At 37.3% G+C, this 63424-nt stretch overlaps 1 protein-coding gene across 1 annotated transcript; it reads right to left on the bottom strand.

Annotated features, from left to right (window-relative positions):
• Nucleotides 1-38043: 38043 nt before the first annotated feature.
• Nucleotides 38044-47446, bottom strand: LOC103259412 (hyaluronidase-4). Its single transcript, XM_008057076.1, has 3 exons — nucleotides 46493-47446; nucleotides 40374-40463; nucleotides 38044-38445 (listed from the first exon to the last, which is right to left on the bottom strand). Exons 1-3 carry the CDS (start codon nucleotides 47444-47446, stop codon nucleotides 38044-38046), a joined length of 1446 nt encoding a protein of 481 aa, XP_008055267.1.
• Nucleotides 47447-63424: the final 15978 nt, after the last annotated feature.

Raw genomic sequence — 63424 nt, 5'->3', positions numbered from 1 at the left:
GCAGCGCGTGCTACCATGCCCGGCTGATTTTTTGATTTATTGTAGAGATAAGGTCTCGCTGCCCAGGCAGGTCTCGAACCCACAGGCTCAGGCAATCCCCTCACCCCAGCCTCCCAAAGGCGCGGGATTACAGGCTGAGCCACTGAGCCCGGCTACTAAAGTTAATTTTAACAAAACTCTATAAACAAATTTATACAATCTCAATCAGCTATGAACACACATAGTTTTTATAAACCTTTTATAATCTTTTACAATTTTTTCATTGTCTTTCCCTAATTTTTTATGTATGTTTAATCTTATCTATCATTTTTATTGCTATGATTTAAAACAACTCCTATATATAATTTAGACAAATTTTTTTTTAAAAAACTACATTTTATGTCTTTTTTATATGCTAACTTATAAAAAGGCACTTCTTACATTTTTGTATACTTTGTATTAGGACCATTTTCTCTATATGTAGTAGTTTTAATTACACACATTAACTCTAGTGTTAACTCTTAGTAATGATAGTTTCTAGCAAAAAACCCAGGAAAGGAGGTTGGGAAGATGGCAGCCAAGCCAGTTGAACTGTGCGAGTTCCCATGTGAGTGAGTGAGTATATGGAAAATTTTGTGTACATGCTGGTGAGTGAGTGGGCATGTGAGTGGCTGACTGAAGGTTAAGGAGCTGGTGACCAGGGCTCTCTTGGTGCAGAGACTGGTGCCACCATGGTTGGGCTTGGACACAGAAACTGAGCGCCATTTTCTTTTTCTTTTTTTAATCAAAAAACCCTCTCTGGGAAGAAAATGCTGGGAGAGATTGTCTAAGTGGGGGCTTGTGAGCAGGTGGCTAGGCCCCTGGTGCAACAGCTGGTGCTGCAGCTTCTCTACTTCATCCTGGCTCCTCCCAGGTCACAGAAGCTGAACGCCATTTTTTTTTTAATGGACAGAAATTTTCCTGTGAAAAAGTGGTGGGGAGAAAATATTGCCCTAGGCTCTCCCTCACCGTTGAAGCAGGAGAGAGACTGCTGGCTCCTGGCTTTGCCTCACCACTTCGGTGCCTGGTAGGGAACTGGCAGCAGGGGCTGCAGAGGGAGTCCAGAGGCAAGGTCCCATGGAAGAAGAAAAGAGAGGCACCCCACCACCATCTGAAGGCAGGGCAGGAAAGTGCTCCAATTTGCTCACCACAGAGCAACAGACCCAATCTCTGTGACTGGAGGATCAACTACTCAGGGATTGATCATGGCCCAGAGGGAATGTCCTGAGAGCACAAACTTCAGAGGAACCTGACAAATGCTGCGTTCCAGGTGCCCCACCCCCTACCCTGATCCAGCCAGGATGAAGGGTATAGCCAGAAAAGGATGAGGAAGAACTCCAAAGATATCAGTGGTGAGTCCAGGGCTGACCCAAACACCCTCCTCCCCAGCAATCCTCTGAATGTCAGACTCACACAGCTGGGCCACCACTTAGAAGGACAAACCCAGGTGAAGCCTGGACATCAGTTGCAATAGGAGAACTCCATTCCAGGATAGGCCTGACTTGGGCACCCCGGTGAGAGTACATACCTGGGGAAGAGATAACCCCATACTTTCCCACCAGAGGAGATCTCCCTGACCATATGAGAGTGGGAAGGGAAGGGAGGACTGCCACCCCACCCACCTCCACTGACTCCCCCCTCTTTCCTGCTTCTGACCCAGAGGAAAGAGTGAAAGAGGTGGCTCTGTAGGAGAGACCTGATTAGAGGAATAATTATGGAGCCTGCCACAAGATGGCAGGTTTCTTTTTTCCAATTATTTTTTAATTTAAAAATTTTTTTTGACTATTTGTTAGTTCATCTATTTTTAAAATATTTTTCCTTTGTGCATGAATGTGTATGTGAGGGTTTGATCTGCATCCCCCTCATTTTTTCCTTTTCTTTTTCTGTTTCTTTCTTCTTTAATTTGCCATTTTCTGTTTCTGTGTCTATGTGAATGATTCAGTGTTCATCTTTCAATTTTGTTGTTGTTGGTTTTTGTTCTTCTGGGGTTTTTCTGTTTTCACTTTTTATAGTTTAAGGTGTGTGTCAATATATGTGTGAGGTTTCAACCTGAATTCCATTTTTTTCCTCCTCCTGTCTTTCTGTTTTTCTTCTCTATTCACTTTGTGCTAGGCGTGTGTGTGTGCTTAGTTTACTGGGTTTTTTTGTTGCTGTTGTTTGTTTTGTTTCACTTTATTGTTATTCCAGTTTGTTGTGGGGTGTGTATTTACATCTGTGTATATGTGTTCAATTGCTTTTGCACTGATTTCTCCTTTGTATCATCATATAGAGTGGTGGTGGGGAGTAGGTTTCAAGGAACACATACCACAATAAATGAACATTGTCATTTGCAAGTACTTTCTGATTCCCAGAGCCTCATCCCCTACTTTATTTGAATTTCAAAAACTACAAGAGACAACAAAGCTACCCATCCACCATCCTATTTCAAAATAGAACAAATCCAGAGACCAGATCAGGGAAGATAGAGGACTGAGCAAACATCAGAATTGAAAGCCTCTCCCACTGACAGTGAATAACAGACCTAAAGAGTAAAACAAGAGATCTGTCGCAAATGAGGAAGAAAAAAAAACAAAGAAAGACCTCAGGCAATTTCAACTGTACCAAAGACATAGCTCTTGAAATATCAGATTGGTGCCCAAACAATGGACGTCACCAACGACTGGCCCCAGAATATGACAGAAATTAGAGAATGGAGGGAAAGAGTGAGTAAGACTCAAGAAAGACAAGATGCAACACTGAAAGAACTTGAAACAGAGATTGTGGCAATAAAAAATTTCATCCAAGAAATAAATAACAAGATGACAAGTATGGAAAGTCAAATTAATCTAGCTGAAGAAAGAATCTCAGAACTTGAAGACCAGAACATGGAATTAACCCGATCAGTAAAAAAACATAGAAAGAAGTCTCAGAAAGTAAGAATAAAGCCTATAAGAGATGTGCGATTTTATCAAGAGGTTGAACATACACCTGATTAGTAATCCAGAAGAAGAAAGAGAAATGGAGACCAACTTGGAGCAAGTATTCCAGGAGGTAATCCAAGAAAACTTTCCCTATCTCACCAGAGATGTGACTAGCCAAGCACAAGAGATACAGAGAACCCCCACAAGACATCAAATGAGAAGACAAACCCCTAATAACATAGTAATTCACCTATACAAAGTAGACACAAAAGAAAAAATCCTAAAAGTAGCAAGAGAGAAAGGTTAGACTACCTACAGGGGAAAACCAATCAGAAAAGCAGCAGTCCTATCAGCAGAAACACTACAAGCAAGAAGGGATTGGAGCCCTATATTCAAAGTCCTCAAAGATAAACAATTTCAACCAAGAATTTTCTATCCAGCCAAACTCAGCTTCATCAGTGATGGAGAATTAAAATCCTTCCCAGACATCCAATCCTTAAGAGATTATACAGCTTCCAGACCAGCTTTAGAGGAGACACTTAAAAAGCACAGAAGAAAGAGAAAAAAAGAAAGACCACACACTTCCCAATAGAACAGCAGAACACAAAATCAATAGAGAATAGAGTGCACCAAGAAACTTAAAAACACACATATACATCAACCCCAAAGCCAAAAAAAAAACACAAGCAAACAAAGAAAAAACTTTATAAGAACCTCATGACAGCGATAAACAATCACATTTCAATAATCAGCCTGAATGTGAATGGACTAAACGCACCACTGAAAAGACACAGAATGGCAAACTGGATTAAAAAACCATGACCCAATTATTTGCTGCATCCAGGAGACTCATCTCACTACAATGGATGCACACAGACTCAAAGTTAAAGGATGAGAAATGAGTTTCCAGGCAAATGGATCACAAAATAAGAAAGAAGTTGTAATCTTAATATCAGACAAAACAACCTTTAAGCTATCAAAAATTTTAAAAGATGCAAAAGGACACACATAATGATAAAAGATTCAATCCATCAAGAAGTATCCATCCTAAACATATATGCACCTACCACAGGAGCACCAGCATTTATAAAGCAACTACTAAGTCAATTTTAAAAAGATATTGACTCTAACAATATTATAGCAGGGGACTTGAATACCCCACTAGCAGCCCTAGATAGATCATTGAGGTCAAAAATCAACAAGGAGATCCAGAACCTCAACTTGACACTCAACCAAATGGACTTAATAGATACCTACAGATTATTCCACCCAACAACCACAGAATATACATTCTACTCATCACTGCACAGAATGTACTCCCAGATCAATCACATCCTTGACCATAAATCAAGCATAAAACAATTCCATAAGGTTGAAATCTTGTCATGCACACTCTCAGACCACAGTGGAATAAAAATAAATATCAATGCCAACAACATTTCCCCAAAGCCCACAAAGACATGGACATTGAACAGCATGATGCTGAACAACTACTGGGTCAACCCTGAAATCAAAGCAGAAATTAAAAGATTCCTGGAAACAAATGAAAATGCAGAAACATCTTACCAAAACCTCTGGGATGCCATGAAAACAGTTCTAAGAGGGGAATTTATATCTGTATGAGCACACATCAAGAAAACAGAATGATCACAAGTGGAGAGCCTAACAAATCATCTAAGGGAGTTGGAAAAAGAAGACCACCAAAACCCCAACTTTAGCAGAAGAATCCAAACCACAAAAATAAAAGCCCAAATACAGGATATAGAAGACAAAAATACCATAGAAAACATCAACAAAACAAAAAGTTGGTTCTTTGAAAGAGTTAAAAAGATTGATGGACCCCCCCCAAGCCAGAAAATGCAAGAAAAAGTGAGAAAAAGCCCAAATAAACATAATCAGAAATACAAAAGATCAAATCACAACTGACCCTGAAGAAATATGAAATTATCAGAGATTACTATGTACACCTATTTGGAAAGAAACTTGATAACCTAAATGAAATGGAGGACTTTCTGACATCACACAACCTCCCCAGGTTGAAACAAGGAGACATTGAGACACTAAATAGGCAAATAACAACCCGAAATTGACTCTGTCATATGAAAACTACCTACAAAAAAAAAAGCTCTGGGCTGGATGAATTCTACAAAATGTACAAAGAAGAGCTGATTCCACTCTTACTGAAAACATTCAAGGCAATTGAGAAAGATGGAATTCTCCCCAATCATTGTAGGAAGCTAACATCATGCTAATACCCAAACAGGGTAAAGATCTAACAAAAAAAGAGAACTACAGGTAAATATCTCTTATGAACATAGGCGCAAAAATCCTCTATAAGGTTCTAGCAAATCGGATCCCAAAACACATCTCAAAAATCATCCACCATGACCAAGTAGGCTTCATCTCCAGGATGCAGGGTTGGTTCAACATTCACAAGACCATAAATGTAATTTAATACATCAACAGATGTAAAAAAAAAAAGAACCACATGATTATCTCATTGCATGCAGAAAAAGATTTTGATTAATCCCTCATCCCTTCTGGATAAAAACCCTCAAACACCTAGGTATAGAAGGAACATTCCTCAAAATAGTAAGTGACATCTACAATAAACCCTCAGCTAACATATTGCTAAATGGACAGAAACTAGAAACATTTTCCCTGAAAACTGGAATAAGACAAGGCTGCCCACTCTTACCCCTCTTGTTCAACATGTGTTGGAAGTCCTAGCTAAGGCAATTAGACAAGAGAAGGAAATCAAGTGCATCCAAACAGGAAAAGAGGAAGTCAAGTTATCCCTCTTTGCTAAGGATATGATCCTATTCCTTGAAACTCCAAGACAATCTGTCAAAAACCTGTTTGCACTGATAAAGAACTCTGGCAAAGTGTCAGAGTATAAAATTAATGTGCAAAAGACAGTTGCATTCCTATGCACCAACAATAAGCGGGCAGAGACGCAAATAAAAAGCACAATCCCATTCACAATAGCCACAAAAAATAAAAAAATAAAAAAATAATGAAATACCTCGATATCTTCTTAACCAGAGAAGTAAAAGATCTTTACAATGAGAACTACAAAACATTGCTCAAAGAAATCCAAGAAGACACAAACAAATGGAAAAATATTCCATGCTCATGGATAGGAAGAATCAACATTGTTAAAATGTTCATCCTACTGAAGGCAATCTACAGATTCAACGCAATACCCATTAAGTTACCAGCATCATTCTTCTCAGACCTGGAAATGACAATACAGAAATTCATATGGAAACATAAACAACTACAAATAGCCAAAACAATCCTTAGCAAAAGAAACAAAACAGGATGTATCACGCTTCCAGACTTCCAACTTTACTATAAGGCTACAGTAATCAAAACAGCCTGATATTGGTACAAAATAGGCGCATAGAACAATGGAACAGAATAGAGATTCTGGAAGCAAAGCCTCAATTTCTCAAGCAACTCATCTTTGACAAAGCCTCCAACAACAACCACTGGGGAGAGGGGAGCTTATTCAATAAATGGTGCTGGGATGACTGGCTGACCACATGAAGAAGACTGAAACAGGACCCCTACCTATCACCATACACAAAAATTAACTCTAAATGGATCAAAGACTTAAATGTAAAACTTCAACTACAAGAATTTTAGAAAACACAGGAGACACCCTTATGGAAATTGGAACTGGCAACCAGTTCCTATTCAGAACCCTAAATGCCCATACCTCAAGAAATAAGATAGACAAGTGAGAGCTCATCAAACTAATGAGCTTCTGCAAAGCAAAAGAAACCATCAAGAAAGCAGGAATACAGCCCACAGAATGGGAAAAAATATTTGCCAACTGTATATCTGGGAAAGGTCTAACATCTAGGATCCACAAGGAGTTCAAAAGTGCCAAAAGGAAAAAAACAAGCAGCCCCATTAAAAAGTGGGCTAAAGACATGAATAGACACTTCTCAAAAGAAGATATATGGGCAGGCAACAGACACATGAAAAAGTGTTCAGCCTCATCATCAGAGAAATGCAAATCAAAACCACATTGAGATACCACCTAATCCCAGTGAGAATGCCATCATTAATAAAACAGCAACAACATATGCTGGTGAGTATGTGAAGCAAAAGGAACACTTCTACACTGCTGTAGGAATGCAAACTAGTGCAACCTCTTTGGAAAACAATGTGGCAATTTCTGAAAGAACTAGAAAGTGACCTTCCATATGACCCCACAATTCCCCTATTGGGAATAAACCCAGAGGAATTCAAATCATTCTACTAAAAGATACCTGCACATGTATGTTTGGTGCAGCTCTTTTCACAATAGCAAAAACATGGAATCAACCATGTTGCCCATAGAAACTAGACTGGATTAAAAAAAAAAATGTGGTACATATACATGATGGAATATTATGCAGCCATAAAGAAGGACAAGCATATAGACTTTGCAGCAACTTGGATGGATTTAGAGTTGATCATACTCAGTGATCTATCACAGAAACAAAGAACAGAGTACCATATGTTCTCACTCATAAGCGGACCTTGAACAATTATAATACTTAAGAAAGGGATTGGCAGTAGTGGGAAACTGTCAGGAAAGGGTGGGTTGGATTGGCAGTTGAGAGAAGCTGCTAGAGGAGGGAGGGGCATACCTCATCAACGAGGGTACCTGCATAATCAACATTTGTATACCTAATCCTGAATTGTACCCCACATTTTTATAATAAAAATAGAAAAGAAAAACCCAGGAAGTAAGTAATTTTATTTGGTAAATATCAGGTGTTGTGCCCAGGACAGAGGACATAGCTATAAAAACAATGTCTGAGAGATCCAACCCCATCTCGCGTTGCCAGAAGGCACTATGGGACCAGGGAGGACAGGACTATATTGGATTTAGCTGTGCCCTGCAACTGGTGGTCAAGGTACTGTGAACACACCTTTTCATGCCTCAACATGGTCACCTTTCTACAACCCAGAATTGAAAGGCTCAAAGCCAAAGACGTAAGCTCACAGAAAAATCAGGCTGGTATCAAAAATACCACAGAAGCAACAATGCTATGACCCAAAACACCCTTCATAAACAACATAAATTAGTCTGACCAGCAGACCCAGGCAAAGGGTCTAGAAATTGAAGACATTTTTATTTTACCAATAATATAAAAACTAGTTTTATTTACCGAAGTTTATTAAAGTCACATGAAGTTGCAAAGCATTTGGATGTATTTACTTAATTTATGAAGTACTAATTTCTTTATAAGTCAATTTGGAAGCATGCAGACAAATATAGAAACAGACATGTACACATGTATACATAAAAATACAAAGATAAAGATTTGAGAAGACTGATTTCAAAATTTTAGCCATGAGACAAGTAAAACTGTTAGTATAAATAACTGTGCCTCTGTAAATGGCACGGTTTCAACTTTATCTGTCCTACAGGGCTGAACCCCTTAACAAATTCTAGAGAAATAGACTAAATTTGCATCTCAAAGCACAGAGAATTTAAGTGTTTTTGTATTGTTTTGTTCTGTTTTTGTTTTTGTAAAAAGGAATTGGATGTGGTAGAGGAATATTAAAAATAAATGCTGAGATTACATAAAATTATAGAAATTTACGATAGAAGTTACAGGAAATGTACAGATTAGCAAGGAAAAATTTAGGAAACTTTTCAAAATAACCAGCTGAGTGGCAGGAAGTCATATTTTGGAGAGAAAACTAGTAAGATAGGTGGATTTTAATTGAATCAATGAGCTCAGGGCAGAGCTCATTAATAAATAGGACCAAAACAGCATTTTCAGTTTTTAGACCTAATACTTACATATATAAAAAAGCAGGCATATATGAAAGGCAGAACATCTAGATTCCCAGAAATAAGGATCTCATGTTTACAGTGAATCTTAGATCCCCAGTAAGAGGAAACACCATGAGACTGGGCTGTGTAACAATTCCACAGTTTACCTAGCTATAAGGCAACCCATTGTCAATCATTCCATCCCCAGTGGAAGTCTTATTCTTTGGTGACAAGTGTTTCTATAGCTTCCAAGTATGTAATTCTTGCTTGTTTTGTTTAAACACACAAAAAAATGAGTAGCCACCTACAGTAATAAGCATTGTCTGCATCCACTGTCAGCTACCATCAAAACTATAGATTTGTCAGGAACTTGTCAGTCATCATATTCCTAAAAGCAAGTGTTCTCACTGTACAAAGTAATCCCTGGTACCATCAAATGCCAAAATGATCAGAGAATTCAATATGAAAGACAGAATATAGTGTGAGGTAGGGATTCAACTTCCTTTTTTGCAGGTGCCTGTCCAGTTTTTCCAGTATCATTTGTTGAAAATACCAACCTTTTCTTCATTGAATAGTGTTGACATACTTGTAAAAACATCAGTTAACCATAGACACAAGGGTTTATTGCAACTCTCATAATTCTGTTTCATTGATTAACCCTTAGGCCAGTACCACACTCTCTTGTTTTGAAATTGAGAAGTCACCAACTTTATTCTTTTTTGTCAAGATTGTTTTGGTTATTCTGGGTTCCTTGAAAATTCCATATGAATCTTAGATTTATTTACCTTGTCAATCTTTACACATAATTCAGCTAGGATTCTGATAGGAATTATGTTGACACTTTAGATCAATTTGAAAAGTATTGTGATTCTAATAATATTCAGTCTTCTAATCCACAAACAGGGGATGTTTTCTCATTTATTTATCGTCTCTAATTTTTTAACAGTGTTTTGTAGTTTTTGGAGTATTGCCCTTATATTTGTTTTGTTAAATTGCTGTCTAATTATTTCATTATTTTTAATGGATTATAAATAAAATTGATTTCTTAATTTTATTTTCAGATTTCCACAATTAATTTTTTATACTACAGCCTTGCTACACTCATGTATTAGTTCTAATAGCATTTAAAATTCTTAGAATTTTCTATATACAAGATGATGCCAAGTGCAAATAGAGGTAGTTTTTCTTTTCAATCTGCCTGGCTTTTACTTATTTTTGTTGACTAATTGCCCTTGCTAGAACCCTCAGTATTGTGTTAAATGCAAGTGGCAAAAACAGACATCTTGGGTTTTTTTCCTACTCTTAGAGGGAAAGCATCCAGTCATTCACAACTAAGTTTAATGTAAACTATGGTTTTTGTTGATGTCTTTTATCAGATTGAAAAAGGTTTTTTTTGTTTTTTGTTGGTTTTTTTAGTTTTTTGAATGTTCTTATTACATAAAGTGTTGGATTTTTTAATTTATCCTATAGTTTTGTCCTTTATTATATTTATATGACGTACTACATTAGTTGACTTTTTGGATGATAAATTAACCTTGAATTCCAGGAATAAATACCACCTGATTGTGTTTTACAATTATTTTTATATGTTGCTAGATGTAGTTAGCTATTATTTTGTTGAAGAATGTTCCATTCATATTCATAAAATATATTGGTCTGTACTTTTCTTGTTGGTATCTGATTTTGTTGTTAATATAATAGTGGTTTTATAGCATAAGTTGAGAAATAGTCCTTCCTCTCGTGTATTTTGGAAGAATTTTTTTTAATGTTTTTAATTTTGGTTTAAACGTTTGGTAGAGTTTACCAGTAAAAATATCTGGACATGAACTTTTCTTTGTATTTTGTTGTTGTTGTTTGTTTTTCTACACGTTTTATCTTTTTACTTGTTCCAGGCCTATTAAAATTTTCTAGTTGTCTATTTTAATAGTTATGTCTTTCTAAGGATCTATTCATTTTATCTAACTTATCTAATTTATCAGCATACAAATATTCATAACATTTTGCTATAATTCTTTATATTTCTGGAAGATTAGTAATAATGTACTCTCTTTCATTTCTAATTCTAGCAATTTGAGTCTTCTTTTGCCTTTGTCAGTCTATCTAAAGGTTTGCTTATTTTTCAAAAGCTTTTCAAAAGACTAAGTTTTGGCTTTCTTGATTTTATGTATTGACTTTCTATTATTAATCTCGTTAACTTTCACTCTAACATTTATTATTTCTGCTTGCTTTAAGTTTAGCTTACTTTTTTTTCTGTTTCTGTGAGGTGGAAGGTTAGGTTACTTACTTTTAATCTTTTAATTTTTATTTTGAGTTAGGGTCTCAGTCTGTTTCCCAGGTTGGAGAACAGAGGCATAATCATGGCTCACCACAGCCTTGACCTTCTGGGCTCAAGTGATCTTCTGCTTGAGTCCCCCAAGTAGCTGGGACTAAAGGTGTGCACCAGAGGAATTTCCGGCAAGATGGTGAAGGGACAGGTCAGACTGTGGGAGTTTCTGCAAAAATGAGTGTCCATAAAGACTCTGCATGAGTGGGTGTGTGCCAGTGAGTGAGTGAAAGTTGTCTGAGGGGAGACTTGGGCTCAGGCACTGGGGGCTCTCCTCCAGAGGTGACTGCAACCCCTCACCACCCAGAGATTGGAGCTACCCTTGTGCAGGATCATCTGCTGTTCCTGCAGGATCATCTGCTGTTCCTGCGAATACAGCTGATCCTCATCACCTGGAGCCTAGCCCACACCATCACCTGTGACAGCAAAGCGCCTGGAGCCATGGATCAATGGAGACAGAAGATCAGGGAGCACTGGAGAGGAGCCCCACCACATGAGAAATGCCAGCCAGAGCCACTTTCTCTGTCCTGGGACCAGACAGAGACCTGCATTGCCCGGTTCACCTCCACACAGCCTCCAGCCTGGGACCTAGAGGTAATCTTATCAAACTCAGAGACACAGACACCCTTCCCCCATGCTGGAACAGGCACAGACACAGCATATCTGGGTGAGAGACTTGACAGCAGCAGTCCAAATGAGTCCAGATCTGATCCACACTCCTCCCATAATAGTCTGAAGGGCATCTGACCCACACTGAGAGCAATCCTATCAGGCTATGCTGAGAGCAGAGGGGAGGAGCTGGAGACCAGAGCTGAAAGGAATTTGAAGTTACAGGAACTGCCTCTGAGCAAGTTTTGGTTTTTGTTGCTTTTGTTTATTCTGCTTTGGTTTTTTGCTTTTTGTTTGTTTTGCTTGGGTTTATTTTGTTGTTGTTATTGTTAGTTTGTTTTTTGTTTCAGTTTTATGGGGTGTTTTTTTTTCTTTTCCTCTTCTCTCTTTCTTTCTGTTTTTGATTATGTTTTCATACTTGCTTTGTTTCTGTTATTTTACTGTTGTTTTTTTAGACTTCCTGTTTGTGTATGGGTATTTTTAAGGGAGAGTGTATCAATAGGGGTTTTTTGTCACTTTGTGTGTTTATATGATTGGCTTTTTCTTTTTAAATGTTTTCTGTCTTAGTTTGTGTCCATTCTCATTTGTTAGTTGGCACACCTGTCTGTTTTCCCTCTTATTCTTGTCTCTCTCCACCTTCCTCTTGTCCCTCTCCTTCCTTTTTAAATTCTTTTCCTTTTTCTTACCTCATTTTGTTTTCAGGAGGCAAATCTATACCCCCACTGCATGGACAGATTGTAAGCCAGTGGGAAGTGCATTCCAGGGGGCCCACATACCTGTCAGTGGATACTGGGATCTGCAGATAGTTTCTGAATCATAGCTCCCCCCTAAAATTTAACCTCAAAACTATAAAAAGTACAGCTCCTACCCACAGTCCAGTTTCAGAATTGAACAAAGCCAAAGGATCCACATAGGGAAGACTAGGAGAGTGAACAAACTGAAGTAAAAGCTACCCCCCATCCCTGAGCAACAGAATTAAAGAAGAGGTTAAAAAAGGGGGGGATCTACACAAATGAAGAAAAACCAGAAGAAAAATATGGGTCTCACATAGACTTCTGGGAGGTCAGACACTGAGAATACAGACTTTGGAACACAAACAATGAAGATCCCGCAGAATGACTGATCTCAAACCACAAACACATTAATAGAGATATCAACACATTAATAGAGACAATAAATATAATTGAGGAGAGACAAGAGGAAAGAATGAAGGAGTTGATAACTGAGATAACAGCAATAAAGAATACAATGAATGGAATCAATAACAAACTGATAAACATGGAAAGCAGACTTAGTCAAGCAGAAGAAAGAATCTCAGGACTTGAGGACCACAATATGGAACAAACCAAACTGTCAAAAACATAAAAAAGAAGCTTAAAAAGACAAACAAAACCTTCAAGAAATGAACAATTACTTCAAGAGGCCAAACCTAAGATTGATTGGAATTCCTGAGGCAGATAGACAGAGACTACCCTTGAACAAATATTCCATGAAATTATTCAAGAAAATTTGCCTCATCTCATCAGTGACACAAACATTCAAATACAAGAGATTTAGAGAACCCCTGCAAGACAATAAATGAGAAGACCAACTCCCAGACCCCTAGTAATTTGCCTACACAAAGTAGGTATAACAGAAAAATTGTAAAGGCAGCAAGAAAAAAGGTCAGACTACCCATTGGGGAAGACCAATTAGAATAGTAGCAGACTTGTCTACAGAAACACTTCAGACAGGAGAGCTTGGTGCCCAATCTTCAAAGTTCTCAAAGGTAAACAATTTCAACTAAGAATTACCTACTCAGCTAAGCCCAGCTTCATCAGTAATGGAGAATTAAGATCTTTCCCAGACATTCAATCCCTAAGAGCTTATGCTGCCTCCAGACCAATTCTACAAGAAACACTTAAGGAAGGATTAAACACAGAAAGGAAAAAAAGAACAACAATGCCCTTTACAAGAATGAAGGAAAAAGACTGAAAACACACATGAATCAACCCAAAAATCAAAAGAAAGACAAAAACAGCAGCAACAACAACAAATGCCATAAGAACATCATGACCAAGATAAACTCTCACAACTCATTAATTAGCCTGAATGTGAATGGACTAAATGTACCACTGAAAAGACACAGGATGGCAAAGTGGGCAAAATATCACGAGGCAACAACATATTGTCTCCAAGAGACTCATCTCACCAGAAAGGACACAGACTCAAAGTAAGAGGATAGGAAACAAAGTTTCAGGTGAATGGAACACAAAAGAAAGCAGGAGTTACAGTCTTAATATCAGACAAAATATGCTTTAAGCTATCAAAAATTTAAAAAGATATGAAGGGTCACTACATAATGATAAAAGTTTCAAACCATCAAAAAGAAATATCCATCCTAAATATATATGCACCCAACATAGGAGCACCAACTTTCATAAAGCAGCTTCTAGGTAAACAAAAAAAAAGATACTGACTCAAGCACTATCATAACTGGGGACTTAAATACCTCACTCACAACCCTAGACAGATCATCAAGACAAAAAATCAATAAGGAGATTCAGAGCCTCAAATTGACGCTTGACCAATTGGACTTAATTGATAACTACAGAATATTCCACCCAACAACCACGGAATATACACTCTACTCATCACCACATGGGACATACTCTAAGATTGACAACATCCTCGGTCATAAATCAAGCATAAACAAATTCCATAAGATTGAAATTCTGCCATGCACATTCTCAGACCACAGTGGAATAAAAATAAATATCAACACCAACAAAAGTCCCCTAAAACACGCAAAGACATGGACACTAAACAGCAGGATGCTAAACAACTCCTGGGTCAACATGAAAAATCAAAACAGAGATTAAAAGATACCTGAAAACAAAAGAAAATCAAGAAACATCTTACCAAAACCTCTGGGATGCCATGAAAATTGTACTAAGAGGGGACTTCTATGGGGAGCCGAGGCTGCGGCAAAGAGAAAAGTTTCTTCATCATCATCATCATTGTTAGCAGCCTTTTTGGAAGAAAATTTCTCATAATCATGCTGTGGATTTAAAGCATTTTTAGTTAACATTGTTACTGCACAAAATGTAGAAAACGAGCTAGATTAGAAGAAGAAGCTTTAGCTCCACGTTTAGACAAAGTATTCATTAAGATACTGATGAATATTTTACGTTCCTAGATTTGCTCTGGCCCATGATTAGATCATGGCTCTGGCTTCACAAAAACTTGCTTACCCATCCTCGCTCTTCCTGTCTCTACAGAGGGGCCTGCAGCACCCTGGGTAAGATCCTAGCTGCCCTGAAATGAGAAATAGACTTACCTTTCCAGGGGCCCCACGTTGGGCGCCATTTATGGGGGGGCCAGCCCCCCAAAAGAGATTTTGAGGGTCCCTGGAAGGTGGGGCAGCGTCAGCAAATATTCTGGGAGAATAGAAGGGAAGAAAGAGACTGGACTCTGTCTAGTGTAGAAGCCGATTCTGTAGTAGGGATAGACATTAAAAGAAAACAAGATGGAGGCATAGATATAAAGAGGAAGAAAGAGAAAGAAAGAAAGTGGACAACTGTTCGGTGAAATGAACAGAAGCCTTTTATTGGGAACAAACGTGAGTCTTTTATCCCAAATTTTCACATGTCAAATCACAAGACTTTCACGTGGGCACAAAGCCAGGTAGGTGAGGGGTGTCCCCCACCCACCAGGCATTTCCTTAGGAATGAGGAAGGACAACCCCAATCAAATCACAAGAGTTTTACATGAACACAAAGCCAGGTGGGGAGGGGCATCCCCACCCACCAGGCGTTTTCCCCCAAGCATGAGGAAGGACAATTCCAAAATTATCTCACTGTTCCTTATGCTTGATTTATGTTCCTCAAAAGCAATACAACAGTTTTAATATCATAAAATCCTAATAATCAATAACTTCTAAAACTTATGCATACCCCACACCTAATGACTGACTTAAATCCTAATACCTTTCTATTCTGTGCTAACTTTACCTGTACTATAAAAAACTCTTAATTGTAGGTCAGACCAGTTCCTAAAGAATGTGGCCCAGTCCAAAGATCACGCTGATCACGCTGGGCCATTTCCAGGAACAATTGATTATGATCTCTTAACAAAATGGCTATTCTAAAATCTTATGTATCTATCTTAATTTCTGTAAAAGTTTCTAATTCCTAATCCTGATATATAAGGCTGATCATCAGCAATAAAGCTTCTAAAATAAAACCCAGACACAAACTGTAATTGTACTAAAGCCAAAATCACAATTAGTAGAAGGTGGGAACAATGAAATTTCAAAAGCTAGCTGTATTCTTATAAAACCTTATAGTATCATGTTTGATGATGCTTGGACTAACATAATTCCCTGACGTAGCATGACCTATTCTAAAATACTTTCTATGAATTCAGTTTCTATTATAAGTAGAAAAAACTTACACTAATTGTAACTAAAGAACCATATTAAAAGAATGCAGCCCAGCCCCAAATCGACGCTGGACCCTTAGGGATGCGGCCCAGCCCAAAGTTCATACTGGGCCATTTCTGGTAACCCTAGATAACCATCTCATGCTGGAAACAGCTCTCTAAATGTATATACTAATTCTACAAATATATTTTTAAATCTTATAAAGAAGCTTGTATCACATATAAGGCTCCCAAATGTGATCTGAGTTTGAACTGTGTTAAGTTTAAAGCCGAAACCGCAGTCTGTGAGAAGCGGGAACAACAGATCCCTAGAGTCAGCCATGCCTGTCATATTCTCAGAACTTCATGCTTAGATCGTTAAAATCCCTACCAGTGGGTAATGCTAAACAACAAGGAAAGGAGGAGGGAATGGGCCTTCAGCTCCTGAACCAGCCTGCCTGGATCCCTAACACTCAGGCAGGCCTCCACGGCTGGCTCCCAACAGACTTCATATCTCTATGAACACACATGAAGAAAATGGAAACATCACAAGTTAACAGCCTAACAAAACACCTAAGGAAGCTGGTACAGCAAGACTACCAAAACTCTAATTTCAGCAGAAGAATCCAGATCACCAAAATGAAAGCCCATATTCAGACCACAGAAGACAAAAAGATAATACAAAAAAACAACGAAACAAAAAGCTTGTTCTTTGAAAGTATAAACAAGATTGATGGACCCCTAGCTAGACTGACCAGGAAAAAGTCCAAATAAACACAATCAGAAATGTGAAATATCAAGTCACAATGACCTCAAAGAAATACCAAAGATTATTAGAGACTACTATTACACTTGTAACTCAAAAATCTAAATGAAATGGAAGAATTTCTTATATCACACAACCTCCCCAGGTTGAAACAAGAAGAAATTGAGACCCTAAATAGACCAATAACAATTCAGGAAATTGACTACATCATAAGATAAATACCTACAAAAAAACCCCAAAATAAACAAAAACAAGCAAAACAAAAACAAAAAACCCTGGACCAAATGGCTTTCCAGCAGAATTCTACAAGCCATACAAGGAGGAACTGATACCAATTCTATTGAAAGTATTCGTAGCAATTGAGAAAGATGGAACTCTCCCCAAATCATTTTATGAAGCTAACATCGCATTGATATCCAAACCAGGTAACGATTCAGCAAAGAGAGAGAATTACAGGCTAATATCCTTGATGAACATAGATGCTAAAATTCTCAGCAAGATCCTAGCAAACTGAGTCCAACAACACATTTCAAAAATCATCCACCACGACCAAGTAGGCTTCATCCCCAGGATGCAAGTTTGATTCAACATTCATAAGACCACAAACATAATTAAATACATCAACAGATATAAAAACAAAAACTACATGATTATATTATTAGATGCAGAAAAAGCTTTTGATAAAATCCAGCACCCTTTTTTGATTAAAAAAATTCTCAACCATCTAGGCATAGATGGAAATACCTCAATATAGTAAGAGTCATCTATGAGGAATCCACAGTCAGTATACTGTTAAACAGACAGAAATTGGAATCATTTCACCTAAAAACTAGAACAAGATAAGGCAGCCCACTCTCACCCCTCCTTTTCAACATAGTTTTGGATGTCCTTGCTAGAGCAATCAGACTAGAGAAAGAAATCAGGAGTATCCAAATAGGAAAAGAAGAAGTCAAGTTATTCCTCTTTGCAGATGACATGATGCTATACCTCAAAAACCCAACAAAATCTGTCAAAAACTTGCTTGCACTAAGAAAGGACATTGGCAAAGTCACAGAGTATGAAATAATTTTTCAAACAATGGTTGCATTTCTATACACCAATAATAAACAAACAGAAACCCAAATAAAAAGCACAATCCCATTCATAATAGTCACAAAAAATGAAATACCTTAGTATCATCCTAATCAGTGATGTTAAAGAACTTTACAACAAAAACTATAAAACACTTCTCAAAGAAATCAAAGATGACACAAACAAATGGAAAAATATTTCATACTCATGAATTGGAAGAATCAACATTGTTAGGATGTCCATCCTACCCAAGGCAATCTACATATTTGACGTAATACCCATTAAATTACCCGCAGCATTCTTCTCAGACCGAAACAACAATACAGGAATTCATATGGAAACATAAACCACCAGAATTGCCAAAACAATCCTCAGAAAAATAAAAAAGCAGGAGGTATCACACTCCCAGGCTTTAAACTTTATTATAAAGCTACAATAATCAAAACATCCTGGTATTGGTATGAGAACAGCCATATAGACCAATGGAACAAGATAAAGATTCCAGAAGCAAAACCTCAATTTCTCAACCAACTCATCTTCAACAAAGCTTCTACCACCAACCACTGAGGAGAGGATAATCTATTCAGTAAATGTTGCTGGGAAAACTGGCTAACCACTTGCAGAAGATTAAAACAAGACCCCTACCTATCCCCATACACAAAAATCAACTCTAAATGGATCAAAGACCTAAATGTAAAACCTCAAACTACAAGAGCGTAAGAAAATGCAGAAGACACCCTTATGGAAATTGGAACTGACAACCAATTCCTGATCAAAACCACCATGTGCCCAGGTCATAAGAGAAAAGGTAGACAAGTGGGACCTCATCAAACTGACTAGCTTCTGGAAAGTAAAAGAAGCCATCAAGAGAGCAAAGAGACAGCCCACAGACTAGGAAAAAAATATTTGCCAACTGTATGTCTGACAAAGGCCTAACATCCAGGATCTACAAGGAACTCAAACACGCTGAAATGAAAAAAACAAAAGCCCCATTACAAAGTGGGCAAAAAATATGAATAGACACTTCTCAAAAGAAGACACATGAGCAACCAACAGGTACATGAAAAAATTCTCAGCCTCACTAATCATCAAAGAAATGCAAACTACACTATTATACCACCTAACTCCAGTCAGGATGACCATCATCAATAACTCAAAAAGCAACAGATGCTGAAGAGGATCCAGGGAAATAGGAACACTTCTACACTGTTGGTGGGAGTGTAAACTAGTACAGCCTCTGTGGAAAATAGTGTGGCAATTTCTAAAAGATCTAAAAATCAACCTTCCATATGACCCTGCAATTCTCCTACTGGGAATATACCCAGAAAAACTCAAATCACTCTATGAAAAAGATATCTCCACACAAATGTTTATCACAGCATTGTTCACGGTAGCAAAAACATGGAACCAATCTTGCTACCTATTGAAAGAGGACTGGATAAAAAAATTGTGGTACATATACATGATGGAATATTACACAGCTATAAAGAAGGAAAAAATCATAGACTTCACAGCAACCTGAGATGGACTTAGAGTCTAAAATACTGAGTGATCTATCACAGAAACAAAGAACTGAGAATCACATATTCTCAGTCATAAGATTGAGTAGCAGTGGGAAACTGCCGGGGAGGGGGGGATGCGGGATTGGCAATAGTGGGAATCTGCTGAGGGAGGAAGAGTTACACCTCATCAACAAGGGTACCTGCATAATTAACATTTGTATACCTAACCCTGAATTGTACCCCACATCCTTAAAATAAAAAAATTTTAAAAAAACCATGAATTTAGGAGGGAAAAAAAAGGTGTGCACCACCAGACCTGGCTAATTTTATTTATTTATTTATTTATTTATTTATTTATTTAGATGAGTCCTGCTATGTTGCCTAAGCTGGTCTCAAATTCTCGGGTTCAAGCTTGCCTTGGCTTCCCAAAGTACCAAGATTTCAGGCATGAGCCACCACACCTGGCCAGTCTATTTATTTTTACATATGAATATTTGTGGTATAGATTTCCCTCTCAGCACTTCTTTAACAGCATCTCATAAGTTTTAGTATGTTGTGTCTTTACTTTTATTCTTCTCAAAGTACTTTCTAATTTCTTTTGGGATATATCTTTGACCCATTGATTATTTAGGAGTGTGCAGTTTGAATTTTATATATTTGTGAGTTTCTCAAATTCATTTCTGCTATTTATCTCTAATTTCATTCTATTGTAACTAAAGAACATATTTTATATCACTTCTATACTTTTAAATTAATTGAGGCTTGTTTCATGGTACAGCATACAGTCTGTTCTGAACAAAGTTCTATATGCACTTGAAAAGAACGTATATTCTCCTTTACTTTGTTAGAGTTTTCCATAGATGTCTGCTAGATCAAGATGGTTTATAGTGTTGTTCAAGTCTTTTATCACCTGGGGTTGACCATCTTCCTTGTTGTTCTATCCATTGTTGAACATGGGGCATTGAAGTTTTCAACTGTGATTGTTGAATTGTATATTCTTCCTTTCATTTCTGTCATTTATTAGATACTGTCCCAAGTATCTACAATATGGAACCAGAGTGGCAAGTCACTCACATTGAGAAAGCATTCACAGGACAGGTTCAGTAAAAACCAGGGACCTAACCTGCAGTAGCACTCTACAAGTATTCCTAAAATTTTAGGAATGTGTCATTAGAAATATACAATTTTTTGAAAATTTGAACTATTCCTAAGTACTCTGTCATAAAAGGTATAATGAAAGCTATACTCCCTCCCCTACCTTGGGGAGGTGAATCTCCTCTTTCTCTCTCTCTTTTTCTAATTTACTTTATAAATAAAGTATATTTTCAAAATAAAAATAATTTTTAAAAAGGAAGAAAGAGTGTTTTTTAGTTTTCATTGTAAAGGTCTTTCACATCTCTGGTTAAGAAGATGCCAAGGTATTTCATTTTTTTTTTTTGTGGCTATTGTGAATGGAATTGTGTTTTTTATTTGGGTTTCTGTTTGTTTATTATTAGTGTAGAGAAATGCGATTGTCTTTTGTACATTTATTTTGTATCCTGAGACTTTGCCAAAGGCCTTTATCAGTGTAAGGAGGTTTTTGACAGATTCTTTTGGGTTTTCAAGGTACACAATCATATCATCTGCAAAGAGAGAGAACTTGACTTCCTCTTTTCCTATTTGGATACCCCTGATTGCCTCCTCTTCTCTGATTGCTCGAGCCAGGACTTCCAATACTATGTTGAACAGGAGGGATGAGAGTGGGCATCCTTGTCTTGTTCCAGTTTTCAGGGGAAATGGTTCCAATTTTTATCCATTTAGGAGTATACTGGCTGTAAGTTTCTCGTAGATGGCTTTTACTATTTTGAGGTATGTTCCCCATATGCCTAGATGTCAAGGGTTTTTATCAAGAAAGGGTGCTGGATTTTATCAAAAGCTTTTTTTGCATCTAATGATATAATCATGTGGTTTTTGTTTTGACATCTGTTGATGTATTTAATTACATTTATGGTTTTATGAATGTTGAACCAGCCTTGCATCCCAGGAATGAAGCCTACTTGGTCATGATGGATGATTTTTGAGATGTATTGCTGAATTCGGTTTGCTAGGATCTTGTTAAGAATTTTAGCATCTATGTTCATCAAAGATATTGGCCTATAGTTCTCTTTCTTTGTTGGATCTTTATGTGGCTTGGGTATCAATGTGATGTTGGCTTCGTAAAATGATTTGGGGAGAGTTCCATCTTTTTCAATCGCCTGGAATGCCTTCAGTAGGATTGGTATCAGCCCCTCCTTAAATGTCTTATAGATTCAAAGAAATCAAAGATGACACAAACAAGTGGAAAAATGTCCCAAACTCATGGATTGGAAGAATCAACATTGTGAAGATGTCCATCTTACCTAAGGCAATCTACAAATTCAATGCAATACCCATCAAAATACCAGCAACATTCTTCTCAGTCCTAGAAAAGACAACACAGGAATTCATATGGAAACACAAACGTCCAAGAATAGCCAGAACAATCCTCAGCAAAAAAAACAAAGCAGGTGGTATCACATTACCAGACTTCAAACTTTACTATAAAGCTGCAATCATCAAAACAGCTTGGTATTGGTATAGGGGCAGGTATATAGATCAATGGAATAGAATTGAGATTCCAGAAACAAAACCTCAATATCTCAACTAACTCATCTTCAACAAGGCCTCCACCACCTACCACCAGGGAGAGGAGAACCTATTCAGTAAATGGTGCTGGGAAAACTGGCTGACCACATGCAGAAGATTGAAACAGGACCCCTATCTATCCCCATGCACAAAGGTTAACTCCAAATGGATCAGAGACCTAAATTTAAAACCTCAAACCATAAGAACCTTAGAAAATGAAGGAAATAGCCTTATGGAAATCGGAACTGGCATCCAATTCCTGAACAAAACCCGAAACCCAAAGGTCATAAGAGAGAAGATAGACAAGTGGGACCTTATTAAACTGACAAGCTTCTGCAAAGCCAAAGAAACCATCAAGAGAGCAGGGAGACAGCCTACAGACTGGGAAAAAATATTTGCCAACACCAGGTCTGACAAAGGCTTAACATGCTGCATCTACAAAGAACTAAAACGTGCTGAAAAGAAAAAAACAAACAACACCATTATAAAATGGGCAAAAGATATGAACAGATACTTCACAAAAGAGGACATCCGAGCAGCCAACAAACACATGAAGAAATGTTCAACCTCACTAATCATCAGGGAGATGCAAATCAAAACCATACTGAGATACCACCTAACTCCAGTCAGAATGGCAATTATCAACAACTCAAAAAATAACAGCTGCTGGAGAGGGTGTGGTGAAAAGGGAACACTTCTACACTGTTGGTGGGAGTGTAAACTAGTGCAACCTCTGTGGAAAGCAGTGTGGTGATTCCTAAAACTCTAAATATCAACCTCCCATTTGACCCCACAATCCCCCTACTGGGAATATACCCTGAAGAACTCAAATCACTCTATAAAAAAGATAACTGCACATGTATGTTTATCGTAGCATTGTTCACAATAGCAAGAACCTGGAAACAACCATGCTGCCCATCAAAAGAGGACTGGATTAAAAAAATATGGTACATATACAGGATGGAATACTACGCAGCCATAAAAAAGAACAAAATCATGAATTTCACAGCAACCTGGATGGAACTAGAGTCTATAATACTGAGTGACCTCTCACAGAAACAAAGATCCGAGTATCACATGTTCTCACTCATGTAATGGACCTTGAACATCCAATGTAATACTATAAGAAAATGACTGACGGTACTGGGAAACTATGGGGGGGAGGGGGATGGCATTAATAGTAGCAAATATCTGTCTGGGGAAGGAGAAACACCTCTTATCAACAGGGTGCCTGAATGAAACGTAATTGTACACCTAACCCTTAACTGTACCCCACAAAACCATAATAAAAAATATTGATTATGTAGAAAAAAAGGAAGAAAGAAAACTATTGCATTTTCTTCTTCCATTTTTCCCCTCATTTATTTTATTATAGGAACAGTAAAAATCTATTTTCACTAAAGCATACAACCTCCTTTGCCCCTGAAAGCATTATGAGGAATATATCAGCCTTTTGATTCCACAAATAAAACTCAACTATAAGTTAACACTTTTATTTTGGCTATGGAAAGCAATAAAATCAGTTCTTTTGGTCTGCTTACTGCAATCTTTTTAATAATATAAATGAATCTGGCTTTTCTGTATGGATCAGTGATACATTAATATCTTATTGGAAGAAAAATATCAACTGAAAATTCTGATTAACATTCATAACTTTAGGGGAAAAAATAGAAGCAGAAAACCTCTGCTGATGAGATGCCACAAATGTGACACCTTCACACCTTGGTCAGAACTGTCTCTTCCATAAAAAGACAAAATAAATGCTTGATAATGTACCAAACTCAATTATCCAGTTTCTCAAACTTCTACACATATTTTAATAATAAATATCATCTTAACAATCATTTTGGATAGTCCATATTCTGAGTCATGAGTTCTCATTTCCTTTTTTCTTTTTTTTTTAATTATAAAGATGTGAGGTACAATTCAGGGATAGGTATATAAACATTGAGTATGGGGTTCTCATTTTCTTATTCAAATTTATTTTAAATAAAATCTGAGAACTGACAATGTGGTCAGTAGTAGAAGATTAAATTGATCTCACAAGAAAATAGAGAAAAAGCATTTGACAGAATCCTTTTTTGGCTGGGCTCGGTGGCTCAGCCTGTAATCCCAGCACTTTGGGAGGCCGAGGTAAGCGGACTGCCTGAGTCCAGGGGTTCGAGACCCACCTGGGCAACTTGGTGAGACCTCATCTCTACAATAAATCAAAAAAAAATTAGCTGGGTGTGGTAGCGCGCACCTGTAGTTCCAGCTACTTGGAAGGCTGAGGCGGAAGGATCGCCGGAGCCCAGAGGGCGAGGCTGTGGTGGCCGGGAGCGGCCACTGCACTCCAGTCTGAGCAACAGAGTGAGACTCCAACTCAAAAAAAAAAAAAGAATCTTTTTAAATGACAATTAAATGATAATCAAATCAATCTCTGTAGAGATAAAGACTATCCCTACAAAAAATTTCAAAAAATTAGTTGGGCATAGTGGCATATTCCTGTAGTCCTAGCAACTCAGAGTCTGAGTAGAATTGTTTGAGCCCAGGAGTTCAAGGTTATATTGTGCTACGGTCACACCATTGCACTTCAGTCTGGGCAGCAGAGCATGACCCTCTCTTTAAAAAAAAATCAGAAAAGAAACATAAGAGTGATCTCACTTTTGCTGTGCCCTCTTTTTCCCTCCACCAGGTCTGCGCTACACCAGACAGAGAGGATTCCCTGGACTAAGGAGAAAAAGAACCAGAGTTAATCATTCAGCTTTCCTAGCATTCCATGATGCTAGCCAGGAAACCCACTCAATGGAAACCAGTGGAGGTAGTGGCACAGCTAGTCTGCCTGGGATCAGGTAAAAACAAAAAAACAGGTGGTGTTCACAGTGACCAGCATTAAAATCTTTGCAGTACTTCTGTGTTTCTGTCAGCTGTGTTAACTAATAGAGATATCAGCCAACTGCATAGCTATCCACAGAACTAAGCTTGTCACTTTTAGAAGTATGGTGGGAAGTTCTACATGGACTGAGTTCCTAGCCAACTAGTCTCCATGCCCAGTCTCAGAGCCTTCCCCAGTGACCTTGCTCAGGCAGGCAGACACCCACCTCTGTGTGTTTTGGAGAAGTGTAGGACTCTACTAAAGAGGTCAAACAGCAGTTTGACTCAGTCTAAAGCCCATCCCTTGACCCCTTCCAGGCAGAGAGACAGTCCTCAATTATGCATTTCTAAGAAGCATAGTTCAAGCAGCAACTCTGCCTAATTTTGGAGGACATCCTGCAGTCCTGCCCAACTACAGATTCCAAATAGAATTTTCCAGCAAGGGAATACATATGACTGGCCCGAACAGAGACTATTGCAGTACCCAGTCTCCAGCTCAGCCTGAAGCAGAGAACAGTCAGTAATCTTGCTGGACAGCAAAGCACAGCCAATAGCCCCACCTGGCATCAGAACAGAAATGAAAGAGAAGGCATTACAACTAATAACACAGAGATACAAAGGACCATAAGAGACTATTAAGAAGAATAAAATAAAATAAAAACCTCTAATTTTAAAAAGCCTAGAATCCAATGACTTCCCCATTGAATTCTACCAAATATTTAAAGAAGAACTAATACCAAATATTCTCAAATTCTTCCAAAATATCAAAGGCAAGAGAATACTTCCAAACTCTTCTTATGAGGCCAGTATTACTCTGATACCAAAGCCAGACTAGGACATTACAAGAAAAGAAAATTACAGGCCAACATCCCTGATGAACATAGATGCAAAAGTCCTCAACAAAATACTAGCAAACTTAATTCAACAACACATGAAAAGAAGTATTTGCTGTGATCAAGCAGGATTTATCTGTGGGAGGCAAAGATGATTCAGCATACACAAATTTAAAAATGTGACATATCACATTAGCAGAATGAAGGACAAAAAAACGTATCATCTCATTAGATGCATAAAAAAGCATTTGAAAAATTTAACATCCTTTTATGATAAAAACTCTCAACAAACTGGATATACACTAAATGTACCTCAACACACTAAAAGTGTCATATATGATAAGGCTTCAGCTAATATTATGAGGGGGAACCCCCCCAAAATGGAACTTATTCATTAAAAATTGTGTATTTGTTCTTACATGTTTAAACTTCAGTCACCTTCAAAGGATTCTCCATTTGTTGCAATACACCAATTTAGACACTTTTTCCACTGCTCAATGCAGTTTTTGAACTCATCGATTTTGATGCCTTTTAGTGCTTCTGCTGTTTTTTTGTTTCACCTCTTCCACATGGGCAAAACATTTCCCTTTGAGGATTTTTTTAATCTGGCAAAAACAGTTGCTCATGGCAAGATTGGGTAAATAAGGAGGGTGGGGCACAGAAGTCATGCCATTTCTGGTCAAAAACTACTGAACACTCGTTATAAACAAAATAGACAATTTTGTACATTAAGGTATCTGCATATATATATTAGCATATAATCCAAACTATTTCTTAAAATTCTGAGCCTCAGAAAAAAACTTCAGAACTATCTTTTTCTTTTGAATTGCAAAAATAAATCTGTGCAATTAAGCTACCACAATGCCTAGATTGAAGAGTAACTTTTCATCTTCTTTTGTAAACCAATAAATACTTTCATCTTTGGCAAACATACAAAGATGCCATTTATAGGCATCTTTAAATGAAAGGTAGTTTTGAAATTATAGACATGTTAACTGAAAAATGGTTACATTTAAAGTTTAGGTGTTTTCTGCAGTCAATTTGTATTTCTGCAAAATTCCATGAACTCTCTCAGAATACTCCACCTAGCACAGTGCCTTGAACACACACACAACAGGGAACATTCAATAAACATTTGTTCAATTTAACTATGTAGGGAAGATGTTATATTTCCTGAATTTGACCTCTAATAGTATAATAACTAGATATTCTAAAAGATCCTTGTGCTACAAAACTCTTAGTTTTGGGGGGTTTTTTTGAGCCATAATCTCACTCTGTCACCCAGACTAGAGTGCTGTGGCACACTCACAGCCACCCCAGTGTAGACCTGCTGGGGCCCAGCGATCCTTCCACCTCTGCCTTCCAAGTAGCCAGAATTACAGGCACGCACTACCATGCCCGGCTAATTTATTTATTTTTTTATTGTAGAGACGAAGTCTTGCCAAGTTGCCTGGGCTGACTCGAACCAGCAGGCTCAGGCAATCCACTCAAGTGCTGGGATTACAGGCTGAGCCACCGAGCCCAACCAACTCTTAGGTTTTAATGAAACATACATCTAATGCAATGCTGGGTTCACAGAAAATATGAAAAATCTGCAATTATTTGCCTCAGAATAAGGTGACTCAATTTGGACCAGGGAGTGTGAATGTAAATAGAAAACAAATAGTAGGTCAGGCATGGTGGCTCATACCTGTAATCCCAGCACTTTGGGAGGCTGAGGTAGCAGGATTGCTTGAGCCAAGGAATCCGAGACCAACCTAGGCAAGACAGTGAGAGCTCATCTCTACAAAAAACAAACACACAAAAAAATGGCTTGGTGTGGTGGTATACGACTGCAGTCCCAGCTACTTGGGAGGCTGAGAAGGAAGAATTGCTTGAGCTCAGGGGGTTGAAGCTGTGGTGAGCTATGATCATGCCACTACACTCTATCCTAGGCAACAGAGTGAGATTACCACTCAAAAAATTAAAATAAGAAAGGAAAAAAGAAAATATTAATGACAAGGCTCCTTGAGGGCATGGTCCAAAATCACTGCTGCCTTCAAAAGGCCAAACCTCAGTGTACATTGTTAGAGTGGAACTGAGACTTTTACCGATTCCCTTTTCAACTCATAATCCTGATGAAGTCTGGGGCCCTCAAATAGAACTAATGCGGTTCCAGACCAGCAACGTCTTCTGAGTCTCAGATGAAATGGACATAAATTCTCTCTGGAAGACACTGAAAGCACTATTTTCAAAAAATGATAAATTAAGAAAATTGATCAATTTGTCACCAATATTCACAATGGTTGTTCTCTAAAGTACACCATCGAGAAATTAAAAAGACAACCCACAGAATGGGAGAAAAATTTTACAGATCGTATATACAGTAAAGGCCTTTTGTGTAGAACATATAAAAAATGCTTTGTGTAGAACATATAAAAAAGGCCTTTTGTGTAGAACATATAAAAAATGCAATAATAATAAAAATATTAAAATGAACAAAGAAAGCAAATAAACTTGTCTCTAAGAAGATACATAAAAGTGGCCAAAAAGCACATTGTATTGATTTGCTAGGGCTACTATAACAAACTACCATAGACTAGTTGGCTTTAACAACATAAATGTTTTACCTTTGATTTCTTTTTTTAAAAAGAAAATCAAAAATAAATTTTATCTCAGTTTACTTGCACTATTTGTCATTTCTTTTAACCGTTTATGTTTTGACAATCTTAATTATTTTTTTCTTATTTATTTTTATTTTAAAATTGTGGGGTACATTGAAATTATAAAGATAGCAAGCTTATTTATGCATATTTTACAGATTCTAAAGTGTCAGTAACCAACTAATGCTTCTGAATCAAGGGCTCAGATGTTTCAGGTCATGTTGCCTGTTATATAATTTATTTAGCTAAAAAAGTGTAAATCTAAGTTATTTATTTCATAAAATATTACCTTAATGCAATTACATTAAACTATTAAAAATGGGTAAATAAAACAAAAAACAAAAACAAAACAAAAAAACAACATAAATGTATTGTCTTACAACTCTGGAGGAGAAGTTCAAAATGTTAGCAGAGTTGGCTTCTTCTGAGGTCCTCACTCCTTGGCTTGTAGATGACCATCTTCTCCATGGGTCCTCACATGGCCTTCCTTCTGTGAGCATCTGTGTCCTCATCTCCTCATCTAATAAGGATACCTTTCATATTGAATTAGAGCCAACCCAATGACCTCATTTAATTAACTTTACCTCTTTAAAGAACTTATCTGCAAATGCAGTCATATTCTGAAATACTGGGGTGAGGATGTCAATATGCAGATTTTGGTGGGACACTTCAATTCAAAACACACAGGAAATGATGCTTAACTTTAAAAGCTAGTAGACAAATGCAAATCAAAAACAAATTAGGTACCACTTCACACTTCCTTGGGTAATTATAATAAAACACACAATAACAGGTGCTGGTGAGCAAGTGGAGAAATTCAAAACCTCATATATGAGGGGTGTAAGGTAGTGAAGCCCTTTGGAGAGCAGTCTGGCAGTGCCTTAAACAGTTTAATGTAGAGTTACCATATGGCCTAGCAATTTCACTCCTAAGTATGAGAGACATCCAATAAAAACTGGAATTATCTTCTGGAGGGCAGGCCCCTTATAGTACAGACTCTCTCTAGTAAGAAGAAGTTCTAGGAATCCACTGCCATTAGTGTTCCAGCTGGCATTGTTGTGAGAGGCTACATTTGGCTTCAGTGAATTCTTTTTGGAGATTATTTCAAGTCGCTTGCCCATTTCCTGAGTAATTTACAAGAGCACCTGCCCACACCACACTGAGTGTCTAGCACTTTTTGACCAAAAATGGCATGATCCCTGTGCCCCACCCTCATAGTCACCCAGTCTTGTCCCAAGGGACTTCTTTTTCCTCTAGGTGAAAAAAATCCTCAAAGGGAAATATTTTGCTGATGTGAAAGAAGCAAAACAACAACAAAAAAAATGGCAGAAGCACTAGAAGTCACCAAATTGATAAGTTCAAAAGCTATTTTGAGCAGTGGAAAAAGTGTCTCGTGTATTGCATCAAATGGAGAGTACTTTGAAGGTGACTGAAGTTTAAACATATAATAAAAAATACTATTTATTTTTAATTAATAAATTACAGGGTTTGTGGGTTCCTCCTTGTATATAATTAGTAGGAATGAAAAGATATGTGTACACAAAGGCTTGTATGCAAATGACTTTAGCAGCATAATTAATAATAGCCAAAAGGTGCAAACTATCTGATTAAAAAAAGGAATGAAACACTAATACATGGTACAAAATAAATGAAATTTTAAAACATGTTAAATGATAAGCCAACCACAGAGACCATATATTATATGATGGTATTTGTATAACATTTCAAGAGTAAGCAAATCCATAGACACAGTAAGTTAAAGTTTCCTTAGGATTGTTGAGGATAAAGGTTGGGAGAAAATGGGAAGCGATTGCCCATAGGTTTAGGTTTTATTTTTAAGTGGGGTGACGAAAATGTTTTAAAAATTATTTTGTTGATAAATGCACAACACTGTGAATATAAAAAAGCCATTGAGTTGTGCACTTTAAATTCATAATTGTATAATATGTGAATTATATCTCAATCAAGTTGTTCTATCTTAAAAACAAATCTCTGGAAGAATATAACCCAACTTTGGCACTTAAAATCCTACAGACAAAAATCAACAACATACAAACTTATAATAAAGGCACCAAACATACAAGTTAACAAGCTACTATGACTGAGTTCAGCAAAGAAAAAAAGAAAAAATAAATACACATATAGAATTTCCTAATGTTTAAGGAATTGTAAATTCCAAATACAGGATATTGTATATCTATGTATAAAGTATAAAAAAAGATAGAATCGTTAAAATGATTTAAATAAGAAACTATCAAATAATAAGACTTGAAAATATTTTTAAAATAAAACATTATTGCTGAAACTAAAAATTAAGTCAATGCCACAAGAGATTAGATATAGCTAAAGAGATCATTAGTAAAGTGGAAGATAAATCTGAAAAAAAAAATTGCCCTGAATGCAGCCTAGAAAGGTAAGGAGATATGAGAGAAAGATTAAAAGAGAAGAGACAATATTTGAAGAGCTTGTGGCCAAGACATTTTCAGAATTCATGAAAGTCATCAATTTGCCTATAAGGATGCTCTATGTGGCAAGGTAAGAAGGAAAAATGCCTACTTATGAAGCTGGACTAAAACTATAAGCTCTAAAACCAGTCATAGCACATGAAAATGGGATAGAAAGAAAAAGAAAAAATTAGGTAACAAGCAAGGCACGCGAACAGAAAATAGTATTCTCATCAAAAACAACAGAAAACTGTGATAAAGGAAAATAACTAACATTAGAAATACATTTACTCTCTCCTTTGTCTTAATAAGGGAATTATAATTTACTTTTTGGCTAGCAATAAATTTTGAGTGAGAGAGGAAATATCAGAATACACTGCTTAATTCAGCAGTGAACACTATTTTTGTAGTTTAAAAATATTTCTATCTAATTGTGATACAATCAGTTATTTGTTAGGCTCTACCCTCCTAACAAATTTTTAAATGTACAATACATTGTTGTTGACTATATGCACAATGTTCAACAGCAGATAGCAAAAATTTATTTATCTTGCTTAAATGAAACCTGGTTCCTGTTTATCTGAAACTCATTTCCTCCTTTCCCAGCTCCTGGGAACCATCATTCCACTCTCTGATTCTACAAATTTGGCTATTTTAAACAACTCACATAAGTGGAAATATGCAGTTTTTGTCCTTGGGTGACTGACTTATTGCACTTTGCATAATGTCCTCAACGTTCATTCATGTTGCTGCATATTGCAGAATTCCCTTCTCTTTTAAGGCTGAATACTATTCCATTATATATACATACCACATTTTCTTCCTCCTTTCATTTGTTGACTTACCTTCTGGTTATTTCCACATATTGTCTTTGTAATTAGTGCTTCAAGAAACATAGGAGGACTTATAACTCTTTGATCTTGATTTCAGTTCTTCTGTATAAATACTCAGAAGTAAGACTGCTGGGTCATATGATAGTTCAATTTTTAATTTTTTAGGAACTTCCATACTATTTCCATAATGACTGCACCATTTCTCATTCCCACCAGCAGTAAGCAAGGGTTCCAATTTCTCCACATCCTTGCCAATACTTCTTGTCTTTTGTGGGTAGCAATACACTTAGTAGCAGAAGATTACGTTTCTTGGTGTATTATTCTGCATTCTCCAGAGAAACAGAACCAACAGGGGGGCTGTGTGTGGGTGTGTGTGCATGCACACATGCGTATGTAAGAAAGAGAGAAAAAGATTTATTACAATACATTGGATCACAGTTGTGGAGACTGAGAACTTCCAAGATCTGCAGTCAGAAAGCTGGAGACCCAGGAGAGCTTATGGTTAGTACTGGTCTGAGTCCACAAGCCTGAGGACAAGGTGAGCTGATGTAATGTCAGTCTGAATCTGAGTATGAAGGCAGAGAAAGACCCATGTCTCAGCTCAGACACAGAGCTGAAGTCTCCTTACTCTGACTTTTTGTTCTATTCAGACCTTCACAAATTTGAAGAGGCCGACCACCTTTACTTAATCTACTGATACAAATGATACAGACACACTCAGAATAATGTTTAAGCAAATATATGGGCACTCTATGATCCAGTCCTGTTGACACATAAAATTAGCCATTATACTAGGTATCTTTGAAGACAGAATACAATAAGTAGTCCCAACGATAATCTAAGAGCTTTTATTTTCCCGAAACAGAGAGCAAAGTGTATATGATCTTTAGTTTGCACAATTAGAATGATACTAGAAATAAAAAATGGATTGCTCCTGTGCCCTCAGAAGGGAACAAAGTTTCAAATTTATATGTGAATTTTCAATAACATTCAAATATTCTCAACCTCTTAAGATTAGGACAAAAGACAAAAGGAGCAGTGTCTTTATGTGTTTAGTTCTCTGACATAAATTAAAAACACAATAGTAGCATTCACTTTGACACAAAATTTATTTTTCAAATTATTGAATGTTTATAAGTTTACAATTATATACTACAAAGGAGCTATTCAAGATTTAGAATAAGTAAAATCTCAAAAAATTGATAGCACTATATATATATTACTTTTTATATGGTGTGTATGACTTTAAAATGGTTTTTTCTTGTGCCTTTTCCTTTATGAAACTATCATTTTATGAATTATTTATGTACTTTTTTATTTGTACCTCCTGGAGGTACAGATAGCGTATATACTTTATAATATAACAAGATATTCGAGGCTCATCTTGTACACTTTCTGTCTTAGGTAGACCTGGAATCACACGTTTTTCTAAAGGGCCCAGGTTTTTTTTAATGGATAAATGATACTTAGGGTATGTCAGATAGGTGCATTGCTAATAAACTAGTGAATTTAACAGTTTTTCTTCCATAGGGGGGAAAAAAAGCAATAATATCCTGATGCCAGAATCAGTATATTTGTGGGCTCTATTACCCTATAAATTGGGAAGGAAGGAAGGAAGGAGGGAAGGAAGGAAGGAAGGAAGGAAGGAAGGAAAAAGCATATAAGTCTTCTGTATTTTCTGCTGAGTTATGGTTTAAAGATAACTAGCTTAAGGTTCAAAAGGAAAGATTCAAAGTCTGGGAACTTCTGTGTAATAAAAGGTAACTCCATTTACTACTCTGAGGCATGCATAAGTTTTTTCCACTTCAAAATAGAGATAATATTACCTATCACAGCTTTTATGAGGACCAATATTGAAAGTACTTGATGATAATAACTAACATTTGCTAAAAGCTTTTTTATGTGCCAGTCTTTGTGCTATGTTACTTAGTTTATATATAAAATCTGCATAAAAGAACAAGAGCTAGATTATCTCCCTTTTACAAGGGAGAACACCAAAGATTAGAGTGGCCGAGTATCTTGCTGTTTCCATAAGGGAAAGCTAAAATGATCCTGAGAAGCTGAGGTCATCAAGCAGCTTAGTAGGTGGATTTCCTACTCAGGAACAGTGAGCCAGGTTAAATCCACAGATAATCTGTAGCTAGAAGATCTGGTGATTGGTTGGACACACCCAGTATTGTAGCAGCAGTCCAAATTAAGAAAAATTTAATAGGCATTAAATTCATGGTCAAACAGAATCAATATATTTGAATTCAAATACAAGAAGAGGAAGACAAAGTTATGATGGGAAGAAAACTCAGCAAGTGGATTTCAGATTGCTGTTTTACAAACTGGCTGTTTGAGTTTGCCAAGAGATTTATTCTCTCCAGGCCTCAACTCTTCACGGGAAAGTGAGACTAGTGATTTCACAGGCTAAGGTGCTAGGATAAAAATAGAACAGGAGGACTTGAGAGTGGCTTTGCAATGCCTCACCACTAATGTGAAGAGAAAAACAAATAACATATTTGTAGGCCTCAGGTATTCAGTTTCTGAATCACTCATTGATTCCTTCATTTCACACTACTTGTTGAACACCTAGTAAGTGCCAGGCACTATAGCAGTGAACAAATATGAAGTCCTTGTTTTCTTAGCTTACATCCTACTGAGGGAAGACAGAAAACAAACAAATATGCAATATATACTATGTCAGATAGATGATACATGCTACTAAGCAAGGAATAAACAAGAGAAGTTGATGTTGAAGGAAATATTTCATTCCTGGTGTCTCCTTGCTGCCCCTTGAATGCTCCAGGTCCACTACCAAATTTGCACCACCTGAATTCACCTACCTTCACCCAAGTACCCTCATGGTTGACTCTCCTCTTTCAAGTTTTCATTCAATATCTCCTGCTTGATTAGGCCTAAGCGTGGAAAATACCACCCTTCTCCACTTGTTCTCTATTTTCTTTCCTATAAATCTTATCCCCTTCTAACGTATGATAGAAATTGCTTATTTTTGTGTTTAATATCTATCTCCCCCAGCTATAATGTAAGTTTAAAGAAGGCAGCACTCTCTCTGATTTTTTCAAAGATGTAGTCCAAAGATAGACAATGTCTGATGAGAAGTAATGCTCAATACATTGATTAATAAACAAACTGGTCAACAAGTGAGTGAATGGATTAGGAAGATGATCTGGAAAGTTTTCTCTGATGAGGTGACAAAATAGTGAAAGCATGACACTTAAAAATCAAAACATATGGAAAATTGTTCATTTAATTGTTCTGCATCCAGCTGATGGATTATTATGTGGTCTTAAAAGTTATTTTAAATAATAGCTATAAAGATTATGAAATAACATGAAAACTACCTTTAATATATGGCTAAGAGAAAAATGCAGTATGTAAAAATATGCATATATTATTATAATCATGTAAAAAAGTCTTCAGAAGAAATGTTAGAAAGAAAGACACTCAAAGTTACCAGGACATGTTATAGTGATTATTGGTGATTTCCTTTATTATTTTTCCATTTATAAAATTTTCTGTAATATGATATACCATCTTTGATATGAAAGTTATTTTTGTTTCAAAGTTAATCTATACAATGCTACCTCTCACTCATGGTATTATAAAAGTATTTGGTTTGGTTTGAGTCAGGGTCTCACTCTGTTGTCCAGGGTCTCACTCTGTTGTCCAGGGTGGAGTATAATGGCACAATCATGGTTCACAACCGTCTCAAACTCCCAGACTCAAGCAATCCTCCCACCTCAGCCTCCCAAACAGCTGGGACTATAGGCACATGCCACCATGCCCAGCTAACTTTTTGATGTTTTGTAGAGATAATGTTCACTATGTTGCCCAGGCTGGTCTCAAACTTCTGGGTTCAAACAGTCCTCCTGCTCAGCCTCTCGAAGTTCAAGGATTATAGGTATAAGTCACCATGCCTGGTCTATAAAAAGTTTTTTTGTTGTTGTTGTTTACATTTAGAATAATTTAGCAATTAGCATTAACAATGACAATAGATTCTGACAGGCAGAAACTCATTTTAAAAGATTTTAAATGTTACACACACACACACATACACACACACACACACACACACACACACACACACACACGGTGCAGAAGGTAAGTTGAATCAACTATCGATCCTTCTATAATGGCATCATACCTATCTTGAGTTTACCTTTCAAGTGGATTGTCTCCAGGGAAGGAATTCCTATCAATTGAACATGACTCTAAAGAGAGCACAACACATAAGTGATATCAAATAGAACATAACATCAAGAAGACAAAATTGCCCAAGACCAAGTTTTAACCTGAACTTTCCATTGCTTTTATGATCAAGAGTTGGTTGAGGGTCAGCAACATGAATTAAAAGTCAAAGTATGCAAAGGATAAATAACATTGACTCCTCACAGTAATTCACTAATGTAGAAATTACATTACCAAATTTTAGATGACAAAGTGGGGAACACAAATAACTAACTAGGTCACACAACCCGATAAATATTGAAATCATGATTCAAATTAGACTCAAGATCACTCTAAATACACTACTCAAAACTCATATGGGGAGGAGGAAGAATATCTAACATTTCTCATAGACTACCTTTTCAACAGCATTCTGGGTATCTTAGATGGCATTAAATCTTTTTTAAAAAAATAATTTTTGCTTGCAAAAGTCACCAGCTGCATTTTTATTAACATGGCTCTGGCTTCCTACAGCAGCATCAATCTACGCAAGCATGGATATTATCCCAAAGCCTTTCGCAGTATTCCGCCTGCAGGGTCTACGAGGAAAGGTCTCATGGTGGATGAGAGAGGCGCCATGTTGGAACAGATGTCTTTGCAATGAGTGGGGAGAAACTTCCCTTGCCTCGGTCTCTGATCCCTAGTGAGAAGTTCATCAGGAAATGTTCTCTATTCAATCAGTCCAGAGGGGAAACAGAAGCCTAGAGTGAACTGAGACTGGAAGAGAAACCCTGCGTTTGGTCCTCTTCAGTGGACCAGTTGACCAGGTCACGTCCTGAAATGACCTCTTCTGTTGAATCAGGTCATTACTTGGTATTCTGTCTTTAAACAAATTGCTAGCTGGAGAAAACAGTCTTTAAAATCAACAATTTACTATTTATATGTTTACTTAGAGGTAGGTACATTCCTAGAAAGACTAAATTATAGCTTTAATTTAAATACAACTTAAGCATTCCATTAAGGAAGAAGAGTGCATTGGTTCTACTCTAAATCTGGTTACTTAGCCAAATTGGAGGCAAATAAAATAATGTTTCTGTTTATGCTAAAGTGACATACGTGGGGTGACACTTAAGTTCGCGAACTTGCCATCATGTGCTTACTACTGGCAACACTGTACAAACAATTTGGGAAGATTTCATAACCTTGGTATACCAGTGTCTCACAGCTATATTCATCTCGACATATGGCAGTGTCTTGCTGAGTGGCGTTCATTATTGTTGCTGTATATTTTTGTGTGCCATCGTGAGAATGTCAGAGCTTGAATTAAGCAATTAGCAAACGTTAAATTTCTTGTTAAACTTGACAAGAGTGGAAGTGAAATCTGGAACATGTTAGTCCAAATTTATGAGGATAATACCATGAAGAAAATGGCAGTGTACAAATGGTTAAAACGTTTATTAGAGGGAAGAGAAAGTGTAACTGATGACGAGAGGTCAGGATGGTCAGTAATGAGCAGAACTGATGAAAATATTGCAAAAATTCATTCAGTTGTGGGTCAAAATCGTCAGCTGACTGGGAGAGGCATAGCAGACCAAATAAACATCGATAGGGAAACAGTTAGGAACATCTTAACTGAAAACATTGGCATGAGAAAGCTGTGTGCAAAAATGGTCCCTAGAGAGCTCTTGTATCACAATAATGCACCAGCTCACACAGCACTGTCTGTGAGGGAGTTTTTATCCAGTAAACAATTAACTGTATTGGAGCATCCTCCCTACTCACCTGATCTGGCCCCCAATGACTTTTTTCTTTACCCAAAGATAAAGGAAATATTGAAAGGAAGACATTTAGATGACATTCAGGACATCAAGGACAACAGGATGACAACACTGATGTCCATTCCAGAAGAAGAGCTCCAAAATTGCTTTCACAGGTGAGTCAGGCACTGGCATCAGTGCACAGCTTTCCAAGGGGAGTACTTTGAAGATGACGGTCGTGACAATCATCAACGAGGTATTTAGCACTTTTTCTAGGATGAGTTTGTGAACTTAATTGTCAGGCCTCCTGATGTCTCTTTATAATACCTCTCAGTGAGGTTATTTTCCTGTGTCATTAAATAATTGCATCAAAAATATAATAATAATACCTCTCAATGGAATTCATAACAGAAAAAAATAGTCATGAATTTCATCTCTTCCTTAAGAGACTACTCCAGAGGCCATGCAGTTCTCTTTAAACTCAATTATCTCATGACTGAGTATCCTGATAACCTGCTAAAACCAGCAGGCATAGTGTTATTAGTGAGCCAGAAAAAGGGGACAGTCCAGAGCAGCCATCAGCTGTCTTCCTTTCCTTGCAATCAGTTCCTTCATATCCCCTATAACAATGGCAGAAAAATTTCTCTGCCATCACTGCCAGGTCTGTATCAGATGCTTTTCCTTTCACAATAAATTCCCCATCCTCAGAGGGCTCTATGTGGTAACTTGCAGGGTTCAAGTGCAAGTAATTGGGAGCTTTCCACATCTTCCTCATGCACCTTCCATTATTTCTGCAGAGGTGAAGGCTGCATACCTCTGCAGCCCTGGTCACATTGACTATGTAGCTCCCTAAATCAGAGCTCACAAACTGCTTCACATTGGTACAGTTGCCCTAGAAATGGAGAAAAATAAATGGCGTTTAGTGGTTCTCCTGATTACAGTTTCTAAGCCCACAAGGTGGTTCTTTGAATTTGATTGAAACCTTACAGCTTGGTTCTGGTTGGTGAACTCTTAGTCTCCTAGTTATGATGGCACATGAGTCTCAGATCAGAAAGGGGAGAGGTCTCGGGGACAGGAGATAGAGAGTATGTAACAGTCAGGCTAAGCAAACAAACTTGGAAATGGGCCCCAGAATCAGCATATACAACCTTGCCTTCCTCCAATTTACATCCCACTCTCCCCTGCCCCCAGCTCCCAAGTTAATGGATGTGAAAAGGAGAGGAACACACCCAAATTAGAAGCCATGCCAGAGCTGCTGTCTCAGGATACTTTCCAGGTATGCGGTGCCTCCACAGTTGTATCAGAACCTGAATTGTTATATTCCACCATTTGTTGTCAAGCATCAACTTGTAGCCTTCTGGGTTTTCCTGTTAATTATCCTCAAATAGCAACTGTCTTACATCTCCATATACAATTAAAACACAGAAGAGCCTGTAAGACTGTGCAATGTGGTAACCCCAAATATGAGAAGCCTTGCATGTAATGTTTACCTATTCCAAAGAAGTCTCCCAAAGGTCCAGCAGGGAAAAACATTGGAAGCAATGGTGGTGGCAGGTCACCATACCTTGGGGCAGTATAGCAACCCATTTTATAATCTAGTTAATCATTCACATTGCTATTCAGTATGTACAGTTATAGTAAGAGTGATGACTACATTGTTTTCAGCTTTTCTTGGTCACCTGTATCCTGTGACTCATTACTGGGAATATGCACACCCCTCAGAGACCAGCCTTGGCTGGAGACTGCTCCCTGAGGGAGGAGGCAGGAAGAAGCCAGGTAAAGGGCGAAACAGTCTATGTCCAGAGAATACCTCACAGACTGACAAAGTAATTTTCGTGTGTGTGGTTCCTATTATTATTCTAAACAGAGGCCACCTGGGTTGTGCTACCACCTTCCTGAGGGAGCTCTTCTCCTGGGCCACGTGGGGGTTGGAGTGGAAATATCACACCTGGAAAGTCAGAAATTGATCCTCCCAGTGTCTACCTAGTTCTCCTAGGTGGACATAGTCATAAATCATTTCATGAAGGCTATCTCAGCAGCAACAGGTTGAGACTATGAAGTTCTAAGAATAATATCAAATTACCATGAACTTTCAAAAACTGCAACTTCACAAAAAGTGTTGAGGGTGCCAGTATTATATTCAAGGCAAATTGTGATACGCTCTAGAGATATAAACAAATGACATCTGGACATACAGAAGAGATTGTGATTAACATAGACTGGGGAGAACTAGGTAGATTTCTTAGAGTCAATGATATCTCAGCTGGGAGAAATTTAAAGATATAAACATCTTATTTTAAATGCTATTAATTTTCAGCTGATTTCTCTGTAGAGAAAAAAATAACTTCAATGTGGAGATTTAAAAGTTACTACCTATTTCTACTTCTTAAAATAGGATATCACATTTTATGTAGTGGTTACAGTCAAGGTCTCCATCCTCAGACTGTGTGTGGTTAATGCCAGTTCCACCACTAACTAGGCTAAACAGCCGTTGACCTGGTCAGGTTCCCTCTCTAGTTTCCCCATCTGTAAATGAGGATGAGTGTCAAGACCTCATATGACCAGTAAATGAGTAAATCCAAAACAACAAACTTTCAGCACAAAGTAAATATTCATCAAATGTCAGCGTTATGATTACTGCCTTTATAAAAATTAACTGTATTTATAGAGCTCTTTCTATGTATCAAGTTCTGATTTGGTACTTTTATTCTGAAGCTGGTTTATCATAGGGGTCATGAGAGCTTTTTTACAGTGAGTTCTGCAAAAAACAGAGGAAATACTTTTAAAATCATTAAATATACCTTCAAGGTACTGACTTACCTCAGATGAAGTTAAATTCATGTCTCCCCAAATAACAATGCCTGCAGCTCCCAAGGCAGCACTTTCTCCTATGGTACTGACTAGATCTTGCTAGATGGAAGAGAGTAGAGTTCATTATTAATTTGAATTTGAATAAAACTACCCACCAGGAATTGGGATTAGGAGCTGAGTTCAGTACAATAGGGCCGGGATGGAGCTCATATAATCCACTTTCTTAGAGTGAAACAAATGAATGAACCAATTCTCAAAATGACACTCTATAACCATATGCAAAAACATATAAATATTTTTAAAGGAAAACTTAGATTTTTCCATGCAGTGTATTATTTCGGAAACACAGTCTGTTAACAGTTAATCAAATGTTATTCACTCGAAATTAGTTCGGGGTGTATGTCCACAAGCCAGATTACAATACACCCCGAACTAAATGAGTAAATCCAAAACAACAAACTTTCAGCACAAAGTAAATATTCATCAAATGTCAGCGTTATGATTACTGCCTTTATAAAAATTAACTGTAAAAAACCCGGAAACTTATTTATAAAACCCGGAACTTATTTATAAAAAATTGGGGTATTTATTCTCACATGTTTAAACTTGTCACCTTCAAAGTAGTCTTCATTAGATGCAATACACCTATTGAGATGCTTTTTCCACTGCTCAGAAGTTTAGAGATTCATCGATTTGAATGCCTTTTAGTGCTTCTGCCATTTTTTGTTTCAGCTCTTACACATTGGCAAAACATTTCCCTTTGAGAACATTTTGATCCAGGAAGACAAAAAAATGTCATGTGGGGAAAGATCAAGTGAATAGGGAGGACAGAGCATGGGGATCATGCTGTTTTGGGTCAAAAATTGCTGAACATTCAGCGAAGTATGGGCTCATAAATCACCCATCATGAAATGGACAAATGAGTTGAAAGAATCTCCACAGAAAAATTCACTAAAGCTGAACGCAGTCTCTTACAACAATGCTAGCAGGTGCACTGATGATGAGTTCCTAAAACACCTAGCAGGGGAAGACTGAACTACAAGGGACCCACGTCGTATGTACATGACCCATAAATAGAATCCAAAAGGTTTCCTTCTCCAGGTGCAATCTTCTTAATTAGGTTCCTTTTCAATATTGCAACATGTTTCTGCAGAACTTTACTTACTCAGATGGGTTTGTATCATTTCAATTCCAAGGCCAGGTAAACAAGCCGTGTGAAGGGTTTGCAGGCTCTGGTTTGGTCCAACTTTTATATTTGGTCACTGAATTTATCTGTGTTTAATTTCAAAGTACCTGACTTCATGGGCTTTACTAATGACTCATAAAATCATGGAGAAGCTACCGGGATTTTCTGCAATATGGGTAAGAGAGAAGAAGTTAAGATTCCAACAGAAAGAATTTTAATTTTATAATCTTAAAGGATTATTGTTTTAGTGTTTAAAAGTAAACACGGATCTTGATTGTTTTGTGGGAAAAATTGATAGTTGAACATATGTCATTGGTTTCCCAGTTTATTAGATTATAACATCTTCCCCTAGTCATTAGGATACTATTTGCCTTTGACTCCATGGTTGAATTTTCACCAGTCATATGCTGGAAAAGTTAATGGGTGATTTAGTGGGAAATGAAGAACCTTAAACTGTATTTTTCCTTGTTCACTTCATATTAATATCAGTACTTGACAAATAAATCTCCTTATCTGATACTTTTATAGTTCACCATTGAAAGGTTTTACAATTCAGTTCTTAAAGTTTTTTTCCCCCCGTACCTTTCAAAAAGGGAAAATATTTTGGTTTAAACTAATTACCCTTTCAGGTTCACATTTATTTTCATTTTCATGACCATAGTGTGTGCTGAACAGATCAGAGCTGACATGACAGGAAGGGGAGGAGCTTTTATGAGGCCTAAATAAGACAGTGTAAATAAAAGGATTTAGAAAATGATCATTGTTACAATGAATAGAGACAGAGGAGGAGTCATCTATGTAGCAACCAGATTGTAGACTCTGTTGGGTCCATGTCCATTGCCTACTTTGGCAAAAACAAAAAAATAGAAGAGAAGAACTCCTCACTGCACTCCCTTTGAAACTTCCCTGAAAACAGTGACGTAATATTCACATGGTGTAGTCAGGGGCAGAAATCCTCAAGAGCTCTCCTTTGGGTTAAGGTGTCATCATCAAACAAGGAGAAGAACATAGGTTATTGATCTGTATTCTGTTAGGTATGGAAGCTACAGATGTTTGTGGTAGAAGCCATGCCTTCTGAGGCTGATATAAGTTTCTTCCAAATGAGTTATCAAACTAGTTTCTCATCAAATTAGTTCACTGTCGCCTAGCTGAGAGCAGGGTGCTGTAGGAATCACAAAGCAGCTATGTTTGGGGGATCAGAAATGCAAGAGCATGACCCAGTGAGTATTACAGATCACATACAAAAGGCCTCTGGGAGTAGATTGGCACCAGATGAGAATATGAGCCACATGGATGGTGTCACTCGAAAGGAGAAAGAAAAGAGCAAAGCAGAGGTGGTGGAAATGAGGTAGACAATAAGGAAGACCACGAAGAAGATGAACTGCAGCTGAGAGTCCTGAGTGATGCCCTTAAAGATAAACTCAGCACCACAGAGTGATTTTCTTTATCTAATTTTTTTCAATTTTATCTGTATCTGTATCACCCAGACTTTATTTACTGATGAGCGTAGTGAATTTTCTGTTCCTGAAAATATTTTTTTAAAAGCAATAATATGCCGAGGATGTTATTTTAAATATATATATATATATATATAAAATAAAAGCAGAGGTGGTGAAAATAAACCTCCCAGGTCCCAGTGTGGCAAAAGGCTACTTTGCCCCTCCCCACGTTCCTCGGACCCAAATCAAGGTTCAGCAGAAGAAGTAGGGACACCCAGAGGACTCAGCCTCCTCACTTGTGTGTCCATCTCCAGTGCATACCAGAGTGCATGGAAGAAAGGTGCCCACTGTGGGGAGCCGGAGCCTTACTAGTGAGCTCCCTGTGTGCACTACCAGAGAGAGCAGTAATTATTTACTGGGTCGTAAACATCTTTAAATCTATAGCCAAAGAAACCCTTTTTATTATTTATTTTAAAAGTCCAGCACACAGAAGGAACTGGAGGCCATCATCTTCAGTGAAATAACTCAGAAACAGAAAGTCAAATGCCTCGTGTTCTCACTTAGAAGTGGGAGCAAAACAATGAGTACATAGGGACATACACAGCGAAATCATAAACATTGGAGACTCTGAAAGCTGGGAGGGTGGGAGGGGATGAGGGATGAGAAGGATGAGAAGTAACTTACTGGTACAATGTTCCCTATCCAGGTGATGCATGCATTAGAAACCCAGACGTCATCACCATGCAATATATCCGTGTACCAAAACTGCACCTGTACTCCCTAAATCTGTCTGTCTAAATAAATAAAGCTTTAAGAGGCACAGCAGCAGGTTTTATCTAGGTTTATGTAGGTGAACTAGGCAATATTCTGCGTGAAATGAGGTTTTATTGCCTTCATATTATTCCCCCAAGCTATGGCTGGTGTCTGAGAGTCCACTCTGAAATATCCCATATTTAAGTTTAAGGCTTTGATACCTTTTTAAAAAGTGATGACCATGCCACACCTATTTCTGTTGTGCTTTACATTTTTATATGTATGTTTTCATTTGATTTTCATAATACTTCTGCTAGGTGAATAGGGCAGGTAACTCTGTCCTATTTTCAGTACATTAAGACACTGAGGTTCCAGGGAGGTTAAGAGATTTGTTACTTATTGGTTAATCTTTTTTCTAATCTTAAGTGTGTGTGTGTGTGTGTGTGTGTGTGTGTGTGTGTGTGTGTGTGTTGGTTAATCTTTTTTCTGATCTTTGTGTGCATATGTGTGTGTTTTAAGATGCAGTCACTGTTGGTAAGGTCAAAAGTGGAATCTATTAATGGTCATTTAGAGTTTGGTACAAATGAATATCAGCTTTTAAGAAAAATTTGTGGGCAGGTTTTTATGGTGCATTGGGTACAATGGTGGGTACACTGATGGTTTAAAACACTTGGAAATAGCTTGCCATTTAGCAGCAGAAAGGGCGCTCCATTTTTTTTCTGAGAGGGACCACAGCATTTCCAAGGCAGTAGCTACATAAGAAAGATTACCACAGGTTCACAGATTGTCCAGAATGTTCCAGTAAGCTAAACAAATCTTTTGTAATGAACATTTAGTTCCTTAAAGTTTATTGTCTCTTCCAAAGGTAAACTTATTATCAGTAAAGAAAGGAACTCCTTTGAGCCAAATATCGAAAAGGGAAAGCTTCATAAAAGAAGGTGGTATTTAACTCTCGATTCAACTCCAGAGTAGTCAAGATGATTTTGTAAAGATTTAGATAACTTTTTTAAACCTTCCAGAGAGTCATGATTTCCAGTCATTCTTCATTCAGTCATGTATCGCTAATTTTTCTGGGTAGTATGAATATCAGTTTACTATAAAGGTTTTTTTTCCCTTCTTCATCTCATGAAAGGTATTGGAGGCACAGCATTCATCATATTCATACCTACCCATCATTTCTCCCTCTGATGAATACACTCTACTCTACAGATGTTCCATAAATACCCACTGGTCAGAGCAGAGGCCTCTCCTGGGTGTTTCCTAAGTCTTCTCCTTAGGATGCCTAATGCTCAGAGTGTCTTTATTTTAACACACACTGGGGGTGAATTGAAATTTGTCACAGTGGAAAGAGAAGAAATGCTTCTGTTAAAACATATCATGTTACATTTAGTAATACCTTAAAACATTGCTTATGTGAAGGCCTGAACAAGTATCAAGTCTTCTCAGTGTAGTTACACTGCACATAATTATCCAAATCCAAAGGTTAGCATGCCAACTACTCTGCCTATAAATTTCCATTTAAGGGGCCAGACTAGCAAAGACAGAGGAAGGGCAGGGAAATCTGGCTGAAGGTTTACCTATTTTAAAAGTCACTCTCATGATTTGCATGAAGTCTTTGGCAGCATATACAGCTTATAAAATAAACAGATAGAATCAAACTTCTATCTGTAAATTTTAACCAGAGCTATAAAACCGTTTACTAGTGATTCAAGTATTGAATGTAGAACTCTTAGCAACTTTCCACCAGCTGTGATCTTACAGGTGGCTAAATCTGTAGACTGCTTTTCACATATCTGCCACCTTTCTCATAACTTTTTTAATTAAAAAAATTATTTGTATTAAAAAACCATAAAATTTACTCTTAGTCATGTTTAAGTGTGCAATTCATTAGTGCTACATATATTCACATGGCTGTACCTCCCTTATACCTTTTGTTACAACTGGAATCATACTTTAAAAAGAAAAAGAAAGCACTTTTTAAAAAAACCTCTTGATATTTGAGATGGTAAAGCCAGAAGCAGAAATCCCTCCAATTTCATTTCCACATGCATGTGCAAACACTACATTTTAAAACATTCTTCCTGCCGGGCTCGGTGGCTCAACTCGTAATCCCGCGCCTTTGGGAGGCTGAGGTGAGTGGATTGCCTGAGCCCGCGGGTTCGAGACCCGCCTGGGCAGCAAGACCTCATCTCGACAATAAATCAAAAAACCAGCCGGGCGTGGTAGCGCATGCCTGCAATTCCGGCTACTTGGAAGGCTAAGGTGGAAGGATCGCCGGAGCCCAGCAGGTCGAGGCTGCGGTGGCTGGGAGTGGCCACTGCACTCCAGTCTGGGTGACAGAGTGAGACTCCAACTCAAAAATAAATAAATAAATAAAAAATAAATATATAAAACATTCTTCCTGACTCCATAGCCTGTTCACCAACAATCATTCCAACAAAGTTCCAAAAAGGCCAACTGTAGGGGGGAGTACAGTCAAGGACAGGAAAGTGGAAGTGTAGTATTTGCAGGTATCTCACTTTAACCCCTTTCTACCTGACTTCATTCTGCAAATAAATAGATAAGGTAATCAATCTTCAACCTAGATCAATTACGAGTCTAAGTGGATGACTGCTCAAGGAAGAATTACACTCCTAGCTAACAGACCAATCATTGGAGTTCTTCTAAGACCACAATTAACAAAGAAACGACTCTCTTGGAGGTAGGGAGGAAATCCCCCAAGGAAATCCCCCAAGCAAGGAGCTTCTTACCTTAGAAAGAAAAAATAAGGGTTCGTCTCTGTACCCCAGCCTTGTGTAGACAAATACAGGTAAAGCATAGTCATGGGATGTCATGGTGGAGATCCTCATGGATTCATGCACCCGAAACTGTGAGAAACGCAGAACATTGTCACCATCTCCAAGGGATTTCCTGATGCCAATAGAAGGATATAAAGCAGCACTGCTGTTCCAGAGCCATGAGAGCTCGTTGTTCCTCAGAACTTCCTCTTCTGGACATGACCCCGTATAGTTTGGGGCATAAATATTATAATTATGGCAATCAGGATATAAATAATAACCCCAAAGGCCTTTGGGTCGGCTCTTAATTCCCAAGGTGATGGTTTCCTTCATGAAAGCTTTAGCACTTTCTTCAAAGGTCTCTTTGGCTAAATATTCAATATCAGTAGCAGATATATTCTTTTGCATATCAGCAATAAGTTTTCTTGACTTCTGTCTGTAGACATCTTTTGCGTTCCAGTTCCGGGCCCACTGGGGTCGCCAATATTCCCAATCTATCACAGCAAGTCCACTGAAATCTTCAGCAGGGATGTAATAACTAATATCCTGGTCGGCTTTTTCCAGATGTACTTGCAAACTTATGTTCTGAGGGAGACCCCCATTGATGGGGACCCCCTGTGATGTATACCATGGATAATACCCCAATCTGTTGACATAAAATATAGTGACATTTTGCCCTCTAGCTTTGGCTAGTGGACTTCCCATCACCTGAAACATTTTCAGATTTAGTCTTACATTATATTTTATCAAACACTGATCTGTTGGAGCATTCCAAGCAGCTATAAAAGGTTTTCTTTGATAAATTGGAAGTTGAGCAGGTTTTAAAGAAGAGATAGACTTCACAATAAAAAACATAAGGAGCCACGGAGTGAGGTGTACTGGTTGGACAACACAAAGCCTTAACTGTCCTTCCGATAATGGTTTCATGATCATGATAAGATGAAAATCTTATGTTATCTTCTGCTTTAATACTCTCAAGGCCTGTGGAGAGATTTAAGTTTCTGTTAGTAATACTTCTGAGGAAAATGACTCAGATATTGAATGGATATTATTTCATATTCTATTTTTAAAGTGTATTTTATTTACAGATCTTAAAGAGAGAACTACAAATAAATTGAGACATAGAAGCAAGTTGGTGAACTAGTTTCTATTTAGGGGCAAGCAATGCAATTCAACAAACATTAATGGAGCACCAGAGCCTCTGTCCAGAAAAGAGAAAGAAAAAGATGTTGTCCTTGCCTTCCAGGGAGCCCATGATCAAAGAAAGATGTGAAATAATATTCCCTGTCATTTTGGAAAACTCATAAAATCCTAGGCATTGTGCCTAAGTACTTTATAGATATTTATTTCCATTAATCTTGTCATAACTGTGTAAGGCTTTTCATTACATTTCCATCTTACAAACTTGGAAACTGAGGCTGAGAGAGATGAAGAGGCTTGCCTGATATCACGTTGCATGGAAGACAAGGCAGTGTAAAGTTTTAATAAATAATAAAAACGCACAACTAGTACTACCTAATCATTTATCATTTACCTAATCATTTACTTCTCCTGGGAGTAGGAAGCAGGAAGGAGGGAAAGTGATTTAGTGGCAAGGAATGCCTCAGAGTAGACACTTGAGTTGAGGGACAAGGTGGGTAGGTGTTTGGATGGTAGAAGAGGGATGAGGAGAGCGACTACTTTAGTCATCTCTCTATAAAGCTACCATAATTATTTTTAAAAAATCTCTTGAAAGCATTAGGTGGCATAAAATGTTATAGTCTTCTATGTCATTAAGATTAAAATGCATTTTGGTTACACCTGATGCCTAGTGAAGTTAAGGTCTCCAGTAGACTTTTGTTCTTGACTGAGTACTTAGGACATGAGCCCTTTCCTCTGTATTGAATTCTGTACGGTAGATGAGGGGGAGACCCAAAAAAACCCAGAACTATTTTTTTGGAGACCTGGCCCCTTGTAGTACAGGCTTCCCCCACTAGGTGAGTGTTCTAGGAACCCATAGGTATCAGCATACCAGTTATTACTGCGAGAGGTTGCCCTCGGCTTCAGGGGCCTTTTTTTTTTTTTTTTTTTGGAGATTCTTTCAAGGCATTTGCCCGTTTAATGATGGGTGATGTACAAGTGTGCCTGCCCACATTGCACAGGTGTTCAGCAGTTTTTGATCAAAGTAGTTTAGTCTTTGTACCCCACCCTTCCCTATTCAACCGATCTCACCCTAGTGACTTTTTGTTTGTTTGTTTCCCCGATGAAAAATGTCCTCAAAGGAAAACCATTTCGCCCATGTGTAAGAACAAAAAAATGGCAGAAGCACTAAAAGGCATCATCATTGACAAGTTCAAAAACTGTGTTGAGTAGTGGAAAAAGTATCTCCATAGATGTATTGCATGAAACGAAGGAGAATACTTTGAAGGCGACTGAAGTTTAAATATGTAAAAATAAATACATAAGTCCCCCCCACCCCCCATCCCATATGTCTTGGTGGAAGGCAGGCCCGATGTTTTATTAAATAAACCAAAATATCCAGGCACTCTCTCAACCTTTGTTGCACTTTGGGCGTTGGAATACAACCTTGGCCAGGCCAACTAGACGCATGCTACTCTGGGCTTTGCATTGGGATCTTGAGATTCTAAGGGGCCAAGGTGGTGTGCCAGAAGTGATAGTGTCCAGGAGCAGCAGGCCCTGGGGGCATTCAGAAGGTGGCAACTGCTGTCAAGTGGCAATATTGTCCTCCAGAGACAGTACTGTCAAGTGGCAACATTGTCCTCCAGAGACAGTACTCTTCCGTTCAAGTGAGTGAGATGTAATTTTGGCTGCTTACAACCAAGAGCTCCAGTTGACAGAGGCTCTTTTCCATGGACTCTTCGGCTTATGTGCATTTCCCCCAGCAAAGCCCATCACCTGTGCTCTGTAGGTTGCTTGGAATGATCATTTTTAACCACCAGGTGCCACCTGTCAGACTTCATAGTGTTTCTCAAGCCTTTGAGGTAAACCAAAAGGTAAACAACAATTTTTCTTTTTAATTAAAGCATAGCCAGTGCAATGGGTCACGCTTGTAATCCCAGAACTTTGGGAGGCCAAAGCAGGAGAATCGCTTGAGCCCAGGAGTTCCAGTGCAGCCTAGGCAACATAGTTGAGAGGACAGATCGAGAGTGGGAAATGCATTATTTTTTAATCTTGTTCTTAAACCTTAATAAAATGATGAAAAAGTAGAAGCTATGTTTTTGGAGAAATGCACACTCTAGGAAAAATTTACCTGGCCGACTTTGCCTTTTCAGAAACAGACTTCCTGGTGCCAGGTATCAGATATTTCACAGCAGCAATCAAGCTTGCCTAGAATAAAGGGTATTTACAAGGCCTAAGACATCATGCATTGGGTAATGATTGTAAAAGTCATGAAACTTGTAATTACAAAAGTTATGACCGTCCAGAGGGGAGCAGGTGGGAATTCAATCTTCCAGTTAAATGGGCCCTACCTACAGGGAAGCCAAGATCCCCCAAAGCTACCCACTGGGAATGTCTAGGAGATAAGGAGAAATCCACCCTCCATTAGCTCTAAGGAATGTCGTTGGGGAAGGTTCAGGAGCACTGGAATCCTTATCACGCCCTTCTCTAGGGACTATGATAATGTAGGCAGATAGTAACGGGTCTCTGCGTCAGAGGTTCGCAGGTGGTGGATAAGAAAGTCATGGCAGTCACGTCTACCTGATTGCAACATCTCCAAGGGAAAGGATTTAAGCCAAGACTGGAGGAGCTACGGTGCCACACTCACCTAGAGCGTAGGCCCAGTCGCTGTCTGTAGGGGGTGGGGAGCAAACTTTTCTTAAATAGATCTATCTTCTCTCACCTCTTTGTGTGCTGCAATTCTTTGCATTGCTTGGATCTCTGGGTTGCCAGCGCGCACCTCCAGCCTGCCCGGCTCCAGTGGTGCTGCGCTTCCCTGTGCCTCTCCCCCTCCATTCATCCATCTTCACCCTATCCGTGCCCTCACAATAGCGAGATCTTGACTCTATAAAATAACAATAGTAATAAATAAATAAATAATCAGAAAAATAAGCTGAGCATGCTTGGTGGCAACTCCTGTAATCCCAGCGACATGGGAGGCTGAGAGGAAAGGATCACCTGAGCCCAGGAGGTCAGTGTTGTGGTGAGACATTATCATGCCACTCTGCATCCCAGCGTGGGCTACAAAGTGAGACCTTGACTCTGTCAAAATAAAGAAATGGAGGGGGAAGAGAGAGAGAGAGAGAGGGAGGGAAGGAGGGAGGGAGGGAAGGAGGGAGAGAGAATGTGAGAGAGGGAGAACTTTTACACTTTTTAAAAATAAGACAATATTTTGACACATGGATTGACTTCCTTTCATGAAAGTTTTCTCTGTAGCATGCATTGCTGCATGATAGCATTGGCAAATAATTTTAAGTAGTGTAAAAAGCTTTATTCAAAGACATTTAAGAAATTCCAATTAGATGAATATATGCAGCCAAGTGCAGTGGCTCACACCTGTAATTCCAGCACTCTGGAAGACTGAGGCAGGAGGATTGCTTGAGGCCAGGAATTCAAGGCCAGGTTGCGCAACATAGCAAGACCTTGTCTCTACAAAAAATCAAAAAATTAGCCAGGTGTGGTAGCATGCACGTATAGTCCCAGCTCCTCAGGAGGCTGAGGCAGGAGGATTACCTGCACTCAGGAGACTGAGACGTGGTGAGCCATGATTGTGCCACTGCCCTCCCGCCTGGGCAATAGAGTGAGACCCTGAATCAAAACAAAGGGGGGATATACACAAAATATCAACTCTTAAGAACTATAGAGATACATATTTTAATTTATTGAGTAAATATTTGTACTCCTCCACAACACAAAGATGATCAAGATTACCCCACTGAAACTGTCAGAGGAGGGAGGGGTGGGATAGGCAATAGAGGGAAACTGCTAGGGGAGGGAGGGGCATACCTCATCAACAAGGGTACCTGCATAATCAATGTTTATATACCTAATCCTGAAGTGTACCCCACGTCTTTATAATAAAATTTTTTTTTAATTACCCCACTTAGTAATATGAAAGTATAGAATACTGCAGATCTAAATGATAGTTTGAGGAGAACAGTATTTTCAAGGGAATCTGATTTTAGAATAAGAAAAAAACTGTTCCTTGATTTAGTTTTTGTTGCTATTATATTTTGTCTCAGGGTAAGAAAACAATTTGCACATGGGTTCATTAATGGGTGGAGGAATCTTTTCTTTACATTTAAAATTCAGTTCTTGTAAGAAAAGATTACATTTGTCAACAACAACAAAAACTACTCTGCCAGAACACTTCCTGCTTTGTGTTTCATTCAAACCCCCTGCTTTCTGCAACATCCAATCTAGGGCAAATCCCTGCTTTCTTAGACTCTCCCCCAAACTACCCAAGCAAAACCTAGACCATATGATAGGTTCTTTCTAGCATCCTCTCACTGAAACACCCTACGGTTCTCCATTCTCCCTTCCCACAGCAAATGATTAACTCCAGGTGTGTTCCTGGTGGTCTTTAGGACTCGGACACCTGTGTGAAGGCAGAGGCACTTAATGTTCATTGGTATATGAATTTGGGACACTTTTACCAAGCACTTTCTATGTACCAAGCTCCCATCCTAAGTCTGGGCACTACAGTTGTGAGCAGAACTGATTCGAGCGCCTGTCCCGACAGACGTTTTGTTCAGCTTCAGTGAATTTTTTTTCCTGGAGATTCTTTCAAAGCATTTGCCCATTTCATGTTGGGTGATTTACCAGCACACCTGCTCACACCATGCTGAGTTTTCAGTAGTTTTTGACCCCAAATGGCATGACCTTCATGTTTTACTCTCCCTGTTCACCCAAGCGACTTCTTTTTGTTTCCTGGATTTAAAAAATCCTCAAAAAGAAACATTTTCCCAATGTGAAAGGGATGCAAAAAAAAGGCAGAAGCACTAAAAGGCATCACAATTGACAAGTTCAGAAACTGTTTTAAGCAGTGGAAAAAGCATCTCAGTAAGTATATTGCATCATAGAGTACTTCAAACAGGCTGAGGTTTAAACATGTAAGACTACACAATTTTTTAATAAATAAATTCTGGGGTTTTTTTGATCCCCCTTGTATTATAAGTCAATAAGTTAATGCTAGTTTAGTTTTAATTTTGACTACAACTCTAAACTTCCGTTCTTACACACTCAATGTAATTTTTTTTTTCATTCACACAACATGGTAATCCATTCTAATCTTTAAGATTAGAGCAAATACTCTGGAAGCTTTTAAAAGCATGCACTTCCCTTTCATATTAGTGTATTAGTAGAAGGAATTGATTTTCCAACTACAACTCTTCTATTTCTTGTTATCATGATATCGAGATTTTGTTTACAAACTTTTAATAAGCCAAGCATCTGCTTCTAGAACCATCAGGGTTTAAAGAAGTATCTTAAAAAGCCATGGTTCCTATGGAATTCAGTAAATGTACTGCCTTAAGTCAAAACCTCAAGAATAGTACTGACCAAAGTGACATTTTGTTGCAGTGATAAAAGATATACTTACAAATATTTATCTGAATGAGCAGAACTACCAAGTTCAAAGGTTTATGCCCAATTCTACAGAACTAATTACTAGCCTGTTTTCTAAAAGCTTATTACAGCAACAACCAAAAATTGGCATCCATTTTTTTTTCTCTAACAAGCTTCTCTTTTGGAATACCAATGTTCTGCAAGCTAGTGCTAAGTGTTCAGCAGAAGAAACAAAGTATTTTAACGGTAGAGTTTCTCAATTTTAGTTTTTCTTAAACGTTCCATAAATTTTTCTTAAAAACTTCTTGCCTATTGGTTTACAATATAATCCACTTTATGATACTATCTCTTTAATACTCATAATTCATCATTAGGTACTGAATTTTATTATAATTCTATTTTATATTATTATCAAATATCACTAGATCTTCTCTGTCTGAACAAATTTTTAGAACTCCTGTGCTATCTCAATTGTACACAACTGCTGTCTTTTCAGTCTTCTTAAAAATAAGCTTACGTTTTGTATATTTATATGGAAATGACTATTTCAGTATCACTTGCACTGGTGGTAAGTCCACTATTATTCAGTGTGAAAGGCTGCATTCTTTATGAAGCAAGACATGTTGCTTTTTTTTAGATAAGAAAATATAGTTTATTTATAAGGAAAGTGAGAGACAGAAAGAGAGAGAGGATTCATCTCTCCAAGGTAGGAGAGGGGGCCAGAGCTTAGGAAACATGCTGGTGGCCATAGCTCAAAGAGCACGTGGCTATACCAGAAACTACTAAGGCAATGGCCACATTTTGCATTTTTAGGAAATGCATCCTGAAGGAAAATAAGATTTTATTTGTATAAGAGTATATTCTTAGTGTTTGTTTAAAAGTATTACCTCTTTAGGAACTGAAATTTCTTGCAGTCAGGATCAACAGCTTTTCTTGAAAACACACACAAATCTTAGGACCACGTTTTGAATAAAATGTTCCCTGTGTCAGCCTGTTCCTAACTAAGCTCCTTAAAATAACACTAAGTTGATTTAAATCTTCAGCTTTCTAATTAAAGTTTTTGAACTAAAAAGCTATCCGGTGGTTTGCAAAACGTTACTTAAGTCCTTTCAATATTTATAGTCAAGACTATAACTTTTTTTTTTCTTTTCTGGAGTTAGAATCTTACTCTGTCACCCAGATTGGAGTGCAGTGGCACACTTGCAGCTCACAGCAGGTTCAACCTCTTGGGCTCAGGCGATCCTTCCACTTCAGCTTCCTGAATATCTGGGACTACAGGAGCATACCACCATGACTGGCTGATTTTTTTTTTTTTTTTTTTAATTTTTTAGAGTTGAGATCTTGTTATGTTGCCCAGGCCAGTCTCAAACTCCTGGACTCAAACAATCCTCCTGCCTCGGTCTCCTAAAATGCTTGGATTATGGACATGAGCCACCGTGCCCAGCCAAGATTATAACTTAAACACTCCCATGCCCCTAAATATGACCCACACCATTGACTAGGAGAGCTGGGAAACTAGTCAGGATAAACAGACAGAAACCAGGTATGGAGAGCTGAAGCCTAACCTCAGGTCTGAGGACCAGAACAATCTTTAAACAGAAAAGCTGAACTCAGGTTCTCCAGGTCCTTGACCTGAATGTCAGAGGACAAGACTGGAGGGGAATGGCAAGCATTTGAGAGGACAAAGGTTGTGGCCAGATCACATTGTTCTGTCTTGAGAAAACACGACTTTATTTCAAATCCTGCCCCAGTCTTGACAAGAATGGCTTGGAAACTAGGGTTAGCTTGGCTTTGCAAATGGCACCCATCTCTCTGTATAGGCGCACATATTTTAGCCAGGTAAGAAATTTAAGCAAGGAGAAATGTGCTGGGAGTGACTGACTTCCACCTGTTTGCAATGATGAAAGAGCACATTTCTAGTGGAAACAGATTATTCAAAATTTCTATCTAAATTACCAACGCACAAAACATTCCACCTAAAAATTCTGCTTCTATGGAATTCATTGTAGCAATGCTTATAAACTACCAAGACTGGAAACAAATGTCCATCTTTAAGAAAAAGGTTAAATGAAGCATGACCTTGTATACAATGAAATACTTTTCAGCTGTAACAAAGAATAAGATTATCTCTGCATATTGATAAGGACATTCATGAGACATTAAAATACTCTTTAAAATATATATTGGTTTTACATATGTGTCTGTATATGTGCTTCATATTTTTAAAAAGTAAGATGTGTATGAATGCTGCCATTTTTCCATGAAAATAACATATGTGTGTGTGTACATACACACACACACACACACACACACACACACACACACATATACACACACACATTTTTTTCTTTGTGTGTGTTTGTGTATACCAGGGGTGCCAAAAAATGTATACGCATTTTAAGACATATTATCTATGTATTACTTTTCAAAGTTGAATGGGATTACAGTATCAATGTCTAATATGTCATTCATTCAAAAGATGGCATTAATCAAATAAATGCAAGAATTACTATGGACAGGTAGAACAGTCAAATAAAATGGCAGAAGCATAGTTTTCCTTCAAGGAGTGCAAGGCCATTTTGAAGTGGTATTTGAAATTCTAGGACAATGGATAAGATGAAATGATACAGTTCATTTTCCCCTAAGTTCTCCTGACTTAACAGCCCTTGACTCCCCAGATGAGTGACCTTAAAGGATGTACCTTAAAAAACCAGCTACACTGGTGACACTTCCAGAAGAAATTGAAACAGCATGCAGAGCAATACAAGTGAACACTTTCGTCAGCGTTGCTCATGAAGTAGTTCTCAGAAATCAGTAATCATAAATATCTGAATGCTCTTGGCAACCACTTTGAGCATCTATTGTAATTGCAGAAGTCAAATGTGACTTGTAATCATCTTTTGTTATTGGTATATAATGAGTATTACAATTTTAATACAATTTTTTTCCTTGCTTAAAATGTGTGTACTTTTTTTGGCACCTCTGTGTATGTATATGAGAGGGGACCCAAGCAAACCAAGAATTTATTTATTAAAAAATGTATAGTTATTCTTCAAGGTTTAAACCCAGTTGCCTTCAAAATACTCTCCGTTTGAGGCAATTCACCTGTGGAGATGCTTTTTCCACTGTTCAAAACAGTCTTTGGTCTCGTCCATTTTGATATCTTTTAGTGCCTCTGCCATTTTTTGTTTCACCTCTTTCACAAGGGCAAAACATTTCCCTTTGAGGACTTTTTTCATCCAGGGAAGCAAAAAAAAGTCGCTCGGGACAAGATCAGGTACACAGGAGGGTGGGTCAAAGGTGTCATGCCATTTTTGATCAAAAACTGCTGAACAGTTAGATCAGTGTGTACACATGCATTTTCAACTTCCCCATCAGGAAATGGGCAAATTTGTTAAAAGAATCTCCAAAAAAAATTAGCTGAAGCCAAATGCAGTCTCTCACAACAACTCTACCTGGTACACTGATGCTGATGGATTCCTAGAACACCTTCCTAGTAGGAGAAGCCTGAACTACAAGGGGCTTGCCCTCCAAAAAATAATTCTAGTCCTTTGTGAGGGTTCCCCCTCATATATATTAGAGATAGAGAGAAAGAGCTATAGATACTGATACAGATACAGACACAGATATAGGTGCAGAAGATACAGACACAGATAGAGACAGATACAGATATAGATTTGGAAGCAGATATAATTTGTGTGCTGAGGAGTATCTCTGGAGGGATACTCAAGAAATGGTTACACTGCTGGCTTCCAGGTAGGTGAAGTATACAGCTAAGCGAGAGAAGGGCACCAGGTGAGATTTCCTTGGGAAGGAAATTTTGTTGGAATTTTGGACTATGTTTCTGTAGTAGCTTATTAAAAACCATTCATTTAATTTAAAAACTCAAAGTTCTCTGGATACATGAAAGAATACACAAATCGATTCTGACTACAGTAAAAAGGATCAGGCATGGCTTCTTCAAAAGATGGTCACATCTAAGAGGTATTATGTTACGAAGATCATTTTTATAATGTTATTTGAGAAAATGGTATATTTTTCTGCAATCTGGCAAGAAAAAATTTTTCCCAGAAAATAAGGACTTCTTTTTTTTATTATAGTTTAATTACCTATGGCAAAGAAAAATTAAGAGCTTTTAATGGTTTAGTAGGATTCAATAGGAACACTGTCAATAGGCTCAAAGAAATTGATTATTTTTCTTCTTCACAAAGTGCAATGCATAATACCAGTACATTATTTATTACAAATAGAAAGAATGTATTGAGCGTAGCAGGCCTTCTTTGACTGTAAACATGACAAAACTCTAGCTCCAACAAATGAAAGTATTTGGAGGACTGATATAAAAAGATGGTTGTTCTGTCTTATTTCTTTAATTATATACTAGTTTTGATTTATCCAACCTAATTTTAGATAAATCAGGAAGCTAGATTTTTACCTATTCAACTTCAGATAATTTTTTCTTAGATTTTCTTATAGACTTTAATTCCATTTTATTTCATCCAATTTTGATGAAGATAAACTTCAGAACTCGTTTATTCTTAAATGTTTGTGGCACTTTTTGCATTCATTTTTTATTCTTCCACACTTTATTTATGCAAATGTTTCTTCAAATCTGATTACCCTTGTGTTTACAATAGAAAATAAGAAAATCTCAGTGCAATGAAACAGAATCTAATAGAGTCGGGGTTAAAATCTTATATTCTGGAGCCAGTAACCATCAACAGCACATTATAGAAAAAGTTTCATTGTCTCATCTATTCAGTTTTTATTTCTATTGCTTTAATTTGCCTTTCCAGTATTTCCAGCTTGTGCAGATGAAGCTATCTGAGAAGATTTGGCGCATAAAGTAAAAACTGGTTAACTTGTGTTTGCATGTATTTTTCTTCTATTTTTAGGCTTAGATCCTGTATGATTAGCTACATGGATATTACACATCTCCACCTAGGCGTCTACTTTAGGTCCACCTTCTGGGTGCAGGATGAAGTTCTTGATGTTGCAATTAAATGTACCAATCAGCTTGATCACCACTAAGTTTAAATAATAAATAGTATCACAATCCCCTCTTGGGGAAGTGTACAATGATAAATAATAATATCATTTCATACATTCATACATAGTAGTTGGTTTCTATTCTCTGCCTACAAACTGAAGACTCAGATTTTGAAAATCATACTTATGAACAAGAACTTAAATTATAATTTATGAATAAGGGACAGAATCTTGCCCACCACCACTTCCCCTATGCCTTTCTGCAATCTTGTAGCCTATTCTGTGGTTGGCATTTTCACACAAGACAGATTTTCTAGCCCAGTTGGCAATCCCTCTGGACTGGATTGCTCTATGAACATCTTATTTCCACTATGTTGTGAGCACCAGATTGTTAACTGAGTCTTGCTTGAGTTTGCAATGCTCTTTGGCATTGCAACTAATGTTTCCTATCCGAAATATCCCTACCAACCTTTAGTAAACTTGACTATGAGTTGTCAACCTTGTCAAAATTAAGCAATCTGTGAAAATTTTGGTGCATAAAGTAAAAGCTGGTTAAATTGTGTTTTCATGTATTCGTCTTCTCTTTTTAGACTTCGACCTTGTATGATTAGCTATATGGATATTTCACATCTCCATCTAGGCTTCAGCACTTGAGGTATACCCTCGGGATGAAGGATGAATTCTTGATGTGCAAATCAGCCTGATCACCACTAAGTTTAAATGAAACATAGCACATGTTATCATGTGATCAAGTGAATTGTGCTTTACTTATGTATATTTTTTTAAACTTTGTTGAAATGTCAAACATAGTAGTTAATGAATCATTAATTTGTACGCATTTATGTTGAAATGTCAAACATAGTAGTTCATGAATCATTAATTTGTACGCATTAATTTGTACGCATTTTCGGAGCCACACTCTGTCACCCAGGCTGGAGAGCAGTGGCAATTTTCATACATTTTTTTAAAAGATCGTTAGGGAACTTGTTCCCTACCTCAGTTGCCCACATGATGTGAGAACTATGTTGCAATTGGATATTAATAAAGAAAGTTGAGCCTGTTCATAAATTAAAGCAACGTATACTGACTATAAATATGAAGTGAATACTTTTTGTACAAATACTTTTTGATTCTTTAAAAATAAGTTCATTTGCTCAAGACTGCTAATTGCATGCAGTCTAATCAGTCTAATTACACAAAACTTATCATTTTAAAACACTTAAAATTGAATTTTAATTTCCAAAAGTGAGTTTTAGAGAATCTCCTAATGCAATAAGGAAATTCAGAAATGTTTCACTCATGGATTCTGGCTTGCACTAAGGATGCAATAAGGCTGTTCTGAAATGCCTGTGACAAAGGCAGAAGCAATTCCAGCCTAGAGTGACAGCCAAATCTTTAACCCCCCCAATATACTGCATGAAAGAAACTTTGCTTCTTGAAGAATGGGATCTATTTTCTTGTTTTTGCATTTACATGATGATAGAGGACATGGGATTCATTTCATTTCTTTGGATCTATTATGAACCCTAGATCCATGTTTGGTAGACTTCATTCTGTGAAAAAGACAATTAGTGATCATTTCTGTTGGAAAGTCACATCATTTGCAATTGTATTATATGTAGAAACATTCAAGGAATATGCTAACTAAGGAGACTAAAGTTTCAGCAAACAAGTTAGTATAAATGTAAATATAAATGCAAATACAATGGAAATATAAATATGTTTAATTACTGAATTTGTTAAGGCTTATCCCAAGAAAGAGTTTTCAGCTTCACACAGAAATTTATTGCTAAGAAAATATATCAAATATTATGATTCTCAAAAAGTCATTAAAAATATACACCCTGAATCTCTGCACATGAATTTTTAAATAATTTGTTAATTTTGACGTTTTCTTAATTTTCCTTAACATCTTTTTAACTCTTTCCTTATGAATCTACTTAAATGTTGATTAAAAATCTGAGTACTTCAACAAGAGATCTTCATTCCATCATCAAACTGAATTCTAATTTAGAAGCAAGGCTAAAATAAATCCAGTGAGTCAACTTTCTTAGACATTGCTATTTATCAGTAGGACAGAACCTCAGGTAACAACAATCCTCATATGTGTCATGTTTATTGGAAGAATTCTGAAAGCCATGAAACAAACACGTCAACTCAGTGTCACTTGAATTTTACTGTATTGGTATGTTCTTCATGCTACTATGAAAGAGAAAACATATGAGAAATACAGAAAGGAAGATTTTATATATGCAGGTGAAATAGAGGATCAAAATTATTATTGAGATAACTAGTCAGCATACGCTTATGGAGAGATAAAAGTCTTGTCTCATAATTTTCCTGGTTTTTTTTTTTTTTGGTGTAAGCCTTTGAAAAAGAGCTGGCAACGAAGAAGGAGTTAGAGACATCAAGTTTTATTGTCTAAACTATGTTATTCAACTAATAAATTTCACTTTGTCTTTAATATATGTAGTCAATGAAGTAGACAATCTTTTCCCCATCATTATTAAATAACTTTAAGGTTTTCTCTCTCCAATGGATTAAGCGATCTAAGATTTATCTTTCTCATACTATTTGGCATTTATTATTTCTTTTCTGGAACATCTAAATCTATCATATATATGTGTGTTTATGTATGTGTGCATATATTTGACCTCTTCTCAATTACTAAGAGATTTTTTTGAAGGGCAGTTGATTAATATCTCTAGATATTCAGTCACCTTGATAGCATGTAGAAAGAAAATATAAAGTCTATTTTTATGACCCCAAATTATTCACTTTAAGAACCCTTTTAAATGTTGCATGTTTTCTAAAATCTATAATACTTGTTCCAAATAACAGTCCCAAGTATAATGTTACGTATGGTAACTATAGAATGAATTTAAAAGAAATACTTCATTAATGGCTTTGCACAAATAAAATCTTTATCAAATAAATGCACTTCTATTCTAATGAAAAACATTGATATTTATAAAGTTAGCTTGAGGAATTCTTCACATCTACTGTTTAAAAAACATTAAACTTATGGCTTTCTCGTAAAGCCATTTGTTCCTATGGCTTATTTGCAGTTAATTTACTAACCCGCTTCATGAAATACATTTTGATGCTTTTGCAAGATAAGTGTTATGTTATGATAATTCAACATAGAGCAGAAAGCTGCTTTTCAGAGAAACTTGACATAGAGGAGAAATGAAGAAAGCTTGGTGTTGTCATTAATGTGAGAATCATTTTTAAATATAAATTTTAAATTTTAAAAAACTGTTACTTAACCTGTAAGTATCAGTAACAAATGTATTTTTTAGGGTGCTAGGTTCATAGAGGCAAGCTTACATTTTGAAAACTACTTCATTTGAAAAGTAAATAAAGTAAGTTAGGCTGAAAAAGAAATTAAGTATTCTAAGAAATTAAAGTTACCTTTCTTCTAACTCCTCTAATATCTAAAAACAATCTTTAAACCAAACAGAAAAAAAGCATATTTTACCTTTGCTTTTGTTTGCTGCTGGTCACCTGGTGCAAAGCAGAGGTTGAGTGGCAAAAGATGTCCTGTCACAGTTCAGAGAAACATGTTATTACAGGGGTGACTCAGTCCTCCAAGTTAAACTGGAAGCTTGCATTAAATCTCTTTATAACCAAAGTCAGACTCTCTTAAAAGCATCTTGGTATACATGACCATTGCTTTCTGAAAATACCCAATTTAAATTCACTGACTTAAGAAACAAGAAAAAAAAACTTTGATTAAATCTTTAGCTGGAAAATAGGTAGGTAAAGAAAACTGTATATTTAAGACTTCCATATTAAAAAAGAAAAAGGGATCAAGTACTTTGTGTACTAAAACACGCTTATTTAAAAAATATAGATCCCAATGTGCTGTTTTTCATGATAATGGAAGAAATGACTCTTAGTGGAGCATTAAGTATCATCCAGAGGAAATACAACATGAATTTACTAGAATTAATGGCTCAAGATGGGAAGCTAAGCACAAATATTTATTTACTAAGTCATTTTCTGCATATCATTGGAAAAAATACAATCTGTGAAGGGGACCCTCGGAAAACAGGAACATATTTATAAAAAATTGAGTATTCTTACATGTTTAAACTTCAGTCACCTCCAAAGTACTCTCCGTTTGATGCAATACAACCATCAAGATGCTTTTTCCACTGCTCCAAATAGTTTTTTAGTTCATCAATTTTGATGCCTTTTAGTGCTTCTGCCATTTTTCGTTTCACCTCTTCCACATTGGCAAAATATTTCCCTTTGTGGACTTTTTTCATCTGGGGAAACAAACAAAAAAAGTCACTTGGGGTGAGATTGGGTGAAGAGGAGAGCAGGGTGTAGGGGGTCATGTTGTTTTTGGTTAAAAACTGTTGAACACTTAGCATTGTGTGGGGATGGGCAATCATAAATCATCCATTATGAAATAAGCTAATGTGTTGAAAGACTCTCCAAAAAATATTCACTGAAGCTGAACACAATAAAGCTAGCTGGTACATTGATGCTGATGAATTCCTAGAACACTTACCAAGGAAGGGAAACCTGTGTTACAAGGGCTCGCCCTCCAAAAAATAATTCTGTTTTTTAGGGGTCTCCCTCAAAAAGCTGAAAATAAGAAGGAATGACATGATTCAAAGACTGAAAACACCTGAAATTATATGTCAAAAATGTTTAAATAGCAAAAAAAAGAAGAAGAAAAAAGGCAGAAAAATACTGTAAGTATATAGACTATTCCTTTTATTGGAAAGATAAGCCCTACTATCTAAAAAATGAAAGTGGATGGAGGACAAATCAGCAGAGCAATCAATTAAAATATTGCTTTCAATACAGCAGAACCAGTTAAGCCATTCAACTTCTCAGAGTATGTAGAATGGCCAAGCAGTAGAAATATTTAACTCTAAAATATTTAAGTACAGGGAAAGTTCTTCCTATACCGGGTTTGGAGTTTTTATGTTGGACCAAATACAAAAGCTGAGCTAAAATGGATATAGCTGGGTCTTTGCAGTGGGCGTAAAAGAGATAAAACAAATGAAAGCCTGCCCAGTCTATGAAGGAATTACAGTCCTCTCCCATGATAATTTTTGGCTTACTCTGATAATTATGGGAGTCCCTACCAACCTGCCTGTTTGCTAAGCATATGCTACAGATGGATATTACTTGTCAATATGCCTCAGCCCCTTTCAGAGTCTATGTTGCATTCTCTCACTCAATGTGAGAATCCTATTGAATAATATACCAAACAAATGCAGGGAGAAAAATCGCTGTGACAGATTTTTCAATTACTCTGGTCCTTCATACTAATTTAAGCTGCTGAATCTACCAACCAAAAGAAGAGTACTATGAAAAAGGAGCAATCAGTCGGGCTCGGTGGCTCAGCCTGTAATCCCGCGCCTTTAGGAGGCTGAGGTGAGTGGATTG

Source organism: Carlito syrichta, unplaced genomic scaffold (assembly GCF_000164805.1).
Source record: "Carlito syrichta isolate Samal-C Ts95f unplaced genomic scaffold, Tarsius_syrichta-2.0.1 Scaffold302715, whole genome shotgun sequence".
NCBI lineage: Eukaryota > Metazoa > Chordata > Mammalia > Primates > Tarsiidae > Carlito > Carlito syrichta.
This window is presented reverse-complemented; position numbering and strand designations above follow the sequence as displayed.

Bases quoted from the DNA above. Each gene is read 5' to 3' on its own strand.
- LOC103259412 (XM_008057076.1), bottom strand. From the start codon at position 47,446: ATGAAACCATTATCGGAAGGACAGTTAAGGCTTTGTGTTGTCCAACCA. The intron at 40,464-46,492 runs GTAAGAAGCTCC...TCTTCCATCTAG, and splicing joins CCTTATTTTTTCTTTCTAAG to CAAGATCTAGTCAGTACCAT. The intron at 38,446-40,373 runs GTAAGTCAGTAC...CTCCATTTCTAG, and splicing joins TGAATTTAACTTCATCTGAG to GGCAACTGTACCAATGTGAA.